Raw genomic sequence first — 72,089 nt, forward strand, 5'->3', positions numbered from 1 at the left:
GTAGTAATTGTGCCATTTTTTTGATATATATCACTCTGTTGAAATACACTGTGAATTTCCATGCTGGAGTTCCTTGTCTCAAAATACGTACAGAATTGCATTCAAACGAAATCATTTTTGTGAGTATTAGCACACACAGTCAGCCATTGGCCTAACTCTCTCCTTATCTATCCCCCCAGCTGTTACACTGAACCATTCATCATCATCATGACATCCATTAGCATCTCCATCATATCAAACAGGTGACACTTTGTGTGGCAGAGAACCTTGTGTTCAGTTGAAGTTGACAGGAAAAAAGAAAATTCAACTCAATGCAAACATACGATTCATCACAGACAATATGTCATAATGCAGTGATGTGAGTCTTTGGGTGTTTGGACATGTGAGGGTGGGTGCAGCCATCTGTGAGTGTACAGCATATGTGCACTGTGCAGATGTAGATGTGTGCATGCATGTGTGGGTGTGAGCCAGCAAGGGAAAATGGGATAATCTCAGTTTATGTTGGAAAGCATGCTGTTTTTTTATTTCATGCTGTTTATCTGCATGTTTGTTGTTATCTGAATAATAATGTTGTATAATAAGACCGTGCACCAAATGTGCACAGTGGTGTTCTGAATTCATTTGGAATCCTTGGCTGTGTTTATCGGAGTTACTGCACCGAATGTCAGAGATTATCACATGTGCAAAAGTGCATAAATATAATTGCAGGTGTGTTGTTGTTTCTACAGTAATAGCCGTGTAAGAAGGGAGGAGAGTGCATCATGCAGAGTAGGCTGGAATGAGTGGTCGCGCTGAGATATGCTAATTTATGGCCGTCCCATAAAAATACTGCTTATCACCACTGACAGCCCAGAAGCCTCCTGCTGTCTAACGCCCTGCCCTTGAGTTATTGCCCTGTATTCCCTGATCAGAGGACTACGTTATGATTGCAGCATTATCTACACCTGAGTGCTTCATCCACCCAGTGAAAATGGATGTGGGTCACATGACTTCCCAGATGGACACCATCCCGATGCTCCCTGGGACGTTGCAATTACAACTTGGATTTTATTTCATAGTTTTGGCCATCCTTCCAAATTGCAATATCAAATTGTTCGTAGGAGTGCATAGCATTAGCTCAGGCAGAGCCCTGAAGTTGCCCTTGCATTAGCTGATTGGCATCAGCTGCTTCAGTCCTGCTTCACCATCAGCTATTTGGCTACCAGGTGACTAATAACGTCCAAATAATTTGTGCAGAGTAGAATGCAGCCATTATATAACCTCACACTTCTCCCGACACTACATGCCATTTGCTATACCTCCCTCCACCTCCCCACCCTCCTACTTATCTGTTAGGTTTTGATGATTTAAATGAGATTTTTTGTTAATATATGCATTTATTAAGGAATAACCCTCAGTGTTACACAGATTTCAAGTGTACTATCATTCTTTTTATTAATGGTCACGTCCTCTGACTGAACCACATTAATTTCTAAGATCTTCAAACATGCTGAAATCACAAAAAAATTTGATGGATCAAGAAATGCAAGAAGTTGATCAGACAGGTTGAAAACAAACAAACCCAGGTTAGACAGACTTATTTGGAAGAGAAAACTTAGGGGAAAGGTAAAATTATTACCAAAATTGTCGATTGTGCTGACCTTTCAGGTGCGCTCAGTTTTAGGTTTAACTCCGAATGAAATGATCTGGTGTAACAAACCAGATCTAGCCTTAAACCTTCATTTAAAAATAAACTGAGGCCCTCTTTTTGTTCTTGCCCCTTTCCACCTTTTTGTCCATAAGCCATGAACTGGGCACCTCAATACACCTCAATACGGTCCTGGTTGAATCATAACATAAGCAGTAACGATTCGGTCCTCTGGGCCAAATCCAACAGACTGCTTAAAACTGAGGTCGACTCACAGGACAATTTACCCTGGGAGGCTGTTTCAGGAAACTTGTAAGATAAGATAAAAGTTGAATGATTCCTATGGGCATCAGATAAAGATTTCAGATGAGGCACACAGATGTTTACAGTGATCCCATATAACAGATGTTTCTAGGAAAATATTTTAAGATTTTGATCATTCCTGTTAGACATAGTTGGCCCCGTGGCTCCATCTCAGATCTTCTCATCCTTTTTGCACCTGAGTGCCTTCTGATGTCTCTCAGAGGTGCACTGTTGAATTGCTAATAAAGCTTGTGAATATTACCTTAAACTCACCTCTTTCATCTTTTTTTTTTTTTTTTCTCACACAGGTTCCGATGTATGACTCTACCATGGACCACATTATCTGCTGCCTGTTGGTCCTGGGAGCCACAGTGATGATCACCCATGCATGCCCCAAGTACTGTGTATGCCAGAATCTGTCTGAGTCCCTGGGGACATTGTGTCCTTCCAAAGGCCTTTTATTTGTGCCTCCAGATATTGACCGTAGCACGGTGGAGCTCCGGCTGGGAGGCAACTACATCCTCCGCATCACACAGCAGGACTTTGCCAATATGACCGACCTGGTTGACCTGACCCTCTCCAGGAACACCATCAGCTACATTCAGCCCTTCTCTTTTGGTGACTTGGAAACACTTCGCTCACTTCATCTGGACAATAACCGCTTAATTGAGCTGGGCCCTGATGATTTGCGAGGCTTGGTCAACCTGCAGCACCTCATTGTTAACAACAACCAACTGGGGCGAATCCATGACAAGGCCTTTGAGGACCTGGCACCTGCCTTGGAGGATCTGGATCTCTCCTACAACAACCTGATGTCTCTGCCCTGGGTCTCAGTACGCCAGATGATTAACCTGCACCAGCTTAGTCTGGACCACAACCTATTGGACTTTATTCCAGAGGGTACCTTCACTGACCTGGAAAGGCTTGCGAGACTCGACCTGACCTCGAACCGCTTGCAGAAGCTACCCCCAGACCCCATCTTTGCCCGCGCCCAAGACTCATTGATACTGACCACACCCTATGCTCCCCAGCTGTCCCTAAGTCTGGGCGGGAACCCTCTGCACTGCAACTGTGAGATGCTGTGGTTGCGGAGGCTTGAGAGAGATGACGACCTGGAGACCTGTGCCTCACCTCCTGCTCTAAAGGGTCGTTATTTTTGGAATATAAAGGAGGAGGAGTTTGTGTGTCAGCCACCTCTCATTACCCAACACACCCACAGGATGCTGGTGCTGGAGGGCCAGACAGCCAACCTAAGGTGCGAAGCTACCGGAGACCCTTCCCCAACTATCCACTGGATCTCCCCTGATGACCGGCTGCTTGGCAACTCCTCCCGAACCACAGTGTACAGCAACGGAACCTTGAGCATCACCATCACCACCTCAAAGGATTACGGCACCTTCACCTGTATTGCCGCTAATGTGGCAGGGGAGTCCACAGCACCCGTGGAAGTGTCCATTGTCCAGCTTCCTCACCTCAGCAACGGGACCGGGCAGCCGGCACAGCCTAAGTCACGCCTCTCTGACATCACAGGCACTACCAGGATCAGCCAGGGGGCTCCCAAGAGCCAACCAGAGAGGACTGTGTCAGTCTCTGAGGTGACAGCTGTTTCAGCGCTGGTAAAGTGGACGGTGAGCAAGTCGGCTCCCAAGGTGAAGATGTACCAGCTCCAGTACAACTGCTCGGATGACGAGGTTCTGATCTACAGGTAAACACTTGTATATGTCATTAGTAATGAATGCACAGTTTTTGTTGGAATTCTTAACATGTCCAAAAAAATACAGAAGGTAATTGGTTGAAAGGAGATTGGGTTTATTTAAAGCTACACAAATTGGTATTTTTGCATCAAATAACTATGTGTAATGTGAACATGATCACTCTATGTGAAGAAACCCCAGAAAATGAGCACCAACTCTGCAATTCCCCTCAGCTCTACATAGTGTTTTAGAATCTTGTATTTCAGTGTAATGGTTTAAGGACCACAATTTTCACCCTTATCATCCCATTTTTAGCAACAGCAGGCAGCTGTTTTTAGTGAAAATGCTCTGATAAACCCACTGTGATAAATCTGGTAATAGTTGTGATGACCCAAAAGCCGGATAGCTCAGGGGCAGAGCAGGTAAAGTATAAAAGGCAGTTTACTTGTTCTTCGTCCAGAAACAAGGTCAGCAACAGCTAGGCACTCAGTGAAGGCAAACAGATCCAAAAGGTTATTAGGCAAACAAGCGAAAAAACAAATATAAGCAGAGATCATGAGCTGGCAGACAGCAAGACAGAACAAGGGCTGGGACGCAAAGGATGTTAAACACAACAGGCTTTTTTCACAGCAAATATTTGGACTTGTCGTAGTAGTAGAAGCAAGTGTGTTACAGACCTGGATAATGGGCAGAGAAGAGCAAAAAATACTATGATGAAGCTGTCACCGTAACACAGTCAGCCCAGCACTAAACAGCAGACAAAGATAGTGACTGGCTGGTGAAAATAGTGGCTCATGTAGTAGCTCGGCTAAAGAGTCTCATATGTTTCTCAGAGGTTGCTGGGGAACAAACCAGCCCTAAAAGGAGAGAGATATTGGATTTACATTCATAACGTAGAAACAGAAACATGACTCCAAGTGAATGCTACTAACATGTCTGCAAAAATGTTTGCCATAACAACTTTATAAGCTGATAATATATCAGATAATCTGCTTACAGCTTTTTCCGCTCAAAAATTCTGTCTATTTAGCTTTACTGCTGACAATTTGTTGTGTTTGCTCTAAATGGAAAGACATTATATGATTGTGATTTTGTCATTACGGCAGTGTCAATATTTTTTCAGTATTTGTTCAACACCAAGTACATCTTCATTATTGAAAGATGTGGAGCGAATGGCATAGAAGGAGAAAGTCATTGCATCTGAATGAGAAGCTTAGCACAAAACCAAATATACAGAATGTTGTGTTTAGGAGAAACATCTGATCTTGAACAAAGAGAGGTGCATTTTGCTTAAACGTTGAAAGCTGTCTATTTGCAGGGTGCAGTGTTTACAGAGTCGCACAGCAAGAATTCCCAGTGGTATCAGTATATTGCAGAGTTTACTACAATATTTTACACTGATGCTGGCATACCCAAGAGATCCATCCATCATTCGATGTCTGTACTGCCCATCAAATTGTTTAACAGCAGCTAAAATGACTCTTTTCCCCTCTTCAGCACCTTTTCATCATTTGATGCCTCCCTCACTAAGCATGGTGCTGTGCCGTGCTGGGCTCGATTAAGCTCAGCAGTCCAGAACCTGGGGAATTTCTATGCTCGTGAGGCAGGGGTTCCTGTCAATCCAGCAGCATTTGATGGGGATGAAAGTGTATCAGATGAGGCGTGTATTCTACCACCACAGCCTCTAAAATAAATGTGAAACCAGCCAGAAAAAAAATCCAATTACTTAATGCCGTTTAAATCAGTTGCTCCGCTCAAAACTAGGGAAAGCAAGATATTTCAAGCCGTAGCCTCAGGACTGTGGCCACTTTTTCGTTGCAATATTTCCCGTCATTATGAAGCATAATTTCACCCTGATAATAATGTAGGAAGAATGTTTTTCAGTCCTCTCTGTAATTATACAGTACAACGCTAGCAATCACTAATGTATCTTAATTCATTCTATTCAGCATTAATATTTTTTGTTTACCTGCATAAAACATTTTCATTTGAAAATCATGAACATTTTGAATATTGTGTAGCAATATTATACAATATAAAATATAAAAAGCACTATTCATTTTATGTAAATACTCAAAAATAGCATATGCACCATGCTATACAGTAGTTATATACAAATGACAGCTGTTGTAAAGCCAATTCCTAAGGGCCTCATTTATTAACAATTTATAGAAGCAGATCAGAATTTGGAGAGGGTGCTACTTTGTTAATGCTAAGTATAAAAACCACACTGAATTGAAAATGTGTGTAGCTTTAATTTTGGTTTATGAGAAAAGGAGACCCAGGTGGCAAAACAGTGAAATGGATTAAAATGGTCCGCTGGCACTTTGCATCAGTTCTTTATGCCCCATGTCAAATTACATTGCCTTGTAATAAGAAGTCTCTTCATTTATGTGTGGCTTCCATCTAAGCACCATTTGGTGAGGGTGGTTGGGGTACATAAATGTTCACTTTTTAAAATTATAACCATGATCTATTTCCAACCTTCACTTTTTTGGCTTAACGAGTTCAGTTTGTTTGGAACAAACTAGTTCATAATGGTGAATGAATGGTCACACTCAAGGACTGGTCAAAGTGGTGTTTGAGGCTCAAGGTATCGTAGTATTTTGAGCCATTTCCCATGCCAGACTGACGGACCTTATTCCTCAGACACAAAGTTGAAATAATGGAACCCCCCCCCCCTTGTTTCTGTGTTGAGTAGGGGGATCATTGAAAGAAAATTTTGAAATGGCAATGCAGAATGGAGAAAATCACTTCTGGAACTGTTGGCTCTCTGAGGGTTTGGATTACAAGCTTGGTTGCAGCTGCATATGACCAGTGTTCTGTGGCTAATTGGGAGCTGTAAAAGTAAAAGCAAGGATGTCAAACTGAACTTTGCTAAATCCAAATGATAATGTCTGCTGAAGATGTCTTGAATCTGAATATGAGACAGATAGTAGCTGAACCAACAACTTCTAAATCCTAACCCAGGAACTTACCTGATCAGTTAATATGTTAGGGAAAGCTGCACCAATTCTACAGGGATGAAACAGAGCTTTCTCGCTGCCATGAGAATATGATTTTCTGTCTTAATAAGGACAGTCTCTGGGCTGTGCGTTGTTCTGATAGTAGCCTAAAATGCTTCGCAGATGGATTCATGAAAGCAGAGTTGAATTCACGAAAGTTGAGCAGAGACAACTCCCTGTAAAAGTTTAGATAAGAATAGAAGTTTGGAGATAGGCCTGTAGCTGCTGGGATCCAAGGGATCCAGACAACTTAATCATTTCAGCTGAGCCCTACTGTTGTGCACAAGAGGTAAGACTTGTGTCAGCTGTTTCCTCTTCAAACACTGGAGCTGGAGGACAATGTTATCACTGCTTCAGTTTCCATGATTGGCACATTGTTACTTGAACTAAAGGTTTTCTGTTGGATGGGTGAATATGAAGGCCTGAGGGCCCAGAGAACTTATTCAAAACCAAAACAGACTTAAAAATATTCAGTTGTCTGTCTGAAAATAAGGCTTTTTTGAATTCCTGAAAAGTGTACAGTTCTGAGATGTTCCGAGGTTTGTCACATTGGTATGATCAGAGGTGGGTAGACTAGCAAATATGTGCTCAAGTAGAAGTTAAAGTTGTCATCAGAATAACAACTTGAATACGAGTATAAAAGTATCTACCCGAAAAAGTTAGTTTTATGTACATATGATATTGTACATATGATCTTACTTGGTTGATGTAAAGAACTGTACACGAACCTGCAGGGCAGTAGCCAGGGCATATTTTTAACCGTGGTCCAGCAGCAGTCACGGGGGCAGTGGGGAGAATTTTTTTTCATTTTCCGGAGTCCAGAGTAGCAGTTTCCATCTGCTCTTAAATGCATATTCAATCTGTCTGATTCTCCACTTTCTGTATCATCGTCCTCTGTCTCCCAGACTCAGGTGACTGTGACACAAACGGTCTTTGAGCAGAGAAGTTTTTAAGGTTTAAGGTTTTAAAGTCTGAGACCACTTTCCCATTGACTTGAGTGAGAATGGTATACATACAGTATATATATATATATATATATATATATATATATATAGTGTGTGTGTGTGTGTGTGTGTGTGTGTGTGTGTGTGTGTGTGTGTGTGTGTGTGTGTGTGTGTGTGACAAATATGTCTGATTGAAATTTAGCCATCGCTTTAACATACAGATGAAGCCAGCAATCTTTTGTATGTCTAAAAATTGGCTCGAGTGTTTATGTAACTATAAATACAGATTCAAGTGGGAAATAGGCTTTCTCCAGAGTAAATTTCTCCAGCCTATCCAATTACCTTTATTGCAGATGGGAAGAGGTCCTGAATCTGACACATACAAGTGCATCTTGCAAACCAAAAGGGACTCTAAAGTAGGGCTCTAGTCTCCCAATCGACTGGTCGATCGGTCGGTCAACATGTTCTCCTCCGACCAAATTCTCATTGGTCTTTTGAGAACATCCCCATTTTTACAACTTTGAACTTGCCCAGCCTAATGGAGACTGCAAATGCTAACCTATGTAGCGTTGACTGAATGTTTAATGAACGTTTACTATGAGATGGCCTCAAACGATGTCAGAGAAGTCGTCGGTGTGGCTACATTTTGTTAAAACAAACGACCAAAAAGTGGAGTGTAAACTTTGCAAACAGCAGTTTGCATATCACAGCTCAACAACCAACATGGCAGATCATCTAAAAAGGGTAGGATAACTTGTCTGCGTTAGGATGCTCGGTCAACCTTTGTGTTTAATGCTTGAGGCTAGTTCTTGTGCTGGGATCATCAGATGATATAGTTCTGGTTTTTACATTAGTGAAACAAAAGAAAAGTCAGCTGTCTTCATTAGGCCCTAAGGTTTGCTTTGGACAAGCTTTTGGATTATCTAAAGGAGTATCTTGGTGAAGGTGGTTGTGTTTACAAGACAAACAGTCTTAACCTGGTTACTGCAGTAACCGGTTAGTCATCTTCATAAATGTCAGAATAACCGGGGATAGCTTGTCATCATCATAGGCCATGACTTCAATTTTGGCTGCAAATGAGATTTTTGTCTTTTGGTTGGGTCAGAGGAGGATAAGAAGATCAAGAATGAACTCTTGGTATGTCAGCAAATAACCACATTCTCAAACATCATCTGAACACCATTTTAGCTGTGCAGTAAAAGACAGGACTGAAGAGACTTCTTGGTCTTTTGAGACTGTGAGCAGTAAACAGACTCTACCAGTGGTGGCAAGTACATTTACTTGAGTACAGTACTTAAGTACAAATTACTTATGAACTATTTTTATATGAACTATATGAACTATTTTCTATTTGAAAAGTGCCCTGAGATAACCTCTGTTATGATTTGGTGCTGTATAAATTAAACTGAATTAATTTAAATTTAATTGAATATAATATGATATAACACTATGAAATGGGCCGTAGCCGATTGCTTTTGCTTTAGACACAAAAGTGCATTTTATTTCTAATATTTTTACTTAGTGACTTAAATTTTGAATTCAGGACTTTTGCTTGCAATTGCTCATTTTTAAAATGTGATATCTACACTTTTCCTGAAGTAAAGAATCTGGGTATTTCTTCTACCGCAATATTTTTTTTATTTTATCAGCTCTACAGAGATTTTCAGCCTCTTCTAGTTTATCGTTTTGGTTTTCCAGCCCCCACTTCTGATTAATCCCATTTCCTATAAACCCACTAAACTTTTGAAACAGAAAGTAACACGTTCCTTTCTCGTACAAATGAAAAATTCAGTTCATTAGCATTAAAACACCTGCTTGCTCAAATCGTCTTTACAATCGTCTTTAGCCTTACTTGTGACCAGTAGATTATGGTGGATTATGTTTGCTAATTTTAGCAAAGTTAGGTAACTATTATTGTGTAACTGCCATTAGTTTGCTGACTTTATGACTGTTCTCTACTTCTGCTACTGCGACAGCAGATGTGAGTACCCGGCATTGTCCAGTAAGTTTTGCTTGTGGCCGATGCTCAGCTGCATTAGTTGCTTAGTGTTGCTGGATCTGTCAGTAGGCAACTGTATGCTAACATGTCTTCCCAAACAACGTTTTGTTTTCAGCTTGTTCTGATGCCCCCGGTTGGCCAAAAATATCAATTAATGCTGCTTTGGCTGTTAAGTTCATTTTGATTTTCTACACTTCAAAGTACGACTGATTTTTCAAGATATCGTACAGACAGTGAAGATTTCCCTTCATATAAGCTGTTTTGCCATGACTCTCTTTAATGAGGGCTTATTGCCAGATACATGAAGGCTCCTTGCAGTGCTGACTACAGGTTTACATGATCTATGCTGTGTTATCAGTTATATCAAGCGGAGACTGTAACACAAACCACAGGCGTATGGGGGCACCATTTGTTAACACATCGTCCTCTTCCGAATGCATTCATCCACTACAGTTAGATTGAGGGCACATTTTATTGCAAACAGGGTATTTTCAAGGGTACAGACACAGGCACAGAAAAATTTCATGGCCCATTTAATCCTCTACAATACAGCTGCAAAGTCTAGGAGTGAGGAGAAGCCAGTGAGAAGCCATTAGGGATTTTTCTTATATAAGCATAATCAAATTTCCCAGCAGCACCCCAGTGTTTAGGCTGAATCAATAGGGCAGGAGACCATTTGGCATGACCTTGTCTGTATTTGTCCAGAGAAAAAAGCCTTAAGAAATCAATAAAAATAATGAATAATGTTTCAGCGATTTTGTGGAGCTGGAGAAAGAGAATCCAGAGCCATGAAGCAGTTTAATGGTTGTGGACAGGAAGAATTCCGCCTGGAGTAATGATTTATTTGTTTTGTCAGCTCTTTCTTTGAACTGATATGTATATATTAAAACTGTAACTGACAAATCTCTCGCGAAGCTTAAAGAAGCCCAAGCCGAGAGCCCGTCTCCTCCTCCGTCTCCTCTCCCACTCTTCTTTTCTCCCTCCCTGGTTTACATGCACTCTGATTAATAATATGGCCTCATGCCATCGTCGGGAACTAAGCAGGCCACTCGATAAATTGCTTTTCGCAGCCTGAAGGGGCGGGAAAAAACTTTTATCTCCCCGTGATAAGCATGGGCATAGGTTTCTCTGGACTTGGGCTTTGTTCCTATGAATTAAAATGAATTAGCCAGTCCATGCTGACAACCTGAAATCAATTAGACCCAGATACAGGAGCAAGCAGTGCACAGCAAAAGCATCACTGGGCTAAAGAATTTCACTCCCAATCTCAGGCAGCCAATTATAATAGTGTAATGAACTGAAGCACAAGTTGTTGGAGAAGTGGAACTTTTGTATTGGATAACAGCTTCATTTGTTTGAGCTCTGGTTTACTAATTGGGATAAGGCAAAGACGGAGTTTATGTTCCCGGACTCATCTGTGATCGTTGTTGTGTGTCAGAGAAATGTTCTGTTGATGTAGAATGTGAAGGAAATTGGCCAGTAACAATGAGCAAACAAATGTAGGGTCCAAAATTCATACATACAGCTCATACTTGAAGCTCACATGAAGGATGTCAAGTGACCAATTTCTGCATACCACACCTTAACTCAAAAAGTCTTTCAAACCAAGCAGCAAAATACATTAGTTGGGCGTTCAACAGTGACCCAATTTACTTTTCTGATTTGATGGCCCTGTTTAGATCTTATTTAAGGTTTTGGTAGGTTTATGCACAAAATTTGCTTGGTTGGGGCTAGGGAAAGATTGCGGTTTGAGTTAACAACAACTACTTTGTTAACGGGTTAGGGTTGGGCTTATCCATGGTCATGGTGGAAGACGGGATGCAAACAGCAGGCAACCATATCAGCGTTGGGGCTTTGTTGAACCATCCAGCCCCACCGTGTTTCTATGAGGTTTTGCGGCTCTATGACAACGTCACTCTGCATCTGAAAGACATGAGTCACCATTCACACAGCCACGACAGGCTCCTGTCAGTTAGCTGTAAACGTACAGTAAGTTGGATGCAGGCATTCAGGCTGACATTGTTCTTGGGAGGACAGTCTCCCTTAACTTTCCATACTTATGTATGGTGTGATGTGGGCCTTAGTTTGATGTCATAACCTATCAGTCATTGTCAGTCTGATTAAGCAGCTGCTATCACAAATCAAGAGAAGTGGGTAAGTCAGTTAAGCAGGCTTAGAGAAGGCAGATAAACCTAAGAGAGCATGGCTAAGTTGAAGTCACTTTGTCCCAGATGACAAAGCTGATACTAATCTAAAAATACAGGTTTTGGTTCTCTGCCATGTAACCTGTAGTTTGTTGGGTAGTGACAGCTTGGGTGGGGTTTGATAACATTTTATTAAATCCAAATCCTTTTGAATCAAATTGAATTGGGTTTAGCTTTCAACATTTGCAAAGTTCTAGACAAACTAAACCTCACAGATTCTGGTTTAAAGTGAGCCAATTTGTCCCCTCACGTAGTTATTGTCGGTGTGTCCCTGGATCTACACCTTTTAGCTCCCTACTGATGTTTTAAGCATTTGAGAGGGAATAAAAACAAATTGGACACTGCAGAATCAATAGTTTATAATCAAGTGGTAGATTACAGGGTCGATTTTCACCTGTAGAGCTGAAACACTGACAAAGCTGGCATATTTCTCACAGAGAGATAAGAGCTGTCATTATTTACCGAACCAACCATAATCGAACTTTCCTATCATCATAATACTTTGACATAGCATAGATGTTACTTTGGTTCCATGTACTCTCATCTAAAGTCTATTGTACAGTTTTACCCAGAGTTGGCCTGATGGTTGAACAACCAGGTTCATGACTGATGTGAATCGCTGCAGGGGAACCTGTGGGTCTGGAAGTGAATGATTTCAACAGCAGGTGTGAGAGCAACTGTAGCAGTATTACCTCCAGTCCTCTGCTGATGGCCACTGCAAGGCTCGCCTCGGGCAGTTGGAGGCTCATTGTCTTTCTCCGCGGCACCTCAACATCTTGATGGTAGCTGTTGAAGCGAGATGGAACATTTCCTCCTCGGCGCGGGCAAACACACACACTTAATACCCCAACACCTGACACTCTCCCTTGTGTTGTTGTTCCTACCACGAGGACGCCTGGCAGTTCCCACTGGTCCAAATCTATCTTGGATTGGCCCTTATTAAATGTGCTTCACTCTCCAGTCTTTCTTGCCTTTCTTGGGTTTTCTACTTATTTATTTATCACTACTCCAGAGCTCTGATATCAAATGGGACCTCTTTTCATTGCAGCAAGACAGATGGCTCTGAGAGATAAAGCCAATTACTGTTGGCTGTCTGTTAAAGCCGCAACCACAGAGACTTAGCAGTGGAGATAAACTCCAGGGAATGCAAATGGAATTCCTGGCTCTCCTTTAATGAAAAATTGCACGGTGAATAGAGCTTCCATTACCTACCGCACCAGTTAGTTAAGTCTCCATGTGCTGAAATTACATGTGTACCCTGTTTAGATGCTGACGCCTCAATCATTTAGAGCTTTTACTGTATCACTCCTTTAGGTTTTTACAGCTGCCTCTGTGTCTTTAAAAGAGATATCAGCCCAGGCCATTACGGAGGCAGACCTCTTTATCTTGATACGGTAATTAACCTGCAGGTCTTAACTGTTTTTCCTTTCTTTGTTAAGGATGATCCCGGCCTCCAGCAAAGCTTTCTTGGTGACGAATCTGGTGTCGGGGACTCGCTACGATCTGTGTGTGCTGGCCGCCTGGGATGACACTGCCACCACACTCACGGCCACCAACGTCGTGGGCTGCACACATTTCTTCACCCAGGATGACTACTCTCAGTGCCGGTCTCTGCCCAGCCAGCTGCTGGGAGGCACCATGATCCTGGTGGTTGGGGGCATCATCGTGGCCACCCTGCTGGTGTTCATTGTCATCCTTATGGTTCGCTACAAAGCTGCAGATACTGAGCCCCCAGTGGGGAAGCTGACCAGTGTCAGTGACACACACTCTCAGACCAACGGGGGTCGACTCGGGCAAAATGGACTTCTTATGTCCCAGTCTCAGCCTTATCCTCAGTCTGAGCCTGAGCCGAGGGTCAAAGCAAAAGTGACTCTGCAGGATGACGTGGTGGAGTTCAAGTGTGGCTCCCTCCAGAGCAGCCTCACCTCTTCCTCCTCTTCTTCAGGCTCCATGGTCGGGGGTTCGTACAGCCCCAACAGCACGCTTGCCAACATTTGGAGGTCAGCTCCCTCCAAGCCCCGGTCCAACCTGGACCACCTCCTCGGGGCCTTCACCTCGCTTGAGCTGCGGGGAGCGCAGGGCCGCGACCCAGGAGCCTCCAGTAGCACTTCGATGGCAACAGCGAAGCCACACACAGACAGGGAGCCACTACTGGGCCGGACGCTGGACTCCAGCCTCAGCCGGCTCCTCATGCTACCTTTGGACTCCAAGCTGAAAAGGAGCCAGTCTTTCGACATGGGAGACGTAACAGGCTCCGGTGCCGCTCAGCTGTGTAACAAACCACGCAGGATCAGCAGTATCTGGACTAAAAGGAGCCTGTCTGTAAATGGCATGCTGCTGCAGTGCGAGGAGGAGGGCGACACGGGAGGGAGCAAAGGGACGATAGACAGCGCTGACTGGGTGATGGAGAGTACTGTCTAGAAAGATGGACGACCGTCAAACTGTCAAACACTGCCCAAAGGGACGGCCAACAGCCATGCCGATATGGACCTGCTGGTCTAAGAGCCTTTGTCCTGCATGAAGCCCACTCATTTTCCTCTCCACCGCTCGGACTCATGTGAGTCAGGACGAGGGGTTTTCACAGTCATAGCCAAATGCAAACGTTTGGAATAAGACCTTCGCATTGTCTTGCCTCACACATAGTACAGAGATGGATTAAATGGCTGATCAGCCACTAAGAGCTGACGGAAAATGACGGGGCAATGCCGTCTGTTACAGAAAGGCGTGGTCATGCCCACGGACTGCCATTATACTGTATAAATTTAAAGTATGTAATGAAATTAAAGTTTTATATTTTTTATTTTGCTGGTCAAGCACAAATGGTCCATTCCTGGTCTCTGCTTTGACACGAGCAAGGCGTGACCAGTGGTTACACTATAAAATCTTCTACTGTAAATTCATCCTCACTTCACTTACCTGCTGATGCAGTTTAACCTTTTCTGACTGAATGGTGCAGTATATAGATGTAGATGTGATGCTTTGACTCACTAAGGTTTATGAAAAAAGATTTATTCACAAAGTTTTGAGTGAATATATTTACTTTCTATACAGAGTATATATTTGAGCAGTCACTCAGTAATTCTGTATGCTAATCATTAAAAGTTTTATGTGACTGCATAGATGATAAAACCCATCATTCCCTAAACTATGGCTGTACTGTATGTTAATAGTTTAAAAAATGCCAAATTATTGAGGAGGAAACTGATGCAGCCAACTAAGCCTGTTTAGTTCTCGTACGATAGATTAGTTAGGTCCAGTAGTTAAATGTTTTTTTTTTCATAGGTTTTATTGTTTTACTTTTCAAGTTATTTTTTTAAAGATGAACTCCCTGTTTTGTTACAGCACCCAAATAATGCCCCCAAACCAAACATTTTCACATTTTCAGTTGAAATGAAGTACACATTCGGGGTAATATTGGATGCTATGACAAAATCAGGATGTGTATTTTTAGAGGATAATTCTGGATTATTACAGGGCAAGGGACATGCGCAGTCGGGCCGTCCAGACAGGTTGGACACAAACCAACAGTTTATCCAGATTATTTAAACAAAGAGTTCCCAACCCTCAGTCCACCGACTACAACTGGGCCACGGACCAGTTGCTATCACGCAGCAAGGAAACAAAATGATTTAGCAAAAAAGCTGTGTAATAATTTTATAACTTTATGGCAAATCATGTTTTGTTTTTTTAAATTACCTTGAACTTGGGTCATTCTGTAATGTACTTTTCCTCATTACTCCATGTCACACCAGCAACAATATACTAATTCTGAACTAAAACAGGTCATGTGTATATGCAGTAACCGGTCCCTCATCACCACCTTTCAGCCTTCACTAGGGCATGAAACCTGTTTTGCTGAGAGGTTTATCTGCATTGTTTATATTTTAAAATGGCGCATCCTTGTGGATTATTTTAAAGCTGCATACCAGAGAACCGCAGTATCCACAGCCAATACATCCCCCTCTCTCTCCATGTTTCCTTCAGACCCAAGTTGTATAAAACCAGAATTTCCCTTTGAACATTATGGGGGAAGTATCTTAAGTTTATTGTTCAGTATCTGTAAAATATACAGGTCAGGTTAATAAGTCTGTCAATTTGTATACAAAGTTGTAAGTCAACTACATCTTTGAAAAAGTCCCAGAATGTTTTGAGATTACGCCCTTGAATCATTTTGTGCGAAACTATTGTCAATGTCATTTTTTTCAAATGGTTGACATCACATTATGGAAACTAAATTCCTCCATGTTCTCCTCATACACTGGTCAATGTTCATAGATATGGGTTTAATAATTGTTTAATGAGTAAAACTAATAATGAAGCTATTTATTGAAGGTTCATTGTCCAGAGAGTCTCTATTAAACATGAAGCTGTTTGCTTTTATCGTCAGGTGTTGCATGTTTCTGCTGAACTGACCCATGAGACAGTTTAGTCCAGTGTATACACTCACGCTGTCATTTCTCATGTGTCGTCTGAATGACTTTTTGGTGATATTTCTGATATGACTGCGTGTGTACAGTGTCTCTGTATATTGGCTTTTTTTGTACCTTACTCCAGTTGGGATATGCGTGGCGGTTGAACTTCACAGGAGGAGCAGAGCTGAGGAGCAGCAGCTTGCACATTTCTTACCTGGAGCTGTAAAAGATATTTGTGTGGTCAAATCTGTTGTTTTTGCTACTAAGATACGACTAAAAATCTTCTGAGACGGCTATGTGATGTCAGAGCATTTCTTCTATGACTGCAGAAGCTGGGTTATACGGGGACTGAAAATCCCACGATCTGCATCATAAAAATTAACACGATAAATCCAAAGTGATGATCATAGTTAGACTCAGAGGGGTGGAAGTGCAAAGATAAAAAGGGTGACGACAGTGGATTGGAATTACAAAATGCCAACGTAACAATGTATATTAAAAGATACTGGTAATCTCTCCAATACATTTACAGGACATTGGATAGAATTATTTTTGCGTTTCATGGTTTAGCAACAAAAGCTCACCGAAGTTTACAGCCCAATCTGAGCCTCATTTGCGCATCAGCAGCCGCGTGTTCACTGTCCGCAACCCTTATTGTGGCTGTATTTGCGATCTTGTCTATGAAGGAGTCTGCATCACACCTGAGAATACAAAAGCACCAGACAGAATGAGCCCTGATGATTCCTAGAGCCTTAAACTGCATTTATGGTTCTACACCGAAGGGGTTATGGCCCTATCTTTGGATTGTATATACTTAGCAGATGTGGCTATGCAGTAGCTGGAATGCATCTCCTCAAAGACATTAGTACATATCAGAGATATCACATGGGACTGTAAGAATAGGGATTGGTCAGTTTGGGCTGCATGTGTTGCTTTTTTCTCCTACAAGTCTCCAGTGGAGACTGAAGAGAGTGAAGACAACGTGACGAAGAAGAGCCATTTATCTTCTCATTTCAGTAACACCTCTGGCAGGCCAATCCCACGTCAAACGTTCTGCTCACTGCGACCCCCGGCTCTCTATCAGAGCGAGTGAAAAAACATGGATACAGTGACAGCATGGAATAGTCTCACTGAGTTATGAGACGAGGGGAACCTCCCCACTGTTGCTCTTATCATCAAAAAGGGTGTAAACACAGTTGCTGGAATGTAATAATGTATAATCATGATGCAGCCTGATCAAGTACAACACACTGATCTGATGTTGTGCTGCCATCAACACATGAAATCCGACTCTAAACTCTAACTATGAGGGGTTGGAAAGGTTAATGGTCTGAAGCGGTCACAACATTAAGACCAGTTACCGGTTTTAAACTTGTGACTGATCAGTGTATCTTCCCGTGGACCAGAGCGTTAGACAGAGAGAGACATAATCCTCCACCCACCTTTGAGTTTACCGAGTCACTGATATCTCTCAGTGTCACCTTTTAATTTCACTTTCACTAATTTACGCAGTTGAATGATTCCCATTCATTTTAAACACCTCAGCTTTTGTCAGTTTATGTGACATTTAGCTTTCGCTGAACTTACCTGAGATGATACCTGGGCTTTGGCTGTTGAATGATATTAAATGACGAAAGGCAGAGTAAGATGAAGAAATGAGATCTTATTTGATGGTTTTTTCTTTTTAGCGAATCTCCCAGTCATTTGATTTACCTCCAAGTATGTCAGTTCACATTTTAACAGTTTGATTTTAAAGCAAAGTTTCTGACACATATCATTTTTAGATTTCTCCCCACCTCAGACAGAGCTGTGCGCTGTTAGTCACTTGATAGCTTCCACTCAAATGAAAGGTGTTAAAGCCTCAAACTGCAGCTTCGGCCCTGAGGCTGTTAATGTATTGTTCATCCTGCCCACTCCGTCGGTCAGGTTTGCGCTCCAGCACCTGCAACCTATCTTGATGAGCTGTCATCTCGCCTGAGGCTGAGGTACCTGGCATCCTTAAAGTTAGCAGAGACGCACAGGAAAACAACCATTCTGCAATTTAAAAGAAACCCTGCAGAGGCTTTCGACTGGCTCGCTTTCCTTTATTATTACTCTTTATTCCTTTCTTGTCCTAATGTTTTTCAGTGCGCCGTCTCTTAAAACATTAGCTATTGCATCATATACAAGGCTCATTTGACAGCAACAGATTGTGCTGCCTGAGCAACAAAACCAAAGAAAAAATATCTGACAGAGACAGCGCACAAAATAACCTGAAATGAACAACCAGTATAAGAGTAGGTTCTGAAATAAAGACTAAAAGCACCAAAGAAAGCTACCAAACTGAACGATTTCTCAGGAGAGAAGTCCGTCCCAAGCTGAAAAAGCAAAGCTTTCACTTCAACTGACATATGACATATAAAACTGTTGCTTGCTTCTTGTGTGCGCATGCCTGTGTGTGTGGGCGTGTGTGTGTCAGATTACCACGGTGCTTTCTTAACATCACATGAGCTCAAGTCCAATGGTAAATAGGAAAGCCCCGTTTTCTTATTTGTTGCGAGGGAGGTATAGACCTCAATCAGTTATAAGACCTTCGCACTCAACAAGTTAACTGCCGAGATATGGGAGCGCAGTGACATCGCTACAGCGACACGACTGACAGGGAAAGAAACAGAAGTAGTCAGACGCCCAGACAGGTTAGAAGCAAACCAGCACCTTATCCAGATTATTTGGAAGTCAAACTGAAAGTGAGCACAGCTGAAATGTCGCCAGGCACCCCTCATGCCCCAGGAAAACTGGGAGTGCAGACAACTACAATAATTACAGCAGGTCAGAGTTGAAGCAGGAGGTGGCAGATGGATAATTTTACTGTTCACCTTTGTTTTTTCGTTCCACATAAATCGGATTTTCTGGAGTTTGGGTTAGATGAGATAAATATCAACCTCATGTCTGTGGGTTAAGGACAGAACTGGACTCAAGACTGGAAGCAGGGGAAAACATCTAGCCTGACTCTAGCAGAGTAAAAAAGAACAATTTGTGATATTGGGGAGATAATTTGCTCGAAGTATTTCTTGGCGAACAGCAGCTGGGTGCAGTGACTGTGTGCAGCTTCCCGGAGTCTTGTGGTCACAGGGAGGTTACCAGGTCTGGTACCATCGTGTCTGTAAAGAGACCAACCAAGCCTGTGCTCACTGACCGCATCTAGCAACCCGCGCTAGCAAGAGATGCAGCACAGAAGTGCAGGGCAGATTGATGTACTGTTTATCAATAAATAGTTTCAGCATGCAACCGGCCCTCAAACCACAAGCTGTCCTCTTTTACGTTTCTGTATGGATTGAACAAACAAGGTAGAACGTGCTAAGGTAGGCTCACGTTATGTATGTTTCCATTCAGTGAAATCAACCCACACTTGCCCCTGCAAAAGGATGTGACGGATGTCACATTTCTGATGTTGGTAATAAATGAACATTGATCAGAGCGATCGCAGTCTGGCAGCGTGATAATGTACTAAATATAGTGAGAAAACACGCTAGAACAATAACCTCTCCATTTCCAAACACAGTGAAGCAGCGTTCTTATTGGCTGACCAAGCACATCTGCTCATTCAGTGGTGGAGAGACGTGAACTCTGAGCTGCGCATACGCCAGAGCTGGCTGGACATTGCCCCAAAAGGGGAAGTGCACACATTAATTTGTCTGTCGTTCGGGCTTCGATAGAAGCGAATGGGAGCGAATACTTTTATTCCGGAAATGAAATGTGACCATACCTTTAATCAGTGAGCTTGAGAGGTTCTGGTAGGTGTACACTACCTCTGAACTTTGGACGGAACCAGGTTAGCTGTTTCTCCAGGCTTCCATGCTAGGGTTGGGGTAAGCTAAGCTAAGCACCTCCTGACTGCAGCCATGCTCTTAACACACAGCCAAGAGACTGATATCAATCTACTCATCTCCCTCTCAGAAAGAAATCAATTAAAGATGCTAAAGATCATTAAACACAGGCAATGCTGCATGTGCAACAAAAAACTGGATTAGTGGTCGTCAGAAAGCTCAACCAGGTCGCCCAACTTAATCCCCAAGTGTGATACTGGACTCAGAAGTTCAGGGCAGGCCGTCACAGGATTTACCCCGTAGTCTTTCAGGAACTGCGCGTCATCAAGGAATTGTTTCTGTGGAACGATGTGATGAGTGGAGCAGGTGTAACAGTGAGCTCAGAGAATCCTCAGGCTGAACTCACAGATCGGGGCTTTACTGGGCCAGTTTTTGGCTCTGCAGCCTGTCTCTGCATGTTCCAGTCAACAGATTCCGTGTGCAGACCCAAACCAACAGTGAATATACCCTACTAATGAAAGTAGTCCCCATCAAATGTGCTATTTTTTCCGCTTCCGCCCATTTAGCTACTATAAATATTGCAACCAATTTTAACCTATTATCTAAGGTAAATTATTTGCATTATCGCCAAAAGTTTTTCAAAGCATGCCTTGGGTTCCAATGTGTTTTCCAACAGTTCAGACGGCCATTTGTTGTAGTCCATTTCACTATGGTATGGAAATCAACCTAAAACTAACCTAAAACAAAGTTAGATCTAACATCAGTGAATCAGTGTTTTGATTTTAAAAATGAATGCAGTAAAGTTACATTAAGCTAAGTTACAAAGGCTGATCTGCACTGCATTGCCGTATTGGATGTGTGACCTGAAGAAAGATTCTGAGCTTTTCACGCTGATTTTCATACTGTAGAAAAGAGTGGAACCAGTGACTGGCTGAATGGTAGATGTATGTTATTATGTTGCCTGTAAAGATTCTCAGTCATCAAGGTTATGGCAGGTATAGAAGTGCTTGGTCAAGAGCACTTTTCCATTCGAATCATATTATGTGCTCTGTTTTTCAAGTGTGTTTTGGTTCCCATGAAAATAGTGATTCTTTTTGTAATTTCCTAATATTAGTATTACACAGACTTCATGTTTCATTTTCCCAAGAGGGTGGGGAAGTAGATTCTGCTCTTTTTTACCTCTTCTCCCTCACTGACCCAAGGTCAGTCAATGCAAATTCATTCTGTGCAGTCAAACACTGTTCACATCCGCAGAATCCACAGAACTTGATTTGAAATTCTAGTGCAGATCCCAAAGTTTCCAACGATACCTAATCTGTCTGGCTGCATTTAGGGGGAATAAAATAATGCCTGAGACATCTAGAATATTTCTGATGGAGTGGTGCAGTCGTAAAAAAAACACGGAGTCTGGGGTTTGAATATTTTGACTCAGTTTAAACATCATATAGCTTTGCACAAATTATGTATGATACTGTCAGGCAATGTGGAATATAAATTCTAAAGGGATAAATACTCACTGACTGAGACAGACAAGGCAAAAACCGCTTCTTTTTGTCACAGAGAGAAGATCAAAATCACAGCCTTGTTCTGATTCCTCTGTCTCGTTAACCACCCTACTTGGTTTACTGATATCCAGCCAGCAAATCCCACTGTGGCAGTTAGAAGATCCAAAGGTGTGCCTCTGTGGGAATTTGCTGGAAGTTCTGAGAGGGAAATAGGCTGGAGGCTTAGTGCTTCTTTCAAAAGAAAACGAAAGTGTCAGGCAGAACAAACAACACACCGAGGATTTTACTGCTCTTACGAATCTTACCATTAGGGGGGCCTAAAATTTAAGGTTTCCCCTTAGGATAGCACTGTAGGTCACTATACAGGTCACTGAAGTGCCTTTCCTCTGCAAAGAGTAGCAGCTCATTTCATGGACAATCTAACCACTGTGTATTTTAACTGGACATCATCTGAAGAACTTCCACAATTAACAAAGGATACTTTGCATGGTGCTAGACAACAGGTCATGTAATGACCAAATGAGCATTAAACCGGTACATGCTGTAAGTGGAAGTGTTACTTACTCCCCTTAAATAATCAGCAAAAGGACACGACATCATACCGAGGTATTCTGTTTCCAGCAGCTTCAGCTGAGTTTGATTTCTAAAACTTTGAAGAAAGTCGAAACTGAATTATCTGCACTGTTGACTTTTCTTTAACTAGAAAAACCCTCAGCAGAAGTAGATGTGGACTTCAGCAGTAAATAAGACCTCTTATTTTCACCTTGTGTAAAGCCCTGTAACAATATATTATACAGCAGATATACAAGCCAACAGCTGTCTAGTGTTTATTCAGAAGCACCGGCCAGGGACAGCTGAGTCCAGTGGTAGCTGATGGGGAAGTTAACATAACAACACTTAAATGCAATTTAATGAAGAAAAAATAAAACGGAAGGAAACAGCAAAGTCCCAAAGCATTCACATTGTCCCAGTAGTTGGTTCTGCACATGACGATGATGATGATGATGATGATGATGATGATGGCAGCACCTTAGAATTTTGGACCAATATCAGTGAATGTGCTTGTGAAGACAATGTACAGTAAATCCACAAAGCCAGTTAGTTCTTGACAGGGCTTTCTCGGGGGTCTAAGGATAGAGGGTCTTATATGTTGTACAGATTTTAAGGGCAATTTCAAAAAACCTGACATGACATGACTTTGCTTACTTTTTCAGTGACGGAGCCGGAAATCATATTAGCTGCGTTTCACTGTCCAGGTTTAGACAGTGTGCCCTCAGCAAAGTTACATGCTATGGAGCTGGTTGGTTATTGTGGCAGCCTAGTGCTAGGATGTCACAACCTCGCCAGCCACGGCATCTTACCAACCAGCTTTCCACGTTTTCAGTATATCATGGCAACAAACATGCATCTGCACGAGATGAAGATTTTCAAACTGACTGAACTGGAGGTCCTGAGGCATACCTTTCATACTTATACATACATATATATATACACACACACACATATATATATATATATGACAATTGATCCAGGTTTTTAGTTTTGAGGAAAACTTTATTATATCGATATGTCAGGCTAATAAAGCAATGTCCCCCTGACTTTTGAATCTTGCGTTATTTCGGCAGAATTGTGTCCCTGTCAACATTTAGAGCTTTATGGGAGGGTAAGGCTCCACTGACTCTCCCACTCTAGCAAAGTTTTACTCTGGGTGAGCTAACAGTTCTTCCAGATATGCCGAGGCAGGTCTCACAGCAGGTTTTACAGACTCTTGCTCAACTCTCGCCCTCCTCAACACTGTCATATCGCCTGTGAACAGCGCTGACCGGCTGATTTCTTTCGGGGGAAACACCTAGCATCTGATCTTTCTGCACGGGTGGATATCAATTTGTGCCATTTCAGGCACAACAGTTTATCCAGAATATCTGCACCACTTTATTTGGAGGTCAAACTGAAAGTGAGCTCAGCTGAAATGTTGCTCATAATCCTTCCCCTGGGCTCAGAACTCCAGTAGGTCAAAGTTGAGGCAGGAAGTGAGTTTGTTCCGGACTTTTACAATGGGCAGTTGGGCTAAAAGGTGCATTTCATTTAGAAATATGTCCGACTAGAACTAAGTAACCTTACCAAAGTCTCTCCTACCAATTCAGAGCTGTGTGTCTTATAAAGTCGATACCAGTCTTCCTCTTTGTTTTCTACTGTTCTACTGCTTGTTCTAAGCCACAACACTGAAACCACTTTGTGTCTTTTCTCATTTTAGGGACTTTTCGATTCTTGTTATGTCTCCCCGAAGTCACGGCTTTCCAGTTATAACCGACAGGTTCTCTAAAGTAAACAACCAAATGTGTGTTATTTGAGTTTAGGCAAACAGGGTGGTCATGGGTTAAAGAATTTGTACGAAAAAACGATGCTGCAGTGTCGTCTGTGAGTGTGCGTGCGTCCGTGTGTGGGGACAGTCTGCAGCTGACACTGCATCCTACAAGGACAGGAGACTTTTTGTCCCTGAGCTCAGCCTCCCATGCAGCACAAGGATTTCTGTAAATAGCAGCAGAATGCATCTTTAATATGTCTGTTCTTTTTTTGACCACGCAAAATGGTCCTCCAAAGTTTCTGTGTTGAACGGTTGCTTTAAAAGACAAATATCATGCGGTAACATTTGGGTCTGACCCTAATAAACAGACTCACGTGGAGCTTGTGTCATCACAGACACTGCTCCCAGATCAGTAATCACAGACGGGCCTTCAGCGATGATCTCTGACATCTCTGAGCAGCGGGGGCCACCGGACCCCAGAATGAAAACAAACGCTTTGAACGGGAATCGGGACCCCATACAGATCTGCAGTGCTCACATTAGGTATATTTCAAAGCGGACTAAAGTGCCGGTTGAGCCAGATCATTCTGACATTTAATTCACTTGGTTGGAATAGAAGGCTGTAATTAGCGGGGATGAAAGGGACGTGGCCACAGCTGAAACGTGTTACTGACCACCCACCAAATGCAAATTCAATCAAAGGCTTAGCCAGTGGTGATCAGAGGCTGAGCTCTAATCACAGGAATCTTAATAGTCGTGGGAATTTAATCAGTCACACTGAAATATAGAATATTCACAGCCATTTTCCGCTTTACTGTGAGATCCAAAACAAATAAACCAAGCACAGAGAGGCAGGCGTTCTGTGTGTAGGGCCTTGTGACTGCTGTGTAATGGATTACATGTGACCAGATCCCAGATTATAAAACAAAAAGGTGAATAAACCTTGAGAGGAAAAGATGTGCCATGTCGCACTCATACAGTTATTCATGTAACTATGCTGCGTGTCATTACTTGTCATTCAGACTTGTTTCCCTTGAAAATAGCATCAGACTGGTTCAGCTGTAGAAATGAATTCAGTCCTGAGCATTTTAAAAAAACGACCTGCAGGTTTCCGATAGCTTTCTCTGTTAAGGTCAAATTAACAAAGTACCACCTTCGTACCATAACCCTGGTTTTCTTTTCTTAAACACTGAGTAGCGTCACAGGAGCACAGGGTTGCTGAGTGCTAAGGGTTTGTTTTTTTTATCCCGTGATTTTACTTTCTTAACTTCATCTATGTTGAGCGAAGCAACCCAGCCAGCTCCCTCTGCTGTGGCCTTGCACTGAGAATTCTCATTTTTATGTATTTATTTGACAAACCACTGTTTTCAAAGTCAAGAATAAACCTTGGGACCCAAGGTTAAAGTCGTGCTGTTTGCTGATGCTCTGTTTTCCATGTCAGTCTTCGATTAACTGTTTTCTTTCGACTTTAAACGTTACGTTGTCACTTTACTTTCCACACTGAGGACAACAATGTTCCGACCTACTAACTACAATAACAGAAAGTGAGCTTCTCAGTCACCTCATCCATCTTTTCCAAGTCTAGGATTTTAATCAAATGGCCGTATACTGTATCACTAATAGTTTTGGGTTACATGGTCTTACTAATTGCAATGTTAAACATGCAATCTGTGATCAACACATTTTAGATTGTAATTACCCCTTTAGCCCAATACAACCTGATATAAGGGTATTTGTGTTTGGACAACACATACGTTTGGATGGCTTTGTCTACTGAAGTCCCCCACAGGCTCCACAAAATGTGGTTTCTGCCATCACCAGGAGCTTTTTGAAGCCACATGCGGGGATAAGAATTATCGGAAGGCTTTCGTCCCACTTTTTCTTATTTTCTGCGATGATTAAAGTTGTTATAGCATATTTTCAATCTTTGTTACAGCGTCTTCACTAAAGTCAACTATACAGTAAGTAAACCAAAAACATGCAGACATGTTGTGATGTGTAAAAGTGCAGCAGACTGATGAAGCTGTTACACTGTTGCATTCCGTTCAGGCTCTGTACCGTTGTCACCCTGTTTCCTTGTGTTTGGACGACGTCCGGTACGTCTACAAGACAGTGGAGGTCCACATACCGTAGATCACTACTGCCCCTGTGTGACCAAAGATGACTACTGCACAACAAGTCGTGCCCACTGTACTGCGTGGAGAACATACTGTAGCAGTACTCTCTAAATTTGGGGCTGACACGGTTAAAATGAAAGGTGACCACTGTAACAGAGAAATCGCCCCTTGAGGAGAACATCGCTGTCTTCATCTGCAAAGGAGCAAGAGCCGTTTCTGCTACATATTCAAGCACTGTTCTGGGCCGTGTGCACGGATGTAGATTTATAGATTTAGAGTTTCATCACTAACTTTGAACATCTCCATAAAGAAACGCCGAGCTGAAAGAAAGTAAATACCACAACGTAAAAATAAGACATTAAAAGCACAAGTCCCGCATTCAAAATGTTATTTAAGTAAACGAGTATCACCAGCAAAAATGCATCCAAGTACTTTGCACTTGTTGTTACGTTATTATCCATTGTAATGTATATTTATTACTATTGTTTCTCCATTTGTTGTTAATTACTATCAACAGTTAAGCAGCAATGTTACAACTGCTATGCATGCCAGTGCACATGCAGAGAGATTAGTGAGGTTTTTTTCTGTTTACAGTTGGGGAGCACGTGGGTGTGAAGGTACTTGTTCATCCGTGTCTGCATGACGGTGTGATGTCGATCGCCACCCGTCCTGCTGCGGCTGACCTTCTTTTGTCATATACAGTAAGAATAAGTGGGTTGCATCGTTCAGTCCATGACATGATGGCTGACTGGGTCCACTGGGCACAGGCCCGGGTCAGGATCAGGATCAGGGTCAGGGGGCCCAGAAGCCAGAGCCTCGTCTGCGGTTGCAACCAGGACGTGACCGGTATTAACATATCTGTTTGGAAAGTCAACGAGCTCAGTCAAAAGTAGGAACGTCCCGATCAGAATAGATCTGCTTCAAGAAAACACAACCTGCATTAATATGTGTGGCTCCCTCCTGTAATTTGTTTCTGCGGAGTGTCGGTGTCATTTTGAGTGTGGATCCGTTTCATCTGCAAAATGCTGTTGTCAGAGAGGGAGGGGAGGAAGTAAGGGTGTGGGGCCTTCTGTCTGTCTGCGCCCAGGGGCCCATTCCCTCATTATCTGGCCCAGGGTGTCAGCGTGACGTTCTCTGACAGTTGATCAGTGAACCCTGTGACTTGTGTGTTCTGTGCCCGTGTGTTTTCTATTTAGAGGCTCATCGTGCTCAATGGCGCTTGTTCTCGCCGTCACTGGAATAATTCAAAATTCTGTCCTGCCACGTGTAGCCACTAGGTGATGGCAGCATTTTGTTGGATAACGTCAGCCGCACGTTTCGCTGGCAACCTGCCCAGGGTGCACCCCGCCTCGGGCCTAATGCCAGCCGGGATAAGCCTCGGCCCCCACCACCACCACTCTCACGGATAAGCTGGAACGGCAGATCCAGCCTGACTGGCACCTGTCACCGCGGAGTTTATGTCCTCATTTATGGATTTCATGTGATTCATACTACGACTCGTTGTTGCACTGGTGGTTGTTAATATATATGTTATTTGTTGTTACATTTCATAGTGCACTGTACTCTTTACTTGCAAACATGGAACTACTGGACTCCATAGAAACAGTCACACAGTGCTCTCCTAAGCACACGACTGGCTGAATGATATTTACGGGTGCTTCTTCTTTACTGGTCAGACACAGCGTTGCTGGCGCCGCTCATCTTGGCTGGGGAAACTCTCTCGAGTCTCACTGAAGTCAAAAAACACGGCAGGCTGCTCAAGGCAGTCTCATCTGTCAGACTTTCCCACAGCTGTGGGGGAGACAGAGGCCAATCCCCGTATGTAACGCCTCAGCTGTGTGCATTCTGTGTGAGTTCTTTACAGCCGGTGTCTTGTTGTGTTCTGCTGTTTGACGACAGGTGACCCCAGCTCGGGGCAGTGAATGAACGGATGGCGGCTTTCACGGTGACTTTGTTTCTGTTCTGGTACCCACCGACTCTTCTCACGTGACCCCGCACCACCCGTTTCACTGCTACACTTACAGGACGCTCAGCTTGCGACTCCTTCCGAAGACCAGCATGTACACGTGACTCCTCGTCACAGGTCGTGACCTTTGGGCGGACATGGCATCGCCTCTCCGGGTGTTTTAATCTGCGGGCTTTCTGCGCAGGAGGCCTCCAGCCGGAGTCTGTGACCAACTAACCGATCGAAGGGCACAAAGCAACTCTGACGACCCGCCTTTTGTTCCCCCTCCCCGGATGTCAGATGTTTGAAAAGATCCCCAAACATCCGGGAGGGACATTTTACCTTCATGTCGCACGCAGGCGACCGGCAGACGTCGCAGACATCTGATTCCGAACATTCACTCGCGTAACGCGATTGTCAATAAAGTTTCGCGGTCAGGCCGCGCGCATGCGCGCCGGCTCGGCACTGCAGAGAGGAGCCCCGCGGCCGCCGCGACCCTGCTGGAATGTGGCTCTGAGTCCGTGTGAATCGCTGTGTACACGGAGCCGTGGCCCTGTGCTTTCTCCTTGTTCTGTGACTCAACATAATGTGTCGGCGCGCTGTCCGCGTAGCTGCTCGGCTCCAGAGCGATGAAGGACGCAGCCTAGCCCGTCGAGGACGCCAGTGACTCGGGTCGCCATGGCCTCTTTAGCCGTCACCTCGGCGGCTCGGAGCATCGAGAAGCATCGGAAGTCCCTCTCGCTGCTCTTCTACCGGGCCGTGCGGGACCTGAAGCCGGTCTGGATGCTGGAGGACATGCGGACGATGGAGACGTTTTACCAGGAGGAGGACGCCAGTCAGAGGGTTTACAGCCCGTCGGAGGCGCTGCTCTACGCTATAGTTCACGACCACCAGGCATACGCCCAGTACCTGCTGAGCCGGTACACCGACGAAGCGCTAGCGAAGCCCGGGGAGCGCTTCTGCTGCTGCCCGTCCTCCTCGCCACACCTGGCCATGGCTGTCCGCTACGACAGGCGCTACATTCTCGGCCTCCTCTTACAGGAGACTCACCGGACACCCGGCGCGCCGTCCTACACGGACCGAGCCGGCTGTTTTCACGTGGAGGACGGCAGAACCCCGTTACATCTGGCCTGCGAGCTCCTGCGGCCCGAGGCGCTCATCATGCTGCTGGGGAGCGGAGCGTCCCCGCACGCCCAGGACCACAAGGGCTTGACCCCGCTGGATGTCATTCTGGAGAAACTCAGGGACTCCGAGGAGGTGAACCGCGGGGAGAGGAGGCGCTGCTTGGACAACCTGCTCATGTTCATGCCAAAGGTCCACTTCCAAATGAAAGGAGCTCTGGGCAGAGAGCCGGAGCGCTGGGCCAAGGTCCTGGGCGAGGAGACCTACAGGTACCTGGCAGGAAGGAGCCCGGCGCCGCTGGTCCTCACCGCCATGCAGACCATTCTGCAGCAGCTGAGCCCCGCGACCTTCCCGGAAAGCCTGCGTGAGCTGCCCATCCCCTCCTCCCTCAAACCGGCGGGTCTGCCTGTGACCCAGCGGGACAGGCAGAGGGTGGTGTAGCATCGGCACGACGTGATGCATGCTCCACTGTAAGAAAACTGTACTAGTTCCGCATGGTGTGCGTGTGTGTGTGCGTGTGTGCGCGCGTGCCTGCGTGGGTGTGTGAAGAGCCAGCTTGACTGAAAAGCACTAACACTTGATTATAAGGCTGCACAAATAAACACAGTCAGGGAACAAACGAGTGAATCACATCTAATGATGTGACTTGAATCCGACTGACAGTCAACTGATGTAATCAGCTGGACGCCGGAGGCTGATTGGATGGTAGAGGCCGCGGGAATCAACAGCCATATTCTTTAACTTTTCACACTAATTCAGGCATTAATAACCAGTTCGTTCTAAAGTGTTACCTACTAATACTACTGCTGTGTAAGCCGCTGCATCATATCAGAGGAGTAGACCAACACTGCGAACAGTCCGTGTGGGGTGTGAAATGTGTACTGATCTTAATTTATTGGGGTTGTATTTAACAGTAATGTTGAAGAGAGCGATCTTATAGATCCTTTGAAAACTCTTCGGATGACTGATTATTTTTAAATAAATAGGAATCCAAGTGATCATCTCCTCCTGTCTTTCTTGACTCCATGAATGCCATCGAACAGGTTTGTAGATATCTGCTGGTTTTCATCACCTAACAACAATAAAACCTTTCCCAGCTGATGAAAAATCCCAGTCAGCGAGCAAAGAGGTCAACACTGGGGACACACTGTTGTTGAGTGTGGAGGATTATTCTTGACTTTGGAATATGTCCCAAAAAATGCGAACTCTCGGAGGCTTTTTTTCTGGAGCTTTCCTCTGCACTTGCGGCCCGACGACTGAGCGCACTCCCTCCAATGAAGAAGACTGTGGGATGCGGTTGAAAGCTCTGGAAAAAAGGGGGCAGAGCTGAGCTCTGGGCCCCAAGTGTTTTCTGCAATCCTCCTACTTTCTATGCCTGGTGCATATTGCACTCCGAGCACTTAGAATTTACTCTAGTAGTAACTTGATTCATTAGAAATGCATTTGCACTGTGTAAATTCAACACGGGGTGATAATCAGTCTCGGTCTACAGTCAGATACGAGATGAGGCCAGAGACTGTGTAAAAGTACCAGTCGTTCAACCCCGTCACTTCCGTTTATGAGGCGCCTCAGTGCTACAGGTAGATTTGCCAAACGTGTTTTCGGTTAATAAAATGAGCTCGAACCAACTGCCACACCATGAACAGAAAGTCCTCATGCTCCCAGGGGCGTTGCTCACTTTGCCCGGTCAGTAATCCAGACATGCACCGGCTTAGTGACTGCAGCTTGGTTTTGACGTAACAGGAAGGAATTCATTGGAGGCGTACTAACTGCATTCTGTTTCTGTTGTTAATGCTGACTGATGCCAACCTCTTCCCAGAAGTCTCAGGGATCTCAAAACCCCACCACTAAAACTGGAAGTGCAGTTTTTCCACACGTAGGGGAAATGAGTACTTTCTGTTGTTTTGTCATTTGGGTGAATCGACCCTTCAACCTACTGTATTTACTCACGGAGGGAAGTTTGCCAATGAACACTTTCTCAAATCAAAAATGGGGCCGAAGCGAGAGGACCAGCTGCGTTTTCTGTTTTTTTTTTTTACTCGGCACAGTGAGCTGAGTCAGCGACCCTGTACCTGGTGAAGCACGGGGTCTGAGATGTACAGTATCCGAGGGAGATCTGCCCTGCACCAGCACACATCCATACTCCTGACACGCTGGCCCCTTTTCTTTGCTTTGCTGTTACTCTACTGAAGCAACCTATTCTAATAGCCCTTGGCTACAGTTCATACCCGTGCTGGAAAACAACGATCACTTCTTATACACAAGGCTACAAAAAGTAAATGGCCTATTAGCGACAACACGGAGGTGCTGCTGCTCCTCTTCCCGCAGCTTGAGTTCATTGCTTAGGGTTTCGTTGAGCTGCCGTAACAGAAACCCAGATGAATTCACGCAGTTTTTCATATGAACAATGATGGAAAGATGACTTCAGCTCAGCAGGTAAACGGAAGACTGGGGATTTTCACATCAAAGTAACGCGTGACTTCACTCGGTGTAAAGACTGCATTGACGGGAGCGAAAGAAAAACCCAGCGGCCCTGTGATGACCAGATAAGACGGAATCCTTAGAGCCCCAGGGGGGAGATGACGCGGTAGAGCCCGGGTGAACCTGCACGCCTTCGATAATATTTCTATAATCTTACGGGTGTGAGAAGACACACTTGAGATTTAAACCCCGTGGGACGGCTGGAGTTTCTCTGGGGCTTTTTGCAGGGACACTGATCTGCGGATTTCACCTGGACGCAGTGACACAGAATACGACGTACACCGAGCGCCGACTGCAGCAGGACTGTACAAGTTCTTCATTTGATCTCTGCATAATGATTTGCTGGGAGTCAGAAGGGCTGCACGTGTTGTTTGTCCTGCTTCTCCTCGTGGTCTCATCGACAAGCAACACATCTGCAGCCTTGGCGAAAAAAATGCGGCACTTCACACAACCATCACACAAAAAAGGGCTCTGACGTTAAACTAAGTTCACTCAGCTGCATCCGACAGTGCTGGCAGTCACAGCTTAATTGAGTTCCGTATTTTACTTTTTCTGATTTTTATATCGGGCTGTAACACACAAAGTGCAGGCAGCCATAGCATTTTAAGGATGAGCGAGATTTTTTGACAGACTGATTAAAAAGTCCCATTTAGAATTGAAGCCTATGATGAAGGAGAACGTGTGAATAATGATGCAAAACCTATGCAATCCTGTTGTTCTTCACCTGAAACCTTTCCAAAGCTTAAAGAAACACAAGAAAGACGCTTTTTCTGGGGCTGAAAGCTCCAGCAAAGGCTAGTAAGTTAAGATCCTCTTTTGAAACCTTTCATTCAGAAAAGAGAGATTCTCCACACCGTGGAACAGTGTGAGCTCGTTCCAAGGCTTCACTGAGGTTATATGATAGCAACTGCAGAATGAAAATCACAATTCTCAGCACATAGTTCATCTTCCCACAACAATTTCTGCTTTTCTTGCTTTCATACATGTGCCGCTGTTACCGGGGAACAGAGCAGACAGACAACAGGCCCCTGGTGCAGAAGAAGAGATGCGGGCTGTGGTTGGGTTTGGTCAGAGGGCGAGACGGAGACAGCATCATGGCACAGACATATAAGGGAGGATTGCACCACGCTAAAAGATTTTTTTTGGGGGTGTTTTGTAAGGTCAGATATTACCTGAAATGCTGTGAACAGAGAGACAGGAATATGTGGACAGCCAGGAAGATACTGGAGGGGATTTAAATGTTGTTTTTCATTTGTAAATAGTTTCTTATTTATATGTATTATTGGAGTCAATCCATTCGGTCTATATTCTAGCTGTCGCTTCATTTTTCTGTTTTCTGTTTCACATTACTGTCACGTATAAGGAACTTCGTGTGAACAGGGAACATACCTGATGGGTGAGCAGTGACAGTAAGAAGCCTGGGAACCGACTGTGAAAACTTGACTTGATCAGTGATAAAGGGGCATTTCACTCTGCCAGCAGTGATCAACCTGTTGATCACGTTATTTACTTTTGACACAGTTTGAAGGTTCTGAGTGAGTAACAGCCTCTTTCAGGACAAATGAAGTGTCGTGCCGCTCAGTCTTCTGACAACTGCGACGGTGCTTCAGAAATTGTGCTTAAGCAGTTAGGCAACGTACTCCCTCTGACGACATCCTCATCCTGTAAACGGTTAACAGAAATACAAAAGTAAATCTAAACAAGTGACAAAGTCCTGCACACCAGCTCCCTGGTGAGTCACGCTGTAATCTAGTCTGTGTGTTTTGCTGGTAAGTTGCCGACAGAGGGCAGCATTGTCCAGCGTTTGTCACAACTGTCCAATGCATTATGCATTATGCATCCATCTTTCTGCATAATCCATTATGCAGAAAGATGCTCCCTGTCAGGGATGTTACTGGATGAATATTACTGCTGCATTAATGTGTATGTTGCATTTTACTGCTGTACATGTTAAAAGTTCAGCTCATTTGAACTCCTTTATATACTGTTGGGTAGTTTAATCTACAGCAATGCATCATGGTCTATAAGATCATCATATGGGTTTTTCAAATGGTTTATTGAGCTCAAAAGGTAAGAGATCACCAAATCCTACTCTCGCCCAGTGCACCAAAATGGCCAAAGCCAGCGCTGGCTTTATGTAAAATTTGCCCAGGCCAGTTTCATATTTCATTAATTCACATTAAAGGATTCTGAAGCAGTGAGTTGCATTCAATGCCAACTTTAAGGGCTTTTTCAGAAAGTAACAATACATTCACATTGCAAAATGAGATGTCAAGGTCTGGCGCGGGGTTTTTCCCAGTTGACTAGTACTAACCAAACAGGTTAGGTGTGAGTATGACAGTCAAAGTATGTATGGTATTTTCAAAGTCTGAGGAGAGTCTGGTTAAGACCTGGTTATTTAATGAAGTCAAGTCAAGTCATATTCATTTTTTATAAAGCTTAATATCAGAATCACTCATTTGCGTAAAGGGGCCTAACAATCTGTTAGCATACACCCTCTTTGATAAGGAAGAACGCCCCAAAAAGACCTTTGACAGGAAACAAAATGGAAGAAACCTTCAGCAAGAGCAACTGAGGAGGGATCCCTCTTCAGGGTGGACAGACATGCCATCAACCAGTCCTCCAACCCGCACAACCATATACCATGGGGCCTTTGTCTCCACCCTCAGATACGACCTATAGGAGCGCGCCATACCTTCGTCCTCATTGTAAATGACAAACACACGGCTAAAGTTGTGGAACGCTCACAGTTTGGTCAGGTCCAGGCTCAAAAGCTATGTGGTTGTGTTTTGGAAAAGATCCTGGTTTGTGTTCCAATAAGTACTTATCACCAATAAACACGCAGTTAAGGTTATGGAACGACCCTGGATAAAAGAAACAACGTTGGAAAATGAACAGCTGTCTCCCGTGTGAAGGTCCTGTGTTTCGTCGACCTTCCGTCCCAACCTCGTCCAACGCAGACTGTGTTGCTCTTTATGCTACATCACCTGACTTCCTCCTTTGGTCCCGTCATAATTACTTTGACTACTAGAGGTCGTTCAACAATCAAACGTAACTATGGGTCATGAGAAGCTGCTTGCAAAGACGACTGATGGGCTTGTTTTTGACAGAAGACAGTCTCCAAGCGATAGTTGTCTTCTGTCCAGAATAGTGCAACATAGTAAAATTACAGTATGGACAATCAGGATGATAAAAGTATGGGAAGATTGGAAATATATATGAAGAATATGGATCCAGGAGGACATCAAACAACTTCCAGGTGCCGGCAGACAGATCCGACCTGAGCCACATGAGCTCCTCTCCACCAATAGAGACCTGGAAAGAGAACAGACTACGCAAACACATAAGATGCTAACTCAAGCACATCGTTCACACATATACATAGGAGATAAGAAACAAACACAGAAGTTCAGAGAGACAAATTTGCCCCCGTCTGTTTAGGCTGGTGAGAACACCAGCATTCAATCTCAAGTACAGTATAAGCAACCCAAGTGACGGGCTGGAAGGAAGACCCGCAAAAGTGCTTTAGTTTACGAGATACCCCAACCGGAGGTAGAACAAAGCACAACCATGTTTTTCATATTCTCTAAGGTTTTCCACGGATGAAATGGACTCTTTACTGCAAATGTAGGTAAGCTGACAGATATTTTGGCTCCCCCCATAAAGAAAAGAAGTGCAAAATAAAGCCCGGCGGGACGGGAGATGCTGGACCTGAACTCCTGTACCTTCGTAATGCAAGCTCTGATTCCTCCCAAATTGTGTGTGACAGTGGGCAGGGGGTTCCTCTACATGTTTGAAAAACCAAATGTGAATATGTTGATGCATTGAGGAAACACAGTACTACAAACACAGACGTACAATAAGTTGAAATTCAAATATGAGAGTCTTTAATGAATGTATTTATTTACTTTAAGGCAGCTGTGGCTGGGACAGTCCCGGACACACTAACCAGGATTTTCTGGAAAGGTATGACTGTGCTGAATCAAGCAGTATATGATGCGTACCTGTAGCAGGTATGGTCCGTGTCTGACATGTTCCAGGCCAAATGAAATGGCAATAAATAGCATGTCTGCAGTCAATCAAGAAACTGACAGGCTACCGACTGAACGTTTTGTATCGATTTTAATCCATGGTAAAATACATTAATAATTTGCACTGGCACAAAATACGCTTTTAAGTATGAATATATAACTCGTACAAACATGAAACGTTCCCTCCGATTTTTTCTTGCTTTTGTCTTATTTTGAATGCAGCAATTCACTCACCTACATTCTCACTGTGACAAAATGTGTTCTGTGCAGGTCCCATCTCTGCAGTACAGGTGTGTGATGTTTCTCCGGAACATTGTGGCCTCAATGGATCAGTCATCTCTGACTGTCCAGCCTTTTCTAATGATAGATCCCATAGTTCCCACCAGCGTCCACTTTTGACCGAACTCCCCTGATATCAGTGTTCTTTTTACTTTTTCTTTTTTTCTTGTTTTTTTTTGTAGGTAATGAGAATACAAAGCATATATATATGCGATACATATGAACTCAAACACTAAACAAATACAGTATAGCTGGCGTGTCAGCTGTTCATGGCAGTCTGTAGTTATGTATGACACAGGAAGTTGCAGTCTCGAGTATGATGCCCAAAACCAACTATTGCTTCATGACGCCCGCGTACAGCAAATTAAGCCTTTAAACATGTCAGAGTGCATTTTCTTCAGTCAAAATTTGATTTGATTTCCCTCTGCAGGTTCACGTAGAGCTGCTGATGTCAGCCTTGGTTTGTTTGAAACAAGTCAACGGTATTATCATTCAATGACAGCTGATAATGATATGATTCACTGACAATCAGCCGACATTCAATGATAATACCCCAACTCTGAAAAAAAAAAAGCCCAACGATCACTTCACCTCCTTAAGAGGCAAAATCGGTTTGGGATTTGATTAAAACCCATGACACCACGGTAGATTCAAGAGCACTACTACGACTTATCTTATTCTTTCATTTGACGATCTCGACAGGTAAAAAGAACAGGCTAAATCACATAGTTCAAGTGGACAGTAAGATCATTGGTGTCAAACTGCCTGAATCCACACAATCTTTTTTTTTGATCATCAGTCAGTATCAGCGTTCTGCTGGGTGAGTGGGTGGTTTTGCATGGTCTGTCTGAGTTTTTATTGGTTTCCTCCCAAAGTCCAGAGACATACGGTGCAGAAGAAACTCCTTTGCCTTTTTGCCTTTTTTTTTTTTTTTTCACTACTACTATTAAACAAATGAAAATAGAGTCCAATTGTTGATATATTCATTTCATTTCAACAATATTGTTGGACGGAATTCAGGGATAAATTTAAGGTTTTTTTCCTGTGGAATGTTATCTTTAGCCTGCTAGTCATATGTCTTATGCTTGCTGACCTGCCCAAAAACTTTCCTGTCCTGCCTGATTTATGCATGGCAAATTCTGGTCCAACCACACATTACACAGTCTTCTGACCAATTGTGTTTACTCACATTTCACTGCATCACTGACAGGTTCTCAGCTCCACCCTCAGACTTCTTGGAAGGGAGAAGCAAAAAAAAGAGAGCAGGGAACTGCCAAGCAGAGGACACAAACAACGAGACGGCACAGGCTGGGCTGCGCAACAAGCAAAGAGTGCACGTGCTCAAAATCACACCCTTATGAGCACTCTGTTGTTTTCAGGATAATAAAGGACAAATAAATGACGAGCATTTTTTTTGACTGATTTGTTGATGGATTCTTTCATTTGTGCTTCGAGACGCTCACTGTAAAGGCCTGTCAAGGTCCCCGAACCCCACTCCAGGAACCACAGAAACCGTAGTCTTCCGTATTCTGTCCAACAATTGAGTCAGTTAAAGAAATTCTTTGGTACTCTGTTCTACTTTCTTGTACTAGCACCTGTCAAAGTGAGAAATGAGTGGAGGATGACATTTGATCTATTAAACATTCTTCCTTGCTTGAAAACAGGTTTGTTGCATGCACTGTGTCAGGCACCTCCCAAATTCCATGTGAAGATTAAAAGATTTCCTGTACATCCCAGAAGTGCTTTTTTCACCTGCTCCGTTCAAGATGCAGATGTGTCGTCTGCCGTGCAGCCTTCTCTTGGCCCTGATGATTCTGAGCAGCGTCCTGGCCTGTGTGGATGGATGTGACGTCGCTCAGCCCATTTGTGGGGCCCATGCCCCTGGGGATGTTGTTATAGGAATACTGTTGCCGTGTCATCGTAAAGTGAAGGCAGTTCAAGAACGGATTAAACCTGAAAGCTACTACTGCTCAGAGTGAGTATAAGACCTGATGGATATACTACATTAGATGGTATTCACATACAGGTATGTGTCAGGAAGGTACTGTTGTTTTGGTAGAAGGTAGTGCCAATTAACACTCGTATAGGTCAGTGGGTAGTCCAGAGGATTCATCATTTTGGGAAGAGATGCTGCTTTCGACATTTATAAAAGTCATTTTTCAGTCACATTTCAGAAATCTCAAAGAAAGACATTGCACCTTTAGAAAAAATGTATTTTTCTAAAAACAAACAGGAAAATAACAAGTTAGAGAGAGGGAAAGGTGTTTTGTATCCTTGTTGATTCGAATTTTCAATCAACCACATTGCACCTCTTTTCAAAAATGTCCTCAGTGTTTTGTACGAGTTCATTTCTCTATAAACTCTATTAACTGAAAAATCTCTGATATATGTATATATATATGTCTAAATAACTTTCTTCACCACAGTTCCTCAAGTAAAGACTTTAATATTTGTTTGTTTTTTACACTGTCTATTTTCAGTTTTGATCTGCCATCATTTCTGAAATCCTTGGCTATAATCCATGAAATTGAGCAGATAAATGCTGCTGGTTTCCTCCCAGGAGTGCGTCTTGGATATTTGATGTGTGACACATGCTCATATGCAAGCAAAGCACTGCAAAATGTGGGGCACATGCTCGCAGTCAACGGCTCTCTAAATGTAGAGTGCAACTACACCGACTTCAGGCCCACAACCAAGATTATTTTAGGAGCACTATACTCTGAGGAGTCCGTTGCTTTGGCCAGACTGCTAAATGTGTACATGGTCCCACTAGTAAGTCACAAATACTTTCTGTTCTGCAAATACATTTTACTGCAAAGTATTCAATAAATTTATAGTAGTACATTTGCTTTAGAAATACTACGATATATTGGGGAATATGTTTGCTGCCTAGCTTGCTAGCTATAGCACGTAAATGATACACATTTGAAACAGTTGAAAGGTTTATGCTCAGTGTTTGCCCCCGCTCCCAGTCTTTGTGCTAAGTTCATCTTGGAGCAATCTTTTAACAACACCCACAGAAATTTAAATTGGTATGATTTTTACATCTAACTCTTGATAAGCCTCAAACAACTGTATTTCCTAAAATTTTGTAGTATTCTTAGAAATACTGTAATATCATATATATTACTAATCCTACAAGAATTAAGGATGTATTCCTTTATTTTGTTGTTGAAATTCAAAACATAATGTGCTGGGTGAAAATGTCGGGATTTGAAGGGACTTTTGAGTATTATAAGAAGTTTTAACTTTCGAATCTGTAATTCACAAATTGACACCATGAATCCAATTTACAGTATATACACTCACAGAGCACTTTATTAGGAACACCATACTTACACTGGGTAGTTCCTCCCTTTTCTCTCAAACAGCATCAGTTCTTCGTGGCCTGGATTCCACAAGATGTTGGAAACCTTCCTTTGAGATTCTGGTCCATGTCGACATGACTGCATCATGTCATTTCTGCAGATTTGTCAGCTGCACATTCATGCTGCCAATCTCCTGTTATAAAACATCCCAAAGGAGTTCTACTGGATCCAGATGTGGTGACTGGGGAGGCCACTGAAGTCCACTGAACTCACTGTCATGTTCATGAAACCAGTTTGAGACGACTTTTGCTTTGTGACATGGAGCATTATCCTGACGGAAGTAGCCATTAGAAGATGGTAAACTGTGGCCATAAAGGGAAGCACATGGTCAGCAACAATACTCAGACGGGCTGTGACATTCAAACTATGATTGGTTGGTATTAAGGGGCCCAAAGAGGAGCCAAGAAAAAATCCCCCACACCATTACACCACCACCACCAGTCTGGACTGTTGAAACAAGGCAGGTTGGGTCCATGGATTCATGCAGTTGACGGCAAATTCTGACCCTGGCATCTGCTGCCTCAGTAGAAATCCAATTTAACCAGATCCGGCTACGTTTTTCTGATCTTCAACTGTCCAGTGTTGGTGCAGCCTGTGTTCACTGCAGCCTCAGATTTCTGTTCTTGGCTGACAGGACTGTAGCCTGAAGTAGTCTTCTGCTGTTGTAGTCCATACACCTCAAGGTCTGACGTGTTGCTCATCCTGAGATGCTTCTCTGCTCACCACAGTACTAAAGAGTGGTTGTCTGAGTTACCGTAGCCGTTCTGTCAGCTCCAACCAGTCTGACCAGTCTCCTCTGACGGTGTTTCCATCCTCAGAGCTGCTGCTCACTGGATGTTTTTTTGTTTTTGGCTCAATTCTGGGTAAAAATTCTAGAGACTGTTTTGTGTGAAAATCCCAGGAGATCAGCAGTTTCAGAAACACTCAAACCAGCCAGTCTGGTACCAACAATCATGCCACGCTCAGAGTCACTGAGATCACATTTTTTCCGCCACATGATTGGCTGAATGGATAACTGCATGATTAAGTGGGTGGACAAGTTTTCATAGTAAAGTGCTCAGTGAGTGTATTATATATATATATATATGTGTGTGTGTGTGTGTGTGTGTGTGTGTGTGTGTGTGTGTGTGTGTGTGTGTGTGTGTGTGTGTGTGTGTGTGTGTGTGTGTGTGCGTGTGTGTGTTTATTTTTTGTATATTTAAAATTCCTCTCGTCTAATTTCATGTTATCAGCTGAGCAGCACATCATCCTCAGCGGAACTGAGTGATAAGCTGCGCTATCCAGTTTTTATGCGTACTATTCCCAGTGATACTCATCAGACCAAAGCACTGACCAAAATGATGCATCACTATCACTGGAACTGGGTCGGGGTTGTGTATGGGGACGATGAATATGGCAAAGCAGCTTTCCAGAGCTTCTTCAGGGATGCTGAGGAAAATCATGTGTGCTTGGCCTACCAGGAGGTGTTGCCTCATTACCTCGATCATTCATCCAGCGAGCAACGTATCCAGCAGGTCGCTCAGAAGATCCGTTCTTCCAGTGCCCAGGTGGTACTGCTAATCCTCAAGGCAGAGCTGGTGGAGGTCCTCTTTAAAGAAATGATCAGGACCAACACATCAAAGACCTGGATTGCCAGTGATGCCTGGTCCAGGAGCTGGTCCCTTGCCAAGATGGATGGCATTAACAGTGTTGGGGACATCTTGGGCTTCACCTTTGTTGTAGGGAAGAGTGAATCATTTGATAATTATTTGAAGAATCTTACAGCAACCCCAGGAGGATACAACCACTTCATTGAGGAATACAAGTACCTGAGATTCAACTGTTCCACTGAATGCTTCTCAAATAAACCTCCAAACTATTGTCCCTCACCTGATCTGCTGAAAATAAAATCCGGCAATGCATGCAGTTTCAAGGAACCCGGAGAGCAAAATGATGACTATCTTGTGACAGATGTGGACACAAGTGAAACCTTCCTAAATAGAGTTGCGGTGTGGGCTGTAGCAAATGCTCTCAAAAAGCTGCTAAAGTGTAACAGCTCCTCATGCTCAGGAGAGATTAACTTCCCACCATGGAAGGTGAGAATTGATATCATCTTCAGATGACAAAAGAGTCAAATTTGAACATGTAGCTCCCTTATATTTTAGGAATTACATTGTAATGTGTGCTTCCTTAGAATTCTCATGAATAAACTATCCGTTTCAGTCATCGGTGATTAATTTCTGCAAAGGCCCAATTCTAAATGAAATTCTGCCCTTTGCTTTGCAGCTCCTTAAAGAATTGAAGGAGGTTAAGTTCAAGCTTGACAACCAGAATTTCTACTTTGACAAAAATGGTGATTTTGTAAACGGGTATGATCTGATTATATGGAAAAAGTATGGACACCACAGAAGATTTCATAGAACTGGGAGATACCATGTCATCGATGAAAAAATAGAACTGCTGGAAAATGTCATCTGGCTTGCAACAGGCAATATCACGGTAAGACAACACCATACTCAAAGCATCTATTCACAGGTCGATTACTGTAGTAGTCGGTCTAGTCAGTTTCTGTATGTCCTTAGGCAAGACAGTACCTGAGTCAGGAGAAAAGGTCAGATGGTCACCAAAGACATTCAGGCTCTTCGAGTGTGGCCATTCAAAAATTGGCCTATAGATGTGGTTGGATGACATATGTACAACCTACTGTAGTTTGTTTCAAGCATACTGAATCCTTAATAAATCATCTGGGGACCAAGAATGTCCTTACTGGCAGGGATGTGAAAATCTGGACACTTTGTTAGGATATGTTACACTGGCTCAAAGAGTTTATCATTTAAACTTCAATGAAACAATAGTTACTTGTTGTTTATTTCAACAACTACATCACCCAGGGGGTTTTGAGTGAGTGCCTATGGCTAAGACAAACAGAAACTGTAGCTGTCGAATGCTAACAGTGTGATCACTATTTTACAGTGCTAAATCCTCATATCTCTGAATATGACCATAAACCCTGAGTCGGTCTCAACCTAGAAAGACCAAGTTTAAGTGTAACAAATCAGTTGATGAGTTGCAGGCTGTTGTCTTGTTTTGCTCACACAGACCCCTCAGTCTAGATGCTCAGAGAGCTGCCCCCGTGGCTGGGTAAAGAAGATCTTGAATGTATCCTGCTGTTACAACTGCACCAAATGTGTGGAGGGGACCTACTCGGATGGCTTGGGTACGTTTAGCTTTGAAATGTTAACCAACTTGAGACAATGTGGCCCTTACAGGTGGCATTTTGGCTCTTCCCATAGGGTAGAGGCATACATCTGAATAGTGCTGTCCACATGACTTCTGTTTTCAGAGTAAATTACTGTAATTTTAAAGTAAAATCTCTATCTCTGTGAACTGCAGATTCGCTGTCCTGCTGCAGAACTAAGTAAACCAGAATAGGCCTTAATATGTATATCACTGTCTTCTTTAACAGACCTTAATTTCTGCAAAAAGTGTCCCAATGGAAGTTGGTCTCTCAAGGGGTGGGATCACTGCCAGCCAAGAAAGGAATCCTACCTGCGATGGAGAGATCCTCATCCCATCGCCATGATGGCAGCTGCAGCCTTTGGCATTTTGCTGTTGCTGGTTACCCTAGTTATCTTTCTGGTGTACAGAGATTCCCCACCTATGAAAAGAGCTGAGGTGAGATTGTCCTGCGTGATGATGGCTGGTCTGGCAGTGAGCTTTGCAAGTGTGCTGTGCTTCATGGGCAAGCCTAATGTACACCTCTGCCGGGCCCGCCAGGTGATGTATGCCATGGGCTTCACCTTGTGTGTGTCCTGCATCCTAGTAAAGGCCTATCGAACTTTCCTGGCTTTCCTTCCCTTTGGTCAAATAACAAACAGGCAACTACACAGACTTTACAAGCCACCTGTAATTGTTATCCTGATAACTACTCTCCAAGGGATCATCTGTCTTCTCTGGCTGATCTGGGATTCTCCTGATGTTGATGACACACCTCCATCTCCACAAAGCATGAAAAACATAATCCAGTGTAGTGAAGGTAAGAGATACATAGGTTTTGGCATTATGTTGAGTTACATAGCTCTACTAGCACTGATTGGCTTCCTTTTGGCCTTCAAAGGCAGAAAGGTCCCTCAGGAGTTCAGTGAGACAGGCTATATCATTTTTAGCATGCTGATGTACTTGTTCGTATGGGTGTGTTTTATCCCGGTCTATATTACCACCAATGAAGAGGGCACTCCTGTGCAGGCTTCAGCCATTCTAGTATCCAGCTATGGCATTATCTTCTGCCATTTTTTACCCAAGTGCTATGAAGCACTTTGGGGGTCAAATACTAATACGCTGGAGAGGATTCTGAGAAGATGGCGAGTCTTCTCCAGTGAAAGTCTTGATTCAGAGACATGCACGGACACATACATAGATATCCTCGGAATGAACACACCCTCACAAAAGAGTGACAGGTTTTCCTTATCAAGCACATCAACTATACCGAAGAGCGAGGTCAGCCCTACACCAAGCAAGGTCAGTCCTACTGATTCTGGGCTGGTTGAAATACATAAGCCCTGTGAAAAGAGTTATTCCTATGCACTGTCTAACAGGCTAGGAACAAAAGTGACATGGAGACGTAGGAGCATATCTTTCTAAAAATTGTTTATCATACAAATTTCTCTTTTAAAAGCCAGTCTTTTGTCAGATCTTTTGCAATGGAAATTATGTAAAGTCAAAATGTTTTCCACTGAAAACTGTTGTATTCTTCAGTATACAGAAGACTTAAGTTGACTCATTTGTACTGTTAAAAAACTGAAAGAGGTAGTAAAACAAAAATGCTTTTTATAGACTTGTTTTAAATTGTTTACATCATTTGTAGGCACTTTTCATCCATTATGATCCAAAGTCAGCAGCTTAACAGGTGAACACGGTGCCTACTGTAGCTAAACTATATAATTTACTACTTAATTTGGCCTTGAAGGCGTTACGGTGATGTGAAGTTACACAGAATGTAACAAGACCAGATCAAAACCTAGTATGTGGCTGGATTGCTCTTATCTCTTTACTTCTCTCCTCCTCTCTGTGTTCACATACACAGTAATTTAATCCAGCTGAATTCCCACTAAAGCTGTTCTCATTTACATGTTTTTCTGTTTCTGTTGTCAGACAACAGAACAAGTATGAAATAGTGACTGTAACGTGGCCCATTAAGACAGCATGTTAACCAGCAGCCATTGCCAAGACATTGACAAGCTGCTGCTCTGCACTGATAAAATCCTGATTTTAAAACCATGACGTCGTCTGACAGAATCACCAGAGACATAAGAGACGTATAGAGACGTGTGCCTGTGGAGGGAAAGCCTGAGCTCGAGATCGCAGGGCGATAATGGGAACTCTTTTCTATGGAAAGTAGCGACGGTTTGTCCAAAAAGTCGTTAGATTTGACTCTAGGGCTGGCCGCCCTGTTGCAGTCCAGACAAAAAACAGCACTTTATGTGGAGGGGCCAGATCACCAAGCAAAACAGGTGTTCAGACCAAAAACAGCTCTGCAATAAAACAATGCAAGGAGCTGCATTGTTGAGGGGAATATTGCTTCAGGTACTGGTGAGACAATGAAATACATTCCACAAAGTCCATTTGGAGCAACAGATAAATGCCCTCACAGGCTTAAAGGTGCCCTGTCAAGGGATCTTGTAAACTAACAAAACTTCTGTTTACATTCAGTGTTTCTCACCAAAAAACATCATGTGAATCCTTGAGGTCTAACAAAAGTGATGAATGTATTCCCTCATCCTCCTTCCTACTCTTTCCTCAATAAATGTATCCTCATTATTATTATTATTATTATTATTATTATTATTATTATTATTATTATTATTATTATTATTATTATTATTATTTCAATTATTATTATCATCATTATTTTTATTATAATTATTGTTAATATTATTATACCGCTCTGATACACGTTCAATCATACACATAAACATGCATTATATAACAGATCTCCCCTAAAACGATAATTTAATTCGCAGAATTGAATTGAACTGCATGATGTCACTATCATTGTTATAATTATCATGACTATTTCATCCTTTTTTGTTTTGTTTTATACACGGTATGTACTATGTCAAATTCTCCACATCACCCTGTTTGTTTGTCTATCCCTGCATATTCTGTTTCCATTTCATCATTGTTGTATCAGTAAAATCAATTCAAAAAATAAATTTGTACAAAGTGAAGTCCCTGACTTTGATGGGGTATTGGTGCGTTACTGCCACCTGTAGATGAGTGAAATAGTGTGAAACGAAACGGGGACCCACTTGTAGAAAATCTGCTCCATAGCACTACTAGAGGTCAAAAGCTCCACAGGGTATTTTTAACATGTTTTTTGCGCGGAAATTTTTTCTGCCACAACGCCACTGGGTATACTTTTTACCAGGGTACCCATCTTGTTGTACTGTCCCTCTCCCACCCAACTGGACAAGCAGGTCACATCCAGGTAATTTATCATGTTATTCCACTGTGTCTCGTCACTGAATAGGAGACTACTGCTGTGCAACCCATGTGTTTATGCTCATTCATTCATACGGGGATTGTGATGAGAAGGTCTGTAGTGTAATTTCTTTGTTAGATGTCCGTCCGTGAAAAGGAGAAGACTACTTAGAGTCTTTCTTTAACTTCCTTAACTCCACCAACAGGAGAAACATGTAGGGGGAAAACACAAGCATCCAATCACAGTTCTTGCTGCCCCTAAGTGGTATCTCCATAGGCGCCGCAGCCCCAGTGTGTAGTTACAATTTTGAGGAGGCTCATGTCAGCTACACTGTAACCTATGGCATAATCGCGAAGCGTATGCACATAGGTATGGCCAAGCCCTTTAACGCAGAGGCATCGATCCAACGTAAATCACTGAAGCAGTCTGAGGGGAGATCAAACACGTGCTGTTGCTGAGGTTTGATGAAGCAGTTTGGTGGGAGCATGTTGTTTAAAGTGCCTGGGAGACTGAAATTGCCATGGTCACCACTCCACTCTAGGAGAAGACTATTTTACGTGACCGTTGTCCTAGGGCTTCCAGAGCGCAGTGCTGTCATATGATAGGACCAGGAGAAAAGGGCACCATTTGGCTGTTTGACTGAGGGGAATGAGTGGGCTTACCTTCAGGCCTCTGGGAAAATGGCCCATTCTCAGACTTCCTGACCCACAAGGCATTCAGCTGCCGGCACTCTCATTCAGCTGTTCCCAGCTCTCAACATCAGTCTCCTGGTCTCCCGGTTCTAGGGCTCAAACCACTCAGTTTTTCCGTTGGCGTTATCAACCCACTCCAGGTCGCCGTTACAGTTCATTTAAATGTTTGATGAAAACAATAACTTAAAGCAAAACAGCTCCAAGGGAGAGAGAGTTCCCATGCATGAACCCTTCAAGGCTTTTACGACACAAAAACATTTCCAAGGATCCACCTGGACATCTAACGTCACAATGACACCCTTTTATTATGTCGGGCTCTCTCGGTAATTGACCAGCCCACTCCCCAAGACTGACAGCCAGCAGTTGCTCAGTGTGGGGAGGTGCTGTGACAAAATACATTCCAGGAAGACCAGTTGGAGTAACGCATAAATGAGTTTAAAGGCTAACCAGACAGCAGAACTCATCAATATGGTTTGTAATACTCACAGACAGGATTTTATTACTTTGAAAAAGTTTTCATGAAGACAACTGTTTGTCTTTCCTCACAATGATCGCAAGGCAATCAGTAGAAATATAGGACTCATGTTACAAAGTATTCTGCCAGGGATGTGTGCTTGGTTGGCCGATGCAGTGTTTTGTCGCACTGCAGCAAAAGTTGAGCCTGGTTCAACTTTGCTGCTAGATGAGCCTTTGTTTTTTTGCTGCACTCCTCCGCACTAGCACCCCCGATGAATTATTTCAGACCAATAACTTAGATAACTCCCACTGAGTCTAAGATTCATGTCTTAGGGGGATGTGAATGATAAATGTGTCTTTGCATCTCATCAGACCATTTAAGTGCAGTCTACCTTCACCCACAATGCACTCAAAAGATCTGTTAGCCCTCATTTGGCAATAACAGAAAGCTCCGAACATTTCATATACAGTTGGCAGTATTACACTCCGAGTAAAATGTGTCCATTTTGCTACATAGCCACCGATAGCCACGGCTTTGGGATCAAAGTGGCTGCATATCGATTTCATCTAGGGAATAAGATGTACACCATGAATTAAATTAATTTCCTACAGTCCCTTGTCAAATTGGATTAACGTTAATTCAGCCAATCAACCGCCTACTTGCAGGGGCTTGGAATTTTTTAAATCCCCACTTTTCTTGCAAAAGCAATATTCAAACTGTAACTGACACTGTGTGGCAGTTGGTCTGGCTGGACCTGTAATGCATTGTAATGCCGTTGTCTGATTTGGCGATAGGAGCAGCATGCCGAGCGGAGTTTCCTGCGGCAAGCTGACTGGGACCACACATGTTCTTGCTCCGTGGGGGGAGAGCCCAGTGTTGGGGAGGCATTTTGCCTTGATGAAGCAGTGTGGGCTGGTGGACCGCTGGTATGAGAGCTTTTTGACCATGGGTGTACCAGGGTAGTTGGGGAAATCTGACCGGGGATCTGCTTCCTTATATGCCTTAACGACCTGTGCACCTCTTGACTGAGGCTGAGAGGGGTGCCACAAAAACAATCTCAATTTACTTCAACTATCTCGACATAAAAGTAATCAAATTTAGAATCTCTTTTACACTGCAAAGTCAATTAAAGCTTGTCCTCACTCACAGCAAAAAAAAAACCTCACTGTAACAACACTGTGAGGAGGACTTAGTGTCCCTAGAACCTGCCAAGTTCCTGTCATTGGTGAATTCTACTGAAACCGAGCCACAGAAGGAGGTGCTAAGGCTACCTTAGAGACTCAATCATGGGGAAAAAAGTTACAAAAGCAAGTTTAACTTCCTGGCTGACTATATGTACATGGGATGCCGACAGATAGGTCACACTAACCCACTAAAATCAAATAAAACATCAAGCAAAGTCATTTGACAATGTCCCGCTATGGTTTGCATAACAAAAGACACTGCCCTCCAAAGAAAAAAAAAGGATCAGCTGTTTCACTAAGTGCCCCAAAATGACATCTGTTTACGTTCAAATGACAAAGCCCTCTATAGCAGCCACAAGAATTATGATGGTTGCAAAGGAGGAAATCAGTCTGCAAAGGGGGGAGGTTGAGCTTGATGAATTGGAGGAGAAAAAAGTCTTTGATTAACACTTTTAACACAGGAGACCACTGTTCATTTCCTGTTTCCAACCCAATGTCATGGAGCATGACCACGAACCATTACTGCACACAGGGTTTTAGAAACACCAGGGTCCAGCCAGTGATTTGATTTCCCTGATTTACTCATGGGAATTTTACGATGATTAGAGGGCAAAAAATTGGATAACAATAACTTTAAAACCACATCTGTGGGAATTGTACAAACATGTGTCAAACAGTACATAAATACAAACAAATTGTGTTTTATACAATAACATATTTATAGAATATCCATAATTGTGCTAGGTTCATGTTGTTGTTAAATTGAGCCTAGAGGTTGCACTTATCTATCTCTGTGGTAAGTAGCCCTGCACTGTTTGAATGTGATCAGGTCAGCACAGTGACATAATGTTAATCCTCTCCTGGGCACAGTGGGCAGTGCCTGCTCTTCCTCTCTCATCATCATCACATTCTCTCTCTATATTCCTCTTTTCTTTTCTCCCCCTCATCTTGGCCCGGATCTCTTCCCGTCCCAAAGCTGAGCTTTGATTGATGCAGACTTTTCATTTTCATCTGTGTCAGTGGAGAAAGTAAAGACAGGGTCAATTGATATTTTTATGCAAATGTTACCGGCCTCCACTAAGATAATCTTGCAATGACAATAAAAGGATGGAGGCATCTCATTTGGACAGGCATTTCAACCCTTTACACAAACTGAATTGAAAGAAAAGCATTTCACCTTTCATTGAAAGTGTATCAATCTGACATTGGCTGGAAGAAACTAATGTTAGCTAGCTAGTTAGCTAGTTAATTCACTCAAGCGAAACTAACCACCGTTTAAAAAAAGCCCCACGAGCTATTCATCAGATGATGTCTGTGTTGATGTCTGGGAATGAAGCGTTTGAATGAATGGCATCTAAAGGTCTCTAGTTACCTGTATCATGCTTCAGCACATAGGCTGTCTGTCTGGTGTCCTGACATAATCTCTTGCTGCGTTCCATTCCAAGTCGGAGGTGGTTGGAATTTCCCAGTTGAAATGTCTGATTTCCAACCACCGAGCATTGCAGGTGCACGAAACCAAACATAAACAAAAAACGCGGCTGGTGTTTTGGCTTGGTTTTTTTTTTCAAACTGGTGGCAGCGCAGCCTCCATGCATACATGTACGAAACAGAGGAGGAAAAAGATAACAGAGTAACCCTTGTGCAGAGATTGTTTGTCATAACCAGCAACCTAATAACATTGACATCAAATGTTGACATCAATTTACAGAGCAGGTGTTACCATATGATAGTATATATTATTTAAATTAAATACAGACAAATATACTTTATGTTGCCTTTTAGTTAGATGCCGTTTACAGTGTGACGTCAGACACCTGCTTCTCCATGAAGTCGGGGTAGATGGATTTGCCTGAACCGAACCAAACCTTAACCACAGCGTTGTCACGTTATGAAACAGATGTTCTACGTTTCCGGTTACAGCAGTGATTTGTAACAGATTTGGAAAGCTCAGACAAATGCTGCCATCCTGCTGATAGCAGTGTCAGCCCAGAGAACGCTTCTATGTGTGGTTCTAAAGGGCAGTTACAACCAACATATGTCGTTGTTTAATTGACTTGATGCAATACCATGCGCTGCTTACACTGATAACGTGTCCTGGGCCTGAGCTCATCCAAGTCGCAGAAAGCACTCCTTCAACGGAGGCTTTACATCTAACCAGTTCACTGTGATGTCTATATCTTTTATAATGCCTTCATGCAATATTATCAAACATAAGAATTCTTCCCCGGCAGGCATTTTGACTTGTCATGGTAGAGGCACAACAGCGATGGTTCTGTAAGTGTTTCAGTAAGCCATGACAGAACGACAGTGAGCTAGCGAGTGCAATACTAGTTTCCTTAAAGAGAAGCAGCTAAATGGAATTCAGTCATTATTCATTTGTTATATACACCTGTGCTTCTCCTATTTTGTTTTTTCCATAGACATTAACAGGTCCCAGCTGCTTAGATGACACAAGGAGGGGTTAGGTGTTACTTGAAGTGTCCTGCATGTAAATGTTTGCAGAATGATAATGTTTCATCATCAAACTGTGTTTGTCTAGTTGTGTGGTGTTAAATTTCAGCTACTCAAAGAGTCCGTGACAGGGCTGTTGATCCATAGAGACACTTTTAATTGGCTCACATTAAAACTGAAAAATTGCATCATTTGGGTTCATTTTGCGATTTAAATGACTTTTTGTAACTTTTTTTGTGGCTCAGGAAGCCACAACCGTGGTGTCAAGTTCCCAAGGTTGCATATTGTATGCACACTGTAATACTGCAAAGTATGGCATTTCAGCGAAACCAGCTGGAGGCTAGAATTGTGATTCTTTTTAATTGATTCAAATATCCCTCAGCGGATAAGGCTGTGTCCCATTCACGTCTAATGTATTTCACGGTTCACGCTGCACTACATGCCTAACGCCGAGAGGAGTCTGCAAGTTGACTGTGTATTGTAATGCTTGGTGTCATATCCTTTAATGAGGGTGCTGGGTGACACTTCTTTTCTGCAGTTCTCTTGCAAATCATGTTGCACACAAATCATAAATACAGGAGTATGTATGTAGGTATAACGTTGCAAACATCATAATATAGACAAAACAGGATAATACTCATGAGCAGTGGAGAGAGACTGTGAATTTACTTGGGTAGACATTCCCTCAAGTCAGACTGCATAGTAACCCAGTTAGTTTAACAAAAGATATACTGATAAAGGGTTTTCTACACACTGACTTGAAATAAAAGTAAAGATTTCCCAAGCTGATCTCTGAGTTTATGGAGATCAGGACCAGTCAAGGCAATTCTTGATTAACAAGTATTAACAAGTAAGTCAGAGTTTTGCTCCAGAAATGACAGTTGTCAACAAAATACAGCTACAGCTGCTGCCTTAAACGATATGACACTGAAAGTGAGTGATGCAAACAGAACTGCTTTGGATGACGAAGGATCGGTGAGAGGTTTTGACAGGGCGGCATGGGAGGGTGGTGGGCAACACAGGGGCAAACGCACATCCATTGTAGCAAACAACTTAACTTTGAGCGTTATAATGTTGACCGTCACCTAAGTATCGGATCTAGTTTGTCCTACGGCTGTTACATTCTTTGACTTCTTTGACTGCCTTGGTTTGAGTAAAACTGTGACTTCACCTCCAGATCCATCAGCAGCTGACAGTCGCTCCGTTCTGCTGTGTTCAGACTGACTCACTGTGAGTTGTTTAGAGATTTTACAACTCTTGTTGTGTAAGCCTGAGAGAAAAAGCTGGAAGGGAAACAGCTGAGAATAGCACCGTAAGAGCAATAGACTATTACACAAGTGTCAGCCAATCACTACTGATCCACCTAAAGGGTATTAAAGTCGCTTGTCCTGTCAACACACAGACACACTTGCCAAGTTCCACCACAACCGTTGGCCTGTCCTCACTGATCAGAATACCTTAGAAAACCCATTCTTTTCTTCTCACTTACGTCCTGCATTGCCCCTCAGTCCATGTTTTTCACCATATCAGAGCTTTTCAAAAACAGAGATGTAGCCTATGATTGTCAGCTTTCACAGAAATGCTTGAATACTTCCTTGTAACAGCAGTGACTGTAAGTCAGCAGTCTTTTGTTTCCGTCTATCGGTGGTTCATTTTGGACGTCAAACAGCCAAAGACACTATTGTCGCTGAAAGTATCTTTCCATTTCCGTTCACACGTGGCTGAATCAATAGAGATTTAATCTTTTAAAAATAATTAGTGGATAGCATTTCTGATCTCAGTCAGATCACTCTTTGTACACTTGTACATGTGCCAAAGAATGTAAGATACAGGATGTTTGTGGCAACACCTGGATTATGGCTTTAATAGATAAATACTAATCTTCTGTAATCTCTATTTGTGTGGGTTCACAGCTATCCAGCAAGTCAAACTCATTGAAAACAGCAGGTTGCCTTTGTGGTTTTTACCGGAGGCAATTGTGAAACTGTGAAGACCTCTGAATTCAATGACAGTGATTCAGAAAATCAGAAAAACAATCAATTTCCATTAACAAGAGTCAGATCAAATGTATTGCACTAATTAGTTCGTACAGTAAGATGGAAACTGAATTCATAAAAGTATAAACTAGCTTTCAAATTAGTGATATTGGGAGTATCACCAGTGAAAGATCAACATAAAGTTCTTATAGAAAGTACAACACGGTAATTAATCTGCTAAATATATAGATAAAGTCAACAAGATTAAATGAGTAAAATACGCAACACTTATCCCAACACTGCCTTAATTCAACAGTGACTTAAAATGCTGCATTGGCAACACATTAGCTGACAGCTAGTGAAATCAACAGCCACAAAACAGCTATAAAAAAAAAGGTGCCTGGGCACAGATCTGACAAAATGGTGCACGTAACAATGTTAGCTATGCTGCATTCATGCAATATCAGCGGAGTGGTAGAACAGAAAAAACACCTGTTATTCAGACTTTGGAGCGTTCACACATCATTCCAGGATGGTTAAACCCACTGCTAACCTTGTAGTCACACCAAATAAACAGCTTCTTTTGTTTTCTTTGTAGCTGTTCATAAGCAAGTGCAACTAGATACAAACAAACAATGTATAGCTCATTTCAAATGAGCTGAATCCCCTGTATTACCGTTAATATTGGATTTTATTCCGACGTAACTGCCGGCTGTGGTGCATTTGCAGTCATTCTTCCAACAGTCTGTTGAGATGTCTGTAGTTCTTTTCACCAAATGGCATATATTATCGCTGTCAGAGATTATATTATACCATATTATATTATATTAACTTATATTGTATGACTTTGCTGTGTAGGGTAGCTTTGTCACAAAAACGAATCACAATTTATAAGATGACTGTGCATAAAAGCTTAAAGGCAAAGTAACCTAGATAAAGATAAATGTAGAAGAGATAAAAATACAATATTCCCCTCTGAACTGTAAGGGAGTAGAAGTATAAATCAGCATATACTAAAAATTCAACTAAATCAAGTAAAGTACCTCAAAATTGTACTTACTCTACTACTAAACCCAGCTAACAGACAGCACATTAAGTGGACGCCAGACCTCCAGCAGCTTAAGCTCCTTCTGTTCTGTTGGCCAGCAGCTTTCACAGTTCCGGTTACTGGGATACACCTGGGCGCGGGTGGCACGGATTACAGAGATGCTTTGAGGGCGATAGCATGGGGTCAGGCTTTCTGGGATTCTGTGATGCTGTGATTACCCCCTATCTGAGAGTGCAGTTTCTCATAAAAGCCTACTCAGTTAATCCACAGGAAAGTCAATGAGCCTTCCCAACATTCACACAGTTGCATTCTGTGTCTGAAATAAGCTTTTGGGTCATCTGCTATCTGCCAAAATACCGTGTCAAGAATAAGTACCACGGCCTTATACTACAGTACATGTTTAGTAGTTTGCCATCTCAAGGCCACTGGTATACGACTGAGGTCATGTCCTCAGTATTTCTTTGTGTTTTAGCAACCGATGTGTTTATATTACACAATATCTTATGGTTTGATATTCTGAGCATTTTTAGGCTGATTTATTTCTTAACTCTATATATTTGAATTTGATCACTTTTAAAGGGGCTATAGGTAAGTTTTCTCCTCTGCCGAATGTGGTCTCTTGCCGAGAGCTTCAGCTACCATTGTGTTTACAATACAAGAGGTTAGAATATGCCCTCTGGGCAGCGCTGCTTCTTCAGGGCAGCCTGGATGCTACAGTGACTCACCATCGGAAAGTGACAAGACGGGCCAGTCGGGCCGGGGCTAGCTGGTTAGCGCGCTAACTTCAGTAGAAGAAAAGAAGTGATAGAAATAGACGGAAAACCAGAGTTAACATTAGTGTTGCTTTCCACCGCTGGAGACAGCTCTTGGCGAGTAAAGGAATGAATTTTGATGCTGAAATCACAACATCCCTTATAGACTGTTAAGTAAACAGCTGTTAATGCTAATGTTGGCTATGTAGCGATAACAAATACTTACATATAGCTCCTTTAAAGCTGCGTAAATAAATAAAGGCTAAATACTGTTTAACTGTAGAAACAGAATTTTAATTGAATTTCTTGTGGGAAGTTGGGGGAATCATTGGTGGGACTTGGACTCACTCATGACCTCAGGTCTATACAAAAAATGTATAGATTATCAGACTAACCAAAATATAGTATCTCTTCACATTTTACATCATCACTCTAGATTTTAATAATTATTATTTTATTGCTTTTAAAGTACAGGGATCCAAATGCTGGTATGTGCATGGTACATATAAAAAACCCTCATTAGAGAAGATTTAAAAATCCCAGAGGCAATTAGGCTCACCGGGCTGTTACAGATCAAGAAAGCCTTACTGTATATAGGCACCTGGTTTATGCTGTTGTTATTGTACATGTTTGCCCGTGTCAATTGGCTTATTGCTGGTCCTCGGCCTGCTGGATAAAACCTGGGAGGTGAGTCTTGGAACAACCAGGGGTAAAAGCTCCAGGTACAGCAAAGAGGACTCCTTTCTTCCCCTTAAAGAGCTGATCCATCGCCACCTTATTTCCTTGCTCCCCCTCCTGTACCTCCACTGCAGGGAGATGTTCACTAACCTTAATTGGCATCTTGGCGATATGAGAGGTGTGTAGCAGCACCTGTTTATCCCAAGAACACAGAGCTGTTTTTAGTCGTTATTTGCTCTTTTTGATAAAAATCCAATACAGAGACATTCCTTTGGAAAATTGCTGTTTTGTTAACTGTTAGAAAATGCAAGTTTGGTCTCCCTCATTTCACTTTCTAAATGGTCGCTGCATCTACGGCCTTTTGAGTTGTTTTACATCCTGGTTACATGTATTCACACCTGGCATACCTGCTGGTATTTTGAGGGGTAATTATTCCAAGTTTTTTGCGCAAGGCAATCTGGCATTTAGTGTATAGTTTCTTTATACTTTTAGACCTCCTGGAAACAGGTTGTATCTGGACAAACATTTATTTATCAAGAAGAATTTATGTACAAACTCGTCATTAAAACCTTGTTAATGACTCTGCAGGTTGATCCATTTGGTAGTGGCAAATTAAAAAGTGAGAGATCCATGACCCTTTATTAATGACTCAACAGCCAGACAGATTTTTTACAACCTGCCATTACTGGTTACTGGTTACTAAACATTAGTAAATGTTTAGTAACCAGTAACCAAGCCAAGTGGCACCATATGTCCCATATAATTCAAACCACCTATTTTTAGCCAAGAGGAATCTCATATATAAATATATGTTGTCGATCTATTTTAAGTATGTCACGATTTTATCATGCAAGCCAATTGTTCAGTGTACAGCTGCAGTTTATTTTAGAGGCTTGGTAAATTCCAGGTGTTTTTGTTGACAATGAAATTGAGTTTAGTCATGTCTTGAAAGTCTTTTTAACTGAGACAGAAGGTTGGTCCAGAAGAATTCCCGTTCCTGTATTTAAGACAAAGGTGCAACCTGTCATATGACATGAAAGTATGTCAGTGAAACCTGATCTTGCATGACAGGAGTTTACGCTGAGGACTGGGCAGAGAAAAGATCACTATCTCATTAAAGTTCCAATCTTCATTTTATCAGAAAATGTTCAGACATGGCGGAGAGCTGGCACCTTTACTCGGCATATAAACGTAAGGCTTGTTTTGAGTTTCTGTGTGTGTATGTGTGAGTGCGTGCGTGTGTGTGTGCGAGCGTGTGTGTGTGCGAGCGTGTGTGCGCGCGTGTGTGTGTGTGTGTGTGTGTGTGTGTGTGCGTGTGTGTCTGTGTGTGTGTGTGTGTGTGCGGATGTGGTGGTGACAAAAAAAATTTAAGATGGTAGGATGCAATAGCCACAAAATAATACTATATTTCTTTATTTACATTAAAGTAAAATGTTATCTAAACTAAATATAGCTTGACATTTCTGGCAATCTTTTCATTTCAGAAAACCGAGTTGTTTATCTCTCAAGCAAAGCCAACAGTTGCACGTAAACTTTACCGACAGCATGGTGGATGAGGCTAAAAACACCACCTGACTAACTTGGCTCTGATTAACCTGATGAGCTTAAAGTCTTACATGTAAATGCCTGTGTGTGTATGTGTGCATGAGTCTGAGTGTGTGTTGATGCAATTTACATGACCATCTGTGTGTGCTAGAGGAGAGAGAGGGAAGAAACTCCCCAATCCGTCTTATCCTCTCAGCTCCTCACCATTTCAAACCCTGGCAGGCAGTCAGTTTGCACGACAGGTTGCAGGTGTCCTCCCTGCACCGTTTGACCACAAACTCTTGAGGAGAAAATCTTAAAAATGACCAAAGAAATGCACAGAAACTAACACATGAAGTTTGGACTTCCAACAGAAAGCCACTGTTTGAGGATTGTGGAGGACCTCGTCTAACCGACTACAGAGATTACTTATGGACTTACACTTTGGCTTTCACTTTTTCTTCCAAATCATTTTTCTTCAAAGAAAGAGAATTTTAAAGTTTTTCTTGAATCACGCTTAAATGCAAAAATGGGCTGCTCTCCATCCAAAGGAAAGTTATTTTCAAAGCCAGAAGGCCCTGGACCTCAAAAGGCTTTGGTGGCTAAATCATCACAGGACAATGTTGATTCTAGACCTGTAGAGGAGTTGAACAAATGTTTGAAGACCAATGAGGAAGATAATGAACTACCACTACCCACTGAAGAACATCCTATAAAAGATAGTGCATGGTGTCAGTTGGCCTCGGACACAGCTGCCCAAACTACAGAGGACATTAAAGAAACAGGGGTGAATGTGACGCCACAAGAAACTGTCAGTGAGGTTGTACAAGCAGAGAAAATTAAAAAGACAGAGAAAAGAAAGAAAAATAAGGGCAAGAAAAGGTCTACTGAAAATCAGAGGAAGTCCTCAATCATCCAGACAAAGGTGGATTTCCCTCCACATATGGTGAGGGCTCACCAGGCAGCCTATGCCTTTTTGAACCCAAATATCTCCAAATATGAGACCCTGTTGGGCCTGCTAGACCAGGCTGCCCAGACACAGTTGTCCCTCCAGCCCATGATGTCGGCTTTGGTGTTGCGCTTTGAGGAGATCAACCAGGCACTAGAGGAGATGGCTGAGGAGGGGGAGCTGATACTGAAAGAACATGGTGACTACATGGCTTTGCCATCTGGGATGATGGGCCCAGCTGTTATGCCAGTTATGTTTAGCAGTAACACAGCCAACTCCCCTGATCCACCTCCAGATCTTTTACAGCAACTGCTCCAGCATTCAGCAGAGAAAATGAGGCTCGTGGGGGGCTCAGTCCAGGCACTGGGTGACACCACACTTGAGGAGGCAGTGGAATATTTTTCTTCCCTCTCTAAATTGCTGGTTGAGAAGCTGCAGGCCAAGCAGGCAGCAGAACAGAGGTTGGCTCACGTGTTGACACGGGTAGAGGGAGCTGCCATGAGGAAGTCTAACCCCGAGGATTCAGCACTGCACAGTGAGGACAGTGGTATTGGGGGAGAGAATGAAAGTCTGACAGGATCTGAGAGGCACCGCCGGCACCGTGGGAGTGCTGGATCTGGAAGTTGTGGGTCTGGAGTCAACATTCGCAGTGCATTTGATAGTTTCCCCAGTAATTTACCCAACCTCGTAGGCCATAACGAAGATGGTGAAGAGGAAGAGGAGGAGGACGACGATGATGATGATGAAGAGTATGAGGATGATGAAGGTGACAGGCCTGGCAGGAAGAGGTCAAACTCCTCCCCACCAGATCCAAGTCAACCCCTTCTCTACATGCATGCAAATCACATGCAGGATCGGCAGCCTACAGTTAAACGACCCCAAACTGCTATCACAGCAACCAAGCCTGAATACTCCTCGTCCACCAGATGTGTAAGCATAGTGATGGAGTTACAAAAGAGCCAGAGAGACTTAGATCAGCGAATGAAAAAAATGACTGATATCCAAGGAAACAAAGCATTAGTGGGGCGTCATTATAATCTGTATAGAGCTGGACTAAGACGACATTCATTAAGTGGATCAGCAGGTGCCCAAAAAGGCCCCTTGAGAACGAATCAATCACCTTGTTGCTTACCAATGTTAGCACCCCAAGCACCAAAGCGCCACTCTGTCAGAAGGCTAATAAACACCTTTAGCCAAGGGGTTGATGGTAGACCAGGGCAGAGCCTTGCTAATATTCCACCTCATATTAGGAGGCCCAGGAAAAGTGGGATCCTTCTGTTATCTGACACAGTAAATGGCAATGAGGGGGATTTAGTCATCAATGGCAACAATAACAACAACAGCTGGCCTGACAGCAGGGATGACCTGGATGTAGACAACCTACCACCTCCACCCCCAGAGGTTCTGATGGACAACTCGTTCCAGAGGACTGATGACACACCAGATAATAAGGAAGGGTCGCAGGAAGATTCGGTTCAGAGTCTCCCAATGATAAACCAAAAGACTGGAGTCTCCCAACGCCTGAAGTTATCCATGCAGAATGTGGAAGTGCTGCCAAACCGAGCCAGTGTGACGCCAAAATTGATCAATATCCTGCCTGCCCGTCCTGTCAGGCAGGATAATGTTATGGGGGCGCAAGATGCAGAACAGCAAGCTGAAACTGATCTGGATCCAGAAATGGAGAAGGCTCACTGTCTCTACCAACAGGCACGCAAGATCATTCACCTGCGCAATGCAGCAGGATCTCCCGACAAGAGAGATATTGCAGACCTGAGTGGCCGAGGGCCTTTACCCCTTCAAGCTAGAATGGGCCAGAGATGTGAAAGCACTGAATTTTGTGAGAGTGAGATGTCCTCTTGCAGCCTTCCTGTGACAGCGCCGCCTGTCTCTAGAGTCCGCCTACCGCCATCTTGTCCCTCTGTACGCCACAGATTTCCAAGCCCTCCTGTGTTCAGAGCTCAGTCCACCTCTAGGCCCTCATCTCGCCCAAGTTCACCAAGAACAGTGACACGTGCCACAGATAACAACACTGAAGATATCATTCCGTCTGTGTCCTTTCGCGATGCCCGTTCAGTCTTCTGTCAGAAGGAGTCGCAGACCTCTCAAACCTGCCTCTCATCTGGAAGTTCTGTGCTTCCCAGACCATGGGGAGAGGTCTCCCGAGGCAGGCTACCCAGGAGAGCGATAGACAACTCTACCCGTCGCACCCAATCCGAACAGAGGCCTGGTTTGACTTCCCATTCAGAGTTTTCCAAAGATGACAGTTCAGCCTCTACTCAGGCCAAGGGGAGTGATCCTGTTTCAACAAATTATAGGTAATATAACAAAGCTGTGGGTCCAGGTATACCTAAGTGCTTTATTGCTTTTTTTTTTTTTTAAAACTACAACCCATCCTTATTTTTTTCCAATGTTAAAAACTAACTTGTCTAGTCTTTACTCAAGCAATGAGACTGCTCTTAGATACTATCAGGAAAATGTGATGTACATACTATATATTATGTATATTCTTCTAAAACATGATTATTCCATATGCTTCCATGTAGCTAAAGGTCTGTTACTCTATAAAATATTGACAGAATGTGTCAGAATTGTTAAATGGAAACAAAAGAAGGGCTAAATCCCTGTGATTAGGGTATTATTAGTATATTTAAAGCCCCCAGTAAGTTTAGCTTGACCTTTGGTGGTTGTTTACTTTGAATTCACACAGATGGCTTATGACTCTATAAGGCTGGCTGTCTTAATGTTTAAGTGAATGACATCTAGACGCCTGGCCATCTGCATCTATCTATCTATCTATCTATCTATCTATCTATCTATCTCTCTCTCTCTATATATATATATATATATATATATATGATATATATGATACCATACAACAGATTTATCTCCCTCTTGCCCAACAGCAGAAGTCCTACTTTATCTGTAAATTAGCACTCAGGTTTTTCAATAGCCTACAGTGTAGCTTGTCTTTTGCTTTAAGACTATATTTTAATAAAATTTTATGGGATTTGTGAAACAATGCATCCCGTCATTGTACATAATTGAAAAATCACTGGTTCAAGCCTGTCTCATGGCTTCAACTTATGTTGTGAGAAAATCAACCTATATCAAATGCCAGCGGCATACAACAATATGTTCATGACTCTTGCAACAATGTTCTGTTGTCACCATCCTGGGCACCAACATTCTCTGGAACTGAGAGTATTCAGAAATTCCCCTAGGCATAATGACAAACTGGATCTACTCTGCAACATGCAGGAAAACAATAAGGACAAAAGATTTGCACTTTCAAATTCCAATTTGTTGTCTGTTAGAGGGATATGTCACAGTATCCGTATGTATGTACTGTATGTCCTTATACTGTATCTATATGAATGTACAGTACGTTTGATGTGCTGTATATGAAAGTGTGATACAAAACAAATGAGCACAGAAAAAAAATAGAATTAAAAAAATAAACAAATCCATTCAATTTACAGAAAGGAAGGGGAAAAAAGACTAATACATGAGTAGGTAAATAAGTAAAGATGGAAGGTGGGGAAAGGTTGGCTGGGTTACTGGATCAAATAAACTTCCAGAAACTGCTGGCCAGCAGCACACCCAAACCAAACATCGGGCTGCAGATAAGGGGGAACCAGAAAACCATTTCAAGAGGGGGGAGAGGCAAGACTGGATTACTCAGTGCTCGAAGCAGGCAGCCTATGTTACCAGCTCACCTCCTGCCACTAGAGAAGCCACCTGGCCTAATCCAGATTGGATTAGCCCTCCTACCCCACTCTCCTCCCCTAAAGTTAGATGAGCTCCTCGGCCTGCTACCCCACATAATCCACTCATCCACTAAAACTCCTCTTTCCCTCCGTTCTTGCTCTCCCATAGGCCGGGATGCCCTCTGATGACAGACGACACCCAGTTGGATCCAAGTGCCGCTGTGACAACAGCCTCGAGCCCGGCTGTGATTGGCCAGGGTTTCTAAAGTGAAATATTATGTGGGAAGAGAATGGAGAAAGGGATTATGGATTAGCAGGATTCTTAAATTTAGCCCCTTTCTCTCTTCTTTCCGTTCCTAATAAAAGAGGTTTGTTCCGAGAGTGAGTTTTAGGTTCTTTTATAATACTGCGCTAATTCAAGCAGTCGTTAAGGGCCTGAACATTTTTCTCTGACTGACTTCTGAAAACATTAGCAGAATTTGTCTGTATCCATTTATAGAGGCATACTTAATCTATACTGAATATTGGATCTATATTCCCTGTTGAATCTGTTTGAATTAAATTACATGTACAAATTGTGTTATAGCAGCCATTGGCAACCCCAAATGTCAGTTTAGCTCACTCTTGAGCCTCAGAGCTTGGGACTTGGGGGTGTATTTGTCTGCTATACCAAAATCAAATGGTCCGCCTTTTTATGTAATTATCAGATGTACTCTTTTGTTTGTATTTTGTGTTTGGACGGTTTGTACTAGCTTCCTCCTCTCTGTGTTAACCATGTTTTCTACCTCAATTGTGTCCCAATAAAAGAGATAAATGTTTCCCAAAGCCAGTCCTTTTCTTAAAAATGTTTAAGTTTCTGGAAATGTTCAGGGGCTATTATCCCAGCTCAGTGTGTCATAAGAAACATGGTATTTTAACTATGGCTACATCCCAGTTCCTAATCGTTTCTTTGTGCCAAAGACGCAAGGGGAATTGATGGGAGGAGAGAAACATGGAAACGGGTTTTTAGAGGAATGAGATGTCCTTCCCTCCAACCCATCGTTTGAAGAGACATACATATCTGATGATGACAGAACCAGCTGGATCAGCTGTTAGTCTGATTTGTTCTGTAGCAACTTTTGATGGCTTGGAGTTTGTATTTGCCCATATACACACTGTCCAAGTACTAATAAGGATGCACAATTACCATGGCACAGCATTGTTTATGTTTTTTTTTTTTAAGTCAGTATGTTTGAAAATGAGCTGTTTGACAAACATATGCATTATTACTAAAAACTAGCCTTCAGTCTTCATACTCAGTACTCAGATCAGTGCGGACTTAATTGCCCACTGGACTGAACTAGTTTATTAAATTTACTAATTATTTCCAGGTTACTATAAGAAAAAATTCTGTAATTCTACTAGACGCAGGGATTCTGATGTTCACATGTGACTGAATGGAAATGACGATAGACACTCAACACATGTTTATAGCTGAAAGACATCAGACTCTCCTCCTCTCCCTGACTATAATATTCACAGCACAAATTCAAAGATGATGTAACATCTCATAGGGAGAAAAAAAACTTTCCAATGAAAGAAAGAAAGAAAGAAGAACGGGCAAAACACAGCCAACAATGAAGGACAAGGTCTAATTAGATCTAGTCCTTCCTTGTTGGCTGTGTTTGTTGGCTGGATCCACTATTTTTAACTAGATGAATCATGAAAAAAATCAAATCTAAAACTTGGTAGTCTTCAGTTGATTCTGTTGTTTATCTGTCCATGTCATCATAAAACTGCAGTGATCTTGCAACGTGGTTTCAGATCAGTCCAATCAGCTGCAGTGTCCCATCACGTAACAGATTTCCAATAACTGGGTGTGTGGGTCCTGTAAAACACTTCCAAGAAGGTTGGTCTTGGTCTGTATCCTCTCTCATGTCGCCTCAAGGATCCCGCCTCGCTCCTCAAGCCTCACTCCTCGAAGCAGAAATAAGGGAACTGGAACGTCTTTCATGATGGCAGACCAGAACAATTTTCAGGTCAAGCTGGGAGCGATTTATGTCATGAAGTACATGTGTGTCCTCATTTGCATGCTGGTAGAGCACAAAATAGAAACCAAACAGGGACCGACTCAAGACCCACAGGTGGCCAAAAACCCCACAGGGTAACAGTAACCAAGGGTTTTAGTATCGAGAGGCAGATTTTTCATAAGAATGGTCACAACTGAAGAAGCAGAGGCCTGAAACATCCTGACTTGCAGTTCCTGGGTCAACGCATTGGTGAAATAAAGTAGCTACTTCCAGTTAGTCAACTAGTGTTGTCGATTGTTTTTTTTTATTCCATTTGTTTCATTGCTACTTAAGCACATAGTTGGCTGGTGAAATGGCAACGGCACACTCCTCCTACTTGTTTCAAATTTAAATACATTTATGGCAACAGTTCTTCCTTAGAGGAACATCATGCAGGTGCTTGTGCACTGGTTGGCTCCTGTCATACAGGCATATGCTCATACAAGCCTGGATACAGAAACAAACTACAAATTCACTTTAGGATTTTCATGTTCACTCACAAAGACGCAACACAAAGGTTCTTGTCTAATGACTCTGGGACAACACTTCTTTACATAGCTGCTGTCTTAAACTGTGAATGAATGAACTTATGAAAGCTGCCCACAATAAGAGATATGAGGCTAAAATGATGGTAGTCAATGGCATCCCGAGTTCCCAAAATATGATCGGGAAGATCGAACACATCGTCTGAACCTACGTTGGATATGACAACACAGTTGACCAGGGACAAAATGCACTGATTTGCTGCAGAGGAATTATTAACCTTGACTGTACCCGTGCTCGGAATCATCAGGCCTCCATTGTTTTTCAAGGTTAGTGAGTGATAGCTATCACAAACTGATGCTGGTACAGCCTCACAAACCAAAGTGTTACAGCACACGTCACATGGAAGCTGCTTCATAGCCCCGCCTGACAACAAAACCTGCAATATAAACCAGAACATTCTCGGTTAGGCACCGAAGCTAGTTGGCAGGTAGTTATGGTCCACCATCACCTCAGTGACATTCGAAAATGGAGAGGATGCAATATGTCTGTGAAGATTCTCAGACATCCAGGTCATGATATTTCTAAGTGCCATGCAAAAGCAAGTCCAGTTACCTTCATATAGCACTTAGAGAGAGAATGCAGTGTCAGAGTCTGCAGCAGACACTACAGATGGCATGTCCACAGCTGACAAAGACACAGTGTCATCTCGTGCTCTGACGACGCTGCGTTTGCTAGAGAAGGGATGCAGTGATCCATGAGACTGGAAGTTAACCACACTCCGGTTGTTGTTCCATTCCCCTGGAATTTATGTAAGAGATACAGTGGCCTCCGAAGGTATTCCGACCCCTCCACTTTTGCACACTTTATTGTGTCATAGATTATATTATTATTATTATAAATGGATAAAACTGCCATTTTTTGCCCATCAATCTACACTCAATACCCTAAATGACCATTTTTGCAACTTTATTTAAAACCAAAAATCTCTCATTTACAAAAGTATTTAGACCCTTTGCTGTGGCTCCAAACTGTGGTCTGCTGTTTCCTGTTTGCTTTAATTATCCTTGAGACGAGTCTAGAACTGAACTGAAGTCCACCTGTGGCAAACTGAATTGAATGGACACAGTTTAGAAAGACATAAACCCCTAGTATATAAGGTTCCATATCAGGATGAAAACCAAGCCATTAAGTCCAAGGAGCGCTCTGTAGACCTCTGAGGTAAAACTTTGGTGAGGGACAGATTGGGGCAAGGGTATAAAACCATTTCAATAATGAGAAATAAAATGAAAGTGAATAACAAATTTACTGAAGTAAGCGACAGAGAGAGTTCTGGCGATTGGACTCCATATGTGAGGCATCTTCATTATTATTATTATTATTTCAATACTCATTTTGGCCAGAAGAGGCTGAAGTGCACCACTACCATAATCTAAATATGACTACTAGCATTCACGTTTTCTTCCAGGTGATTTTGTATTTCTCCATGCACTCTAAACACAAGGTACATATATTGTATAGGTTGTCTGCCAGAGGGGCTTGAGAAGTCAGGTGAGATAGTATACGGAGTCCACTCATCAAGCAGCTCATGGTGGATGAATGGGTCAAGTACAGGACTTTCACCCAGGAGACTGGGGTTTGAAGCCTGTTTCATTTTTTTTTTTGACTTAGTTATTATTTTAACTTAGTTTTTTATTTATTTTGATTTGGCAGAAAGCCAGAAAAGCAAAGTAAGAAAAACTGAAAGTTACAGTAATAGAATTAATTGGTTCAAGTGTTAGTTTCCCTCAGTATTGGGTGCAGACCCTTAAGTGTATCGAGTATTTCGGGTATTGGGTGTTGCCCACCATTCAGGGCAACAAGAGTGCAGGGCACAGTAACATGATAGGCCAGTTTTGAGTTGAAGTAAACAATATACTTCATTATCCTCCCAAATATTAAGCTGTAGACCAGAATAAGCTGGTAATTTATGAAATCTGTGTTTATGCTATGTAACTCTACCTACTTGTATATATGTTGTGTCAGGACAGCATCTGAAATAAACAATAACCTGGGGACGATAAAAGTATTTACATCAAAATTCAAAACAATTATTAACACTAACAGGTACTAAAAGTTGCGTAACTTATCCAAACTGCAGCAGTGACTCTCTCCAAATCCACAGGCAGCAGAAATCAGGAGTAATATCCACAGGACAGCAGGCGCTGAGTCACCTGTCTGACTCTGGTACATGAAGGAATTCAGCGAGCCGTGAAGCTGCCATTTGGGCTCTTCAGTGTACAAGCCGTAGTTTGGCCTGTACGGGGAGTGGAGAGGGCGTCGAGTCTCTACGACAGCTGTTATCAGCAGCAGCCGGGTCGAGTAAAGTAGCAGCGCATGCCACTACAGTAAGCCCAGAGGGGAAAACCCAAATCAGTCAGTTACCAGCCGTACTGCTTCAGGGGAAACTGAGTACTGAGTGTCATTTATACGGCTGACAGTTAGTTTGGTGAAGGTCAGAGAAGGCTTTTTCAGACTGCAGTGTATGGCCATTTCCCAGAGGCAGTACGTGCCTATATAAAATCAATTGTACTGAACTTGCAGAAATACCAGTACAAAAAATTCTGATGCACTGAAGAGTAAGTATTTAGTCCCGTTTTACACATTCATCATAACACTCTCTACAAGACCTGCAAGAGCCACTACAGTTCATGATCTTTGCAGTCTTAGAAACCTATGTTAAGTGTATTTTTGCACCTATGCACTATTTGCTTATGGTCATCAGTACATCTTTTGTACTGAATATGGTGAAAATCAATGATGATACACTTTAAAAAAGACTAGATAGGTTTGTGAGGGTTACAGGTCATCGGGCGGCGACTCTTCTGCTGTTAAAGAACTTTGTACACAGCAAACGACTTTGTGGTTTTAAAAGCTGACTTCATTTCAACTGCACACTAAATATTCCAAAGGCTATCTCTGTTTGCTGTGTGACGACCTCAGGGTTGTTCCTATCTTGTCCTTCCTTGTCGTCTGTGTTTTGCCCTTCGTTCTGGGAAACTAATGGGTGGGGCTGAGACCTAGACGCACAACACCTGAGCAGGCCGGTCTCAGGAGGCTATAAATTAGACTGATATTTTCATTCATTTGTTTTTTGTGTTTCCACTTATACACCTTATTCACCTCTCACTCACACAGACATTGCATAGGTACTGAAAGGCTGACAGACATGCGCTACCGTTTGTATGTAATTTACTTCATCAAAACATTTAGCATTATTTTCAGACTATGTGTGGCCTCCCTCTTTTGTCACATACCCTTTGAGTCCGGATATGACAGCCTACAGACGGAGAAATGATTTTAAAGTGACTTTTATGTCAGTGGAGTGCCTCTTTAAAGGCACCCTGCGGAGTCGACTTGTGAACGAACACAGTTAAGTGAACAAAACAGGGACGTACTCGTTGGCAGAAACATGCCATTTGCTTTTGCATTTCACTGACTGTGTTTAAATTTACTACATGTTGAGCAAGATTTTTAAATGTCTAAAAATTGACCCTCAGTTTGAACCTCAACACTTTTTCAACTGCAGATGACCCGAATCATGAGGCTGTTCCTGGGTCAGACCGTGAGGTCAAGATCATAGATCCAGACACTCATGTCTCATCTGTTTGACCTATGTTTTCATCTTCACTTTGTCCCCGTCGGGTTACAGCCGAAGAAATAATATATTTAAACATTGAATCTAACAAAGAGTCGGATTCCAGCACTTTATCGTCCATTAGGGAAATCCCAGTCTGCTGAATAATGTGGTCTAGTGGACGACGCTGAACAAGGTGTAATGGTGTTAACATCTTGTCGACTCTCCAGCTCAGACTCTTTCACTGCTGCTGCTCCTGTGTTGTAATGTGTCACACGTTAATATTTCTAGCTCCGCTGGATTAAACTGGAGGCTCTGCTCTTATCTACCCGTTGTCATGGTAAATCGTAGTATCGGCTCCATCGATGATGGCTTTTTGTCGTTCACCGCACGTGGACTTAACATGAACTGACTCTGATCAGCTGATCTGGAGTTTGGTGAACCTGCTTTCTGGTTTTCCCCCTGGACTCCATCATTGTGTTTGTTCACTGGAGGACAATGTTGATGAAGGAAGCCATTATTTCCGCTGTTGTTTGGTTGTTTTGTCTACAACCTTTTCTCAAACAGGCTTTTGAAAGATTACAGTGGTTCCTGATGATTCCGATGATTGTATCCTTCTCTGACCTCTAGATGGCGCACTTAAAACACAGTTCAGTTCACCAGTTTTCATGGAGCTGAGCTGAGCAAAGACAGAAGCTTGGACACAGGCAGTTAAAATATTCACATGATGTAAATCAAACCTTTTGACATATTTGATAATTAGTGTGTTGGACTTCTTTCAAAGATTTATGCATCTCAAAAGATAGAATCATTAATTCAGCTGCAGGAAGTAGACCAGCACTGAGCCACCACAGATCAACTAAAATCAAAGTATTAGTCCCCTTAAAACTACATATTTCGCTAGTAAGTACATCAGTCTGCATTTGTTTGAGTTTAGCCCATATATCACTAGAAAAAGTGACATTTAATCAAATTGATTCTAGGTTTTTCTGTACGGATGACAGAACTGACAGAGGGGGAGTATTTTTCTAGTCACTTGGCAGCGTTACTAAAAATAATGGAAGATTTAATGAATTAAAGGCAAGTAGATTTGAAAGAGTTACCTTCCATTTGTACCATTACAAGTCCTGATCACACCTTTTCTATTGGAGCAGCTGTGCATCTAAATGTCCTTGTCAGAGCTCTACAGTCCATTTCTGCTTTATGGAGCCTCTTACTGTCAGCACATCTGTTGTGAGCAGGTCACAGCAGATATTGGAGTCTGCGTCAACTGTGGGCACAATTACATTGACACGTTCGATGAGATGCCTGCATCCTGATACCCCACTACTGCTCTTGTCCACTGTACATCAGAGCTGTTTGGATGACATTTGCGTGCCATAATTTTTTGCCCCAATAGATGGGGATGACAGTGATTTATGTATTAGTCCAGCACTTTATTAATGATTTCCCTGAGGATTATTTAAGTCCTTTTTTGGTGACACCCCCCCCCCAGGTATATGTACCTGCAACTAACCCCTTCCACATTATCATAGTCATTTGGTCAAAAGGTAATATAAAAATATAGATTAGCGCAGATTTAAACTTGTTTGACACGTCCTTATAGGAATTTATAGAATGCAAGTGTATAGAGCCTTTTTACGTCTGCTATCGTTTCGACTCCCATGATCTCTGTTCTGTTAATTGAGCCCGTGGTAAAGATCACTGACTAAAATATAGTATAATGTCAGCATGTCCTGCCTGTGCCTCACCCCCCTGAAGGGGTGCAGGGTTGTGTTCTTGACATCCCCTACTTAAAAAGACTCCCATTCCTCTGATTCTCCCCATCCGCCCTGGTTAACGAGCTCCTCTGGTGTCCGTAGCACCGTCAGTCTCAAGACCTGGTGAGGCTTGGAGATGAAGTAGAGGAACATGCAGCTGTTACAGCTGCTGTACATTTAATCAGAGCTGCTATATGTGAAGTGAGATGCTAAAGGCAGAGCAAGAGGACGCTGTGTGGTCAGGGCCGTGTTTCTGTCGGAAAATAAATATACTGTGGATTTTCTGACTGCTGTGGAGCAGCGTTTTTACAGATGGGTCCCCGTTTTGTTTGTATCCTGCACGCACACGAGCATGCAGACAACACAATGCGCACTGACGGTGGTTTCCTGCTACTCCACAACTGACAAATGGCAGCGGTAACGTGCAAAGAAATGTAGTACTGTGTCGACAATGTCAGTAGAGAGGAAGATTTTGAGCTAGAAAACATGGACTTAAATAATGTACAATCCAAACAATGCAAACGTCTTGTAAGGAAGGAAATACCCCGTGTTTACAAGAAAACACCACAGAGCACCTTTAAAGTCTAAGCATTTTGGCATTTCTTTCAATCCTTTGGTCTATCGCACATTCCATCAACATTACTCCAAACCATGTACTGTATGTGTGTGTGTGTGTGTGTGTGTGTGTGTGTGTGTGTGTGTGTGTGTGTGTGTGTGTGTGTGTGTGTGTGTGTGTGCGTGTTTTCTATACATCCACACAGCTGGTCCATAGATTTTCACTTAAAATGCTGAGAATCTTCATTTGATTTGGAAATTCCCTTTTATTCTAATTCTTAAAAGAACGAAAGAAATAAAATAGTAATCACAAAAAAGGAATAGATGATCCAGCAATCCAAGAAAACAGCATTTTAAATGGAACCCACTTTATGAGTTCTGATAATCACAGTATTGCACTTGCCTTTTGTCTGTGAATAAGCAGTTGAAATGTATCATATTACATATATTGAAGTTATCCGTATTTTATGCTCTCCGACATACGGAACAGGGATTTTTATCGACTAGCTCGCTCTGTTTTGTGCTTTATATCTGGCAGCAGAGGAACAGCACTGCAGTTAGGATTTATTTGGTGGTGCTTTGGACCAGAGGGTAGCCGCTCAAGGACAGGCGTATGATAGATCATTTGGAGGGCATTTAAAATATGGAGAAAGGAGGGTTAATCACTGCAGCCCCTCTCCTGACAAGCTGTAATGAGAAAAGTCAGCTGGATAAACAAACAGGGAGGATTTACACTCAGCTGAACATCATAAACTGGCATATTCATCACATCAGGGGGATTTGATTTCACTGCGGGCAGGTGAAAGCCCGTTAACTGCAGTTTGGTGTAGCTGACGTGACCTTTCAAAGCTGTTAGAGTCACAAAAATGCATGTGTCAATGAGGGAAAAAGCAAATACGCATAACAATCATTTTGACAATTTTTTGCCATTAGGTGACAGTATGTAAATTTGTTCTCAGTCTGTGGGATATTCATGTGGAACAGTGGGTTCCTGGTTGTGGAAGGTAAAATTATGACCCAAGCTGTCCTTAGTAAAAATCCAACTTTGACTTCCTCTGTTTACCATAATTCTGCTCTGTTGTGCAAATGGGGATTATTGCCGCCATTTATGATACACCAACATTCAGTTTGATCAACAAATAAAATGGTTTAGACAAATTAGATAAACTGTTGGTTTGCTTCCAGCTTGTCTGATCATCTGACTAATTGTGCCCCATAGCATCTATTTTTAGGGATGTCACTATGTTCTGGGATCTCAGCAATTACTTTGGTGAGTAGAACCGATGGTCAGAGCTGCTGGCTACAAATAAAATTACACTCCATGATAACAGAGCGTTGAAGACTGAAGAGGATTTGACTATTTTTAGAGGTAGATGTGTCAGGAAACAACAGCTAATGAACACCAGGTGTGCCAACTGATTGCTAAGTTACATCGGTTGATGCTGATGATGTTACAAGTCTAAACTGAAAGATAGACCACGAATACATAACAGTTCATAAAACTTTAAAATATATGCTATTTATTAGCTGTTGCTTGCTGACACCTCCAACTGCTCCTGATGATGGCTGTAAAGTCCAATTGAAAGCTTGAAACAACAAATACACCTCTGTTCTGTTTTGGAGGATCTTAACTCTTAGAGCATATGTCCTTGTCCCCTTGGGATGCCATCTTATGATGCCTGAGGCAGTGGGAAATAAGCAATGACCGTGCACAATCAAATCTAAATGAGCTGTTTAGGTTCAGTGCAGTTTTGTTTTGATTTGATTGTTTTTGAGATACATGGATATACTTCAAATTTTGACTGGTAAACACAATGTTGTGTAATCCTTAATATCTGTTCAAATGTTAACAATATTTCTGATGAAACACAAGACTCGTTCAAGCAGACAGAAAGGCCGCAGCGACGCAAACGCTCATCGTAACACCTTTCAAGAACCCGACAAAGACTTTAGTCCAGTGTGCTCTTAATCATACAGAGATATTTATGAGGTGAACAGGATATTAGTAGCACTGAAATAACTGAGTGATGTTATCAACTGTGGATCAAGGTCTGTGGGAAACATTTTCAGCCTGTCGCAGGTCTGCAAGCAAAAAAGAGTCTTACCTGGTATTATCCTTCTCATTTTTTCTTTAGAGATATTAAAAGTGAACACATACTTGCTGTCTACACATTTACACCATATTAAACTGTGCCAATCTCATCAATTCAGAATTTCTTAAGATACTGGAACAGGTCTGAAATGTATTGAAATGACTTTAAATTACAGACACTCCCATTTACTTAAATTATACGTGTAATCAGCACAGGAGGACCACCTTAATAAGGAAGCAGAAGGGTATAATCAAAAAGGAAAAGTACGTGAACCCTTTGGAATTACCTGGGTTTCTGCATTAATTGAAGCAATAATTGGTGAACAGATCTTTGTCTAAGTCACAAGAACGGACACTCTGTGCTTAAGCCAATAGCACACAAACAATTATAATCTTCAGTGTCTTTATTGAACACAGCCACTAAACATTCACAGGGCTTGTGGAGAGAGTAAGTGAACCCTTGGATTAAATAACTAGATGAATAAATAGAGATGACGGAGGGTTGCCTTC

The 72,089-nt window shown here is 42.7% G+C and overlaps 3 protein-coding genes across 3 annotated transcripts; all 3 read left to right on the plus strand.

Annotated features, from left to right (window-relative positions):
• The first annotated feature begins 2,244 nt into the window (after positions 1-2,244).
• Positions 2,245-14,197, plus strand: lrfn2b (leucine rich repeat and fibronectin type III domain containing 2b). The gene is made up of 2 exons (XM_040125639.1): positions 2,245-3,635; positions 13,216-14,197. The coding sequence occupies exons 1-2, from the start codon at positions 2,245-2,247 to the stop codon at positions 14,195-14,197; spliced, it is 2,373 nt and encodes a 790-aa protein (XP_039981573.1).
• A 13,045-nt stretch (positions 14,198-27,242) lies between these two features.
• On the plus strand, positions 27,243-29,987 carry zgc:112001 (uncharacterized protein LOC550384 homolog). Its single transcript, XM_040126126.1, has one exon. The coding sequence runs from the start codon at positions 28,545-28,547 to the stop codon at positions 29,427-29,429; it is 885 nt and encodes a 294-aa protein (XP_039982060.1). The 5' UTR covers positions 27,243-28,544; the 3' UTR covers positions 29,430-29,987.
• Positions 29,988-37,587: 7,600 nt separating this feature from the next.
• Positions 37,588-43,767, plus strand: LOC120789383 (G-protein coupled receptor family C group 6 member A). Its single transcript, XM_040126057.1, has 6 exons — positions 37,588-37,754; positions 38,260-38,551; positions 40,380-41,222; positions 41,413-41,625; positions 42,226-42,343; positions 42,593-43,767. The coding sequence occupies exons 1-6, from the start codon at positions 37,588-37,590 to the stop codon at positions 43,765-43,767; spliced, it is 2,808 nt and encodes a 935-aa protein (XP_039981991.1).
• Positions 43,768-72,089: the final 28,322 nt, after the last annotated feature.

Source organism: Xiphias gladius, chromosome 4 (genome assembly GCF_016859285.1).
Source record: "Xiphias gladius isolate SHS-SW01 ecotype Sanya breed wild chromosome 4, ASM1685928v1, whole genome shotgun sequence".
Taxonomy (NCBI): Eukaryota; Metazoa; Chordata; class Actinopteri; order Istiophoriformes; family Xiphiidae; genus Xiphias; species Xiphias gladius.

Coding starts and splice junctions, on each gene's coding strand:
- lrfn2b (XM_040125639.1), top strand. CDS start 2,245: ATGTATGACTCTACCATGGACCACATTATCTGCTGCCTGTTGGTCCTG. Junction 3,636..13,215: donor GACGAGGTTCTGATCTACAG/GTAAACACTTGT, acceptor TTCTTTGTTAAG/GATGATCCCGGCCTCCAGCA.
- zgc:112001 (XM_040126126.1), top strand. CDS start 28,545: ATGGCCTCTTTAGCCGTCACCTCGGCGGCTCGGAGCATCGAGAAGCAT.
- LOC120789383 (XM_040126057.1), top strand. CDS start 37,588: ATGATTCTGAGCAGCGTCCTGGCCTGTGTGGATGGATGTGACGTCGCT. Junction 37,755..38,259: donor GAAAGCTACTACTGCTCAGA/GTGAGTATAAGA, acceptor GTCTATTTTCAG/TTTTGATCTGCCATCATTTC. Junction 42,344..42,592: donor GACCTACTCGGATGGCTTGG/GTACGTTTAGCT, acceptor CTTCTTTAACAG/ACCTTAATTTCTGCAAAAAG.